Source organism: Triticum aestivum, chromosome 7D (assembly GCF_018294505.1).
Source record: "Triticum aestivum cultivar Chinese Spring chromosome 7D, IWGSC CS RefSeq v2.1, whole genome shotgun sequence".
NCBI classification, from domain to species: Eukaryota; Viridiplantae; Streptophyta; class Magnoliopsida; order Poales; family Poaceae; genus Triticum; species Triticum aestivum.
This window is the reverse complement of record NC_057814.1, coordinates 461433784-461503678: the sequence shown is the minus strand read 5'-3', so window position 1 is coordinate 461503678 and position 69895 is coordinate 461433784. Positions and strand designations below refer to the sequence as shown.

At 48.0% G+C, this 69895-nt stretch overlaps 6 protein-coding genes, 1 long non-coding RNA gene and 1 pseudogene across 8 annotated transcripts; 4 read left to right on the top strand and 4 right to left on the bottom strand.

Annotated features, from left to right (window-relative positions):
- Positions 1 to 16962: 16962 nt before the first annotated feature.
- Positions 16963 to 17978, bottom strand: LOC123170555 (translation initiation factor IF-2). Its single transcript, XM_044588413.1, has 2 exons — positions 17495 to 17978; positions 16963 to 17407 (listed from the first exon to the last, which is right to left on the bottom strand). The coding sequence occupies exons 1-2, from the start codon at positions 17673 to 17675 to the stop codon at positions 17145 to 17147; spliced, it is 444 nt and encodes a 147-aa protein (XP_044444348.1). The 5' UTR covers positions 17676 to 17978; the 3' UTR covers positions 16963 to 17144.
- A 671-nt stretch (positions 17979 to 18649) lies between these two features.
- On the top strand, positions 18650 to 22131 carry LOC123170556 (receptor kinase-like protein Xa21). The gene is made up of 3 exons (XM_044588414.1): positions 18650 to 19502; positions 19711 to 21675; positions 21782 to 22131. Exons 1-3 carry the CDS (start codon positions 18653 to 18655, stop codon positions 22129 to 22131), a joined length of 3165 nt encoding a protein of 1054 aa, XP_044444349.1. The 5' UTR covers positions 18650 to 18652.
- Positions 22132 to 23700: 1569 nt separating this feature from the next.
- Positions 23701 to 31719, bottom strand: LOC123168183 (vegetative cell wall protein gp1). 2 transcript variants are annotated; one of them, XM_044586051.1, is made up of 4 exons: positions 31413 to 31719; positions 25187 to 25984; positions 24401 to 25093; positions 23701 to 24311 (listed from the first exon to the last, which is right to left on the bottom strand). In XM_044586051.1, exons 2-4 carry the CDS (start codon positions 25338 to 25340, stop codon positions 24070 to 24072), a joined length of 1089 nt encoding a protein of 362 aa, XP_044441986.1. In that variant the 5' UTR covers positions 25341 to 25984; positions 31413 to 31719; the 3' UTR covers positions 23701 to 24069. The 2 variants fall into 2 exon arrangements, with proteins under 2 accessions (XP_044441986.1, XP_044441987.1); XM_044586052.1 differs by lacking the exon at positions 31413 to 31719 and adding an exon at positions 30647 to 31366.
- On the top strand, positions 27003 to 30386 carry LOC123168181 (probable LRR receptor-like serine/threonine-protein kinase At3g47570). Its single transcript, XM_044586050.1, has 2 exons — positions 27003 to 29764; positions 29874 to 30386. Exons 1-2 carry the CDS (start codon positions 27019 to 27021, stop codon positions 30224 to 30226), a joined length of 3099 nt encoding a protein of 1032 aa, XP_044441985.1. The 5' UTR covers positions 27003 to 27018; the 3' UTR covers positions 30227 to 30386.
- Positions 31720 to 41297: 9578 nt separating the features above from the next.
- LOC123170136 (pollen-specific leucine-rich repeat extensin-like protein 1) lies at positions 41298 to 42839 on the bottom strand. Its single transcript, XM_044587977.1, has 2 exons — positions 42265 to 42839; positions 41298 to 42161 (listed from the first exon to the last, which is right to left on the bottom strand). The coding sequence occupies exons 1-2, from the start codon at positions 42437 to 42439 to the stop codon at positions 41308 to 41310; spliced, it is 1029 nt and encodes a 342-aa protein (XP_044443912.1). The 5' UTR covers positions 42440 to 42839; the 3' UTR covers positions 41298 to 41307.
- A 178-nt stretch (positions 42840 to 43017) lies between these two features.
- LOC123163689 (uncharacterized) lies at positions 43018 to 65584 on the bottom strand. Its single transcript, XR_006481942.1, has 5 exons — positions 65310 to 65584; positions 64653 to 64796; positions 64207 to 64378; positions 62942 to 63119; positions 43018 to 43993 (listed from the first exon to the last, which is right to left on the bottom strand). It is a non-coding gene; the product is annotated as an uncharacterized lncRNA (long non-coding RNA).
- LOC123163688 (probable LRR receptor-like serine/threonine-protein kinase At3g47570) lies at positions 59495 to 64355 on the top strand (annotated as a pseudogene).
- A 98-nt stretch (positions 65585 to 65682) lies between the features above and the next one.
- LOC123168745 (uncharacterized) lies at positions 65683 to 67417 on the top strand. The gene has a single exon (XM_044586613.1). The coding sequence runs from the start codon at positions 65975 to 65977 to the stop codon at positions 67226 to 67228; it is 1254 nt and encodes a 417-aa protein (XP_044442548.1). The 5' UTR covers positions 65683 to 65974; the 3' UTR covers positions 67229 to 67417.
- The last annotated feature ends 2478 nt before the right edge of the window (positions 67418 to 69895 follow it).

Sequence of the window (69895 nt, the reverse complement as noted above, 5' to 3'; positions counted from 1 at the left end):
GCACCTTGGCCACGAAAACCGGGTATGCCACATCATTCTCGGAGAGACGCCGCTTCTCCAAAGAAAGAACACTGTCATGCAGACTCCGCTTAGCACCGGTTGCAGCATTGAGCAGATTAGTCGGTAGCATCGCCCTACCCGCCACATGCACCCTCCTCGAGATATCCTTAGGTGAAGGTGGCCCGTCCTGAGCACGGATCGTACTCGGTGCCGGCTGGCTCGCACCGCCCTTGTTATTCTTTCGTTTCCGTCCCTTCTTCCTCATCTGCTGTAATGGGATCGAGTTCTGCTTAGAGACCGCCTTCTTGAGTGTGTTGGGGATGATAATATTCCGCACCTCGGCTATCTGAGGCTCGGTGAAGGCGGAAGCTGGAGGCGTCTCCTGAGAACTGAACGCCAGACGACGCCTGTTGCAATTGGGTTTCTCCGCGGTACCAGCTAGATCGCGGTCGTCTTTTTCAGGGTTGGGTTCTTGAGAAGGAGGCCCGAAGAATTCGTCACCGTACCCATGTTCGGCAAAGTACTTATCGACGTTGGTAAATGTACCATCGTCGTTGTCGTCATCGTCCGGATCCTGTGCCATATGCATGTCCGGATCCTGTGCCATAGGGATGTCCGGTAGCGTTGCGGCGGTCTTGCCATGGCTTGGCACCGGCACGACTGGCGGTGTTGTTTGTGGGGTGGTGTCCCCCGCCCCCAAACGAATCTGGCTCTTCGGCCAAAGCAGGGGCCAGCTTACGCAGGCGCTGAGGGTCATCACATCATCTTCGTCGGCCCCAGCGGGTCGAATCGGAGGTAACAACTCGTCGCAGCCTGGCAGCACCCGAACCAGTTCAACCCTATACACGATGGGTGGCATCGGATTACCGTGGAACACGGGGTTGCCCGGTTGAACGATTCTGCCCTTGGCGACATCGATCAACTCGCCTCCCACGAAGTGCAGGAGAGTGCATGGAACGTCGGCGGCGCCCTGCGAAAACATGTAGGGTGTCAGGGATGCCCAGTCAAAGGCAAGGAGATGAAGTCATCGGCCGAGAGGCTTAGTTACCGTGATGGCGTCGAGCTCGGCTAATGTCGAGGCACCGCCAACGGCGGGCGTGCAACTGACGGAGGGGCCGCTTGCTGCCGAGGTGCCGGCCGGCGTACACCCAGGTGCATTAAGCTCCAATGCCCGTGCCGGCGCCGGAGACACCAATACCGCCTCCGCCGGAGACACCAATGGCGCCGCCTGCGCGTTGTGCGAGTTGCTGGCCGTGAAGCTGGGAACCGGGGGCGGCCCCTGTTGGCCACCTGCAATCCACGTCTGCAGCCCCTGAATCAAGGTAGGCACAATGGCGGTGAGCGTCGTTCCCAGTTGTTGTTGCACTTGCTCTTGGACAATCTCCGGAATCTGCGCCACTTGTGCCTTGAGTTCTTGAACCTCGCGCGACTGGCTTTCCGAGCTGGTCTTTTTCTCCTTTCGCCCACCAGCGTTATAGTATGACGACCATTTTGTGGACAAGCCTTTGCCGGCCACACGACCAGCTGACGACGGCTTACTGAGCTTATCCTTGTTTTTCATTACGTTCAACGCCCTATTTAGAGTGATGTCCCAAGGGGAGCTCTGAGACGACCCCGCGCTACTGCTTTCAGTCTCCTGCGGAAGGAATGTGAACCATTTAGAAATTTGGCTTCATTAATTAGAATGCAACCATATGGAGCTAATTACGCGGGGTGTATTCCTTACCAGAACACGCTCAAGCGCCTTGGTCTTCGGATCCGTGGTAAGCTCCTTTGTTACCGGGTCCTCCTTGTACTGGGCCCTGACATAGTTCCTGGTCTGCTTGTCACGGTATTTCTCGAAGCGGGGCGGTAGGCCTTGCTCGGCACGCTCCGCGTCCTCCTTGTCCCATATAGGTTCCGCCACTCTGTAACCGCCGGGACCGAGTTTGTGGACTCCTAAGTTCAAGTCCCGCATCTCTCTCCCCCACTGACTTGATTCCTCGGATGCGCCGCTCTCGCACTTGATCTTGAACTCCTTGTAGTCATCTTCGCTGATCGAAGGATTTTTCGCCTTGATCTTCTCATAACTATCACCTTTGTTAATCATTCTCTTCACCATGCTTCTCCAAGTAGACAGGGCCGTGCTCATCTTCGTGAGGGCGGCACTGTTCACTTTATTCCCTGAGAGGCGTGTGTTTGCAAAGTCAGCGGGGAACTTGTATCGTTCGTGCAGCTTCGTGGTCCTTATGTCTTAGGTTCTCGGTGTTGATCGAGACGGTGCTCCGGAGAATGCACCCGAGCTGAACTGAGTACCCCTTGACTAATTCTTTGGGCGCCGTTGGATCCCCGTTGGAGTTCACTTCAGTAAATTCCTCCTTGACGGTGCCGAGCACGTTCGGGCGCCGGTCCTTCCGTTGCCTCTTCGGTTGGCTGCCATCTGTGCGTGCGCTGCCATCATCAGTGGTGGCATCCTCGGTGGCACCATCAGTGGTGTCATCCCCACGCCACTAGGGGTTGTGTAGTCAGGATCGGTGTCTTCCGCGGCGTCCTCATAGCGGTGAGGTTCTTCCTCCATCTCCTGGGACAGCTCCCAGAATGCCTTGCCGCCCGAACCGCCGGCCTCATCGTTGTGGGCCATGTTTCGCTCTAAATAGGAAAAAAGTTTGGTTAAAAAGTTGGTTATTGTCAAGGAACAAGATCATGGTCTCATCATTTAGGGTTTGTCGACACCGAGGCATCCTAAAAGCTAAGCTTTTATCATGTAGGGTTTGTCGACGCCGAGGCACCCTAAAAGCCTAAGTTTCATCATTTAGGTTTTTATCGACACCGAGGCACCCTAAAAGCCAAGGTTTCATCATTTAAGGTTTATCGATGCCGAGGCACCCTAGGTTGACTGATATATATGGGTATCTTCTAATAATATACCCTATCAAGAAAAGGGAAGGAGAATTCTAAGTTGGGCCTAATCACTTGGCTCTATTGCCACCTATGGTTTAATGCAGCAAGAATAAAGGGGCAGTTCATCCTACTTAATTAAGTACTAAGATACCCCGGCCCATGCATTAGTCGCAAGTACCCCATATGTCCTATTTTTAGCAAAGTCATGCTAAAATTCACGGAAAATTTCAGCATGACCTTTGCTGAAATAGGACATATGGAGTACCCGAATTTGCCGGAACGGAAGTTAATCGACATTCCGGCAAACTCAAGGGCCTCTCGGGGTACCTGCAAAATCATTATCCAATGAAGGAATTGCACCGCACACTGCTGCCAAAATCATTATCGACATGCTGGTACTGTGTTTCTCAAAAAACATCTTGCCAGCTAGTAGACCATCATTTGCCAGGCCAAATTGAGGCCAAACAGAAAACCAATGTGGCCATGGCACAAAGTCCATGACCCAGAACAGGAGACATCTGAAACTATACAAGTATACAAGCCTACACTAGATGCATACTGCTCCCTTATGAGGTACAGAGAGGAACTTTGCTATGCTCACTAGATACACATAATGAACAAGATCACTATTCATTAGCAAGTAAACTCCTTCCATTTCACTGTATAGCTTATATAGTTTGTCAGTCGAGGTTACATACATACAAACAATGCATACTGAAAATCTGAGGGTGTGCAAGCAGGAAAGCAGGCAACAACTAGGTGCCACAAGCAGGAAAGCAAAATCTGTATAATTGAATACTTCTCTAGTATAATCAGCTTCCAGCAGAATAAGTACAGATTGTACAACTTAACAGTCAAGCAGAAGTTTTGCTTGCATAAAAACAAGTGAAACAAGTTATCTAGCAGACCAACACAAACACAGGTGGTACAAGAGGGAGTATATATGTAAGTTCTATGGCACAAGCTAACAAATCAAGTATGAAGGGCACATAAAGAAACCATTCTTTAGTTATAAGTAAGTGGATGATGAACCCCACCTGTTCTGGTCTCTATCACTGAATCACTCTGTAACAGCTGGTGATGAACCCCACAGGATTGTACTCAAGTTCTGCAAGAATCCCCTACAGACGAATTACACAAAGTAAGTAACAGCAAACAAATTTTCAACCAAATTACACGGCAATTACCTGGAGAAATATTCTACTGGTCGCTGCCTCGTGTCGTAAATCAGAAAAAGGTGAAGGTAATATTGGGCTAGGTGTTGGATGATTTCCCCGTTTCAACTTAAACACATACTGTCATTTGCTGTCAACTGAATCTACTATTTTCATCAGGCCTGAGATTGGTTTCAGGAAGTAGCAGGCTACTACACCAACCCGAGTTAACAACAGCAGCTACTACATTTTTCTCCAAGACAGCATAGCAACAAGGTTTAATTAGCTCCATACATTTGAGATTGACATTGATGTCTTATGACCATAGCATAGAAGGAGATAATCTGAAGATTAAACATATCACCAAACTAGGCTATCAGTAATTAGGCTATCATCTTGTCGACCCTGCCGCCGGGGACGAGGGAGGGGACGAGCGCCTTGGCCTCGTCGGCGGTGTCGGGGCAGAGGTTGCCGAGGGTGCAGAGCACGGGAGCGTGGGTGCGCGCGAGCACGCGGGAACGGCGGCCGCACGAAGCAGCAGTAGCGACACGACGGGGCGGCGGCGGCGAGCTCCTACACCTAACCCTAGATCGCCTCCCCGTGGAGGCATGGGGATGAGCAGGGGAGAGAGGGAGGGAGGGGGAGAGACTAACCAGAGGCCGCACGGGGAGGCTCACGCCGCTGTCGAGGAGCGCGTCCGATGAGGCTAGCCGCCGTCGAGGGGCAACTCCGACGAGGCAGCCGCCGCCAGGAGCGAGAGAGAGATTTGGGGGCGGCGGCGGTCTGGTGCGGGTCGGGGGCGTCGGTGGCGGTGGGGGTCGGCGTCGGGGGCGGTGGGGCGACGGGCAGCGAGGCGGTGGGGCGGTGGTGGTCGGGTGCGGCGGGGGCAGCGAGCACGGCCAGGGACGGCGAGCACGGGGCGGCGCGCGTGAGGTGAGGCAGTGGGGGCTGAGAGAGAAATGTGAGATTGGGGATTTTAGTGGGGGAGGGTTAGCAATGGCGCACCCCCTAGCGGTGCGCCATTAGTATTTTTTTATAGCAATGGCGCACCTCCTGGCGGTGCGCCATTAGTAACCTTTTTTTTTGGATAGCAATGGCGCACCCCCTAGCGGTGCGCCATTAGTATTTGGTTCAATTTGCGAATTAATATTAACTAAATAAATTATTAGCCTTCATTTTTGAATTAATATTAACTAAATAAATTATTACATTTAAGTACTTATCATTTAAGTAAACTTCCGGGATATAATTTTTATTTTTTCATATGTATCATTCATTTAATAGTTCACATACAAAAAATTTATATGCAGTGGCGATCCCGGCCGACCCGTTGGCGTACCCGATGCAGACGGAGGAGGCACGGCTCCTGGAGTGGACGGAGGGGGCCGCAATCGAGATGGGGAGGGTGCGGGGGGTCGGCGGCGGTGGTGGAGCGGGGAGGGTGCGGGGGGTCGGCGGCGGCGGTGGAGCGGGGGAGGGTGCAGGGGTCGTCGGCGGCGAGGGGGCTCTGGCGAGGGGGATAGCGCGCGATCGAGATAGAGGGGGATCTGGCGCGGGGGGCGAGGGGGAAAGGGATAGAGGGGGGAAGGTTAGCAATGGCGCACCTTCCACGGGTGCGCCATAAGTATATTGATAGCAATGGCGCACCTTCTCCTGGTGCGCCATTAGTAATTTTTCTTGGACTACTATTTTTAGTTGCATCTAATAATTTTTTAGAAAATGACAATCAAATTTGAAAACATTTATGAATGTGAAATTTTTTATCAAATTTGTTATTTCAAAATATTTATGAATATGAAAAAATATCATCAAATTTGTTATTTAAAAATATCATCAATATTTTTTTTGGATTTTTAGTTGCATTCATTTGTGAATTGGTTTAGTTGCATTCATTTGTGAATTGGTAAAACATTTATGAATATGAAAACATTTGTCGAAATACAATCAAGAAATGAAGGCTACAGTTTAAATACAATCGATCTTAGCTAGCTATCTGTTCACAATCTTCTTGCCCTTATTTTTCGTAAATGGAGTTCTTCTCTTGAACGGACGTCCTTTAGGTAGGGTGGTCCTGCTTCTTCTTGTGGTGTATGCTGGTACTTCATCGTCGTCGTCATGTTCCATCTTCGGGTCGCCGTACTTGTCGAAGTCTTGCTCATTGGCGACTCCATCCATTCCGATGATCTTCCTTTTGCCTCTCCTCGAGACAACACGACTGGGCTTTGACGGGTCGGTAATGAAGAAGCATTGGTCCACTTGGGAAGCCAGTACCCATGGCTCATTTTTCGCGGTGACGTTTGCGCCCGTGGTCTTGGATTTGGCTTCGGGTATAACCATGGTGGTGAAATACCGGTCTTCTTTTAGGACGCTCTTGGCCCATCTGACACGGAACATCGGGACCTTCTCTCCAGCGTAGCTCAGCTCCCAGATCTCCTCGATCCTTCCGTAGTATCTGTCCTTGTCGTTACAGGTGTAGGATTCCATCGTTACCCTAGAGTTCTGATAACCATCGCTCTTCATGTCCTTTCCCTCAGTGTAGAATGTGTAGCCGTTGATATTTTACGCCTCATACATCATCAGGTTGTGCTCGGTGCCCTGTGACAAGGCGAATATGAGTTGTTCTTCCGCGGAAGAATCCTCATGTAAAGGGTACGACAGAAGCTTCTGCTTGAACCAACGCGTGAAACATGAGTTGTGCTCTTTGATTATATCTCCGTCCGTCCTCTTTTGGCCTCGGTCATTGTACGTCTTCTCAATAAAGGTTTTGTGCTCTACCACCCAAGGATCAACCACGTCTATGTGTTGTAGCGCGACTAGGTTTGCTCTTTCAAAGTCAGCGAGTCGACCCTCGAAGTCGACATGCATTTCGCGGCGACCCTCACGGTGACCCCATCCAGCGAGCCTGCCGAGGTGCCTGTTGACGGGCAGACCAACGAGGTTCTCGATGCCTAGATAATTCGTGCAGTAGGAGATGCACTCTTCGGTCAGAAAGCCCCTGGCTATGCTTCCCTCTGGACGTGACATGTTGCGAACGTATCCTTTGATGACACCATTCATCCTTTCGAATGGCATCATGTTGTGTAGGAACGTCGGCCCGAGTTGGATGATATCCTCCACGATATGGACCAGCAGATGCACCATAACGTCGAAGAATGCGGGCGGGAAGTACATCTCAAGCTCGCATAGTATCACCACGATCTCTTCCTGTAGCCTTCTGAGTTTCCTCACGCGAACCGACTTCCGAGAGATGACGTCGGAAAATTTGCATAGGCCAAATAGCGTTTCATGGACGTGCGCATCCATGATCCCACAGATTGCAACTCGAAGTATCTGCGTCATCAGCACGTGACAGTCGTGAGACTTCATCCCGCTGAACTTCTGCTTCGCTGAGTCTAGGTATCCGCTTATCTTCCCCGCGTAACCGTAAGGAAGTTTTACTCCTACGAGGCAGGTGAAAAATTGATCGATCTCCTCCTGACTTAGAGTGAAGCACGCGGGAGGGAAGTCATTTCCGGTCTTCTTGGCCTTTTTGCCTTTGCGACGAATTTCCGTGTCCGGCTTCGCCTCATCATCATCATCATTAGTGTGAAACTCCTCCCTGATGCCCATTGATTTCAAGTCTGCCCTTGCTTTCGACTCATCTTTGGTCCTCTCTGGCATGTTGAGCAGGGTACCAAGCAGACTCTCGCACACGTTCTTCGTGATATTCATGACATCAAGGCTGTGAGGCACACGGTGGATCTTCCAGTACGGCAAGTCCCAGAAAACAGACCTCGTTCTCCATACCTTCAGCAGCGGCTGTGGCACCTTTCGCTTCTTTCCCGGCTCTGGCGCCTTTTGCTTCTTTCCCGGCAGTGGGCAATCTTTCCAATTTTTCAACAGCTCGTCTAATTCCTCGCCGCTCCTCGTACGCGGGCGTCTTCGGGTTTCGGTTTCACCATCGAACAGATCCTTGTGTTTCCTCCATGAGTCATCATCGCGAAGCCACCTTCGATGTCCCATGAACACGGTTTTCGAAGACCCGGGATCTCTACCTAGCTGGCGATACGTTGTGTCATCCATGCACCTGACGCATCCAGAAAATCCGTGGACCACCTGCCCCGCGACATATCCGTAACCGAGATAGTCCTGCACTGTCGTGAGCAGTGCGGCTCTCATAGGGAAATATTCTTTCTCTGCGGCGTCCCACGTATTGGCTGGCGTTTTCCACAGCGTGTCTAGCTCCTCTTTCAGCAGCCCCAGATACAGATTGATGTCGTTCCCTGGTTGTTTCGGCCCTTCAATTAGCATACTCATGTGAATGTACTTCCTCTTCATGCACAACCAGGGGGGAAGGTTGTACATCCACACAAACACAGGCCAGGTGCTATGTGTGCTTCTCTGGCTGCCAAACGGATTGACTCCATCGGTGCTCGCGCCCAGCATGATGTTCCTTGGATCGTTCCCAAATTCTGGGTGTTCGAAGCTCAACGCTTGCCACTGGCTCCCATCCTTAGGGTGACTCAGCATCTTGTCTTTTTTATTTATCTCCGGATCATTTGCGTCATCTTCTCGCTTCTTCTCCTCCCTATCCGCGTGCCAACGCAGGAGCTTTGCTACCTTAGGGTCCGCGAAATACCGCTGCAGACGAGGAGTGATCGGAAAGTACCACACCACTTTTCGAGGAGCTTTCTTCCTCTTCTTGTATCGAGTGACGCCGCACACCGGACATATGGTAGACTCCGCGTGCTCGTCCCGATAAATGATGCAATTGTTCATGCACACATGGTATTTCACGTGCGGTAAATCCAGAGGACACACGAGTTTCTTCGCCTCCTTGAAACTGGTCGGGCACTTGTTCCCCTTGGGAAGACGTTCGTGCCAGAATGACATGTTCTCGTCGAAGCATGCGTCGGTCATTTTGTGTTTTACCTTCATCTCCAGAGCCATGAGCGTTACTTTCAGGCGGGTATCCTCGGGCCTGCATCCTTCATACAATGGAGTAACTGCGTCTATCTCTAGTTGATCCAGCTTGGCTTTCTCTCGGGCGGCAGCTCTTGCATTATCCGTCTGCTTGAGAAGCAGCTCTTGAATATGAGGGTCCTGCACCCACCCCATCGATGGTCCATCGTCGTCTGCTCTGGCATCTTCATCTTCATGATCATGCCCTTCGTCTGCTCCGGCATCTTCCTCATCATCATGTCCGACATCTTCTACATGATGAATGTGTACTGCGTCTACTTCGTGATCATGTCCTGGAGATTCTTCGTCTTCTCGCCCGCCCTCGCCGCGGTTGTCTTGCTGCCCTTCCTCATTTCTTGCCCGGCCCCCATGGACGACTTCATAATCATCTTCATCACCTTGCCACCGATAACCATCCATGAAACCACGCAAGAGCAGGTGGTCCCGCACCTGTACGGAATCTGGGTCCATAAGGCTCCTCAGCTTGCATCTTCGACACGGACATCTTATCTCCGTCTCGTTCTTTTGAAGCATCTCGGCCTTCGCGGAGCTCAAAAACCTATTCACGATGCCTTCGGTCATCGTGCGGACCATGGTCGCCTGCGGGGTAGAGCAAAACGATATTTTAGAACCAAGAAAAAATTTGGCATGACTTTGCCTAAAAATAGGACCAAAAAGAATGCATAGTGCCAAAATTCTCGCCGAAACGGAAATGAATCAACATTCCGGCAAAATATTGGCAACTATCGCATTTCAAATACCGGTACCTGCAAACACAAACATATATGCAACACCACAAACATACATAGATCTAGCTAGGCCATAAAAAGTGCATGTGCACGTTGTTGGAGGGAGAAAAAAGTAGATCTACAACATAAAGAAAGTTTTCCCCTTACTTACCTATCAAAAAAGGTAATTTACCAACTTAATTTGGATGAATCTATGGTGCAAATGAGGTGAGGAGGAGGAGGCAGCCGAGACAAGCTTGGAGGAGGAGGTGGAGAGAATGAAGTGGGGAAAGTGAGTGTGTAGGTGGCTGTCCAAAATATCTAGCTGGTCCCAGGTTACTAATGGCGCACCACCCACAAATGGTTACTAATGGCGCACCAGCTAGCAGTGCGCCATTAGTAGTTTTGCAAAAAAAATGATAGTAGTGGCGCACGGGGTGACTGGTGCGCCATTAGTATTTTTGGAAAAAAATTGTTAGTAGTGGCGCACCATGGTTGTGGTGCGCCATTAGTGTCTATCACACTAATGGCGCACCAACACATGGTGCGCCACTGCTATATAGTAGTGGCGCACCGCATGTCTGGTGCGCCATTAGTGTTCATATTATCTATAGCCCTTTTCCTAGTAGTGGTTGCCACTGTTACAATTACTACAAAACTGCTACTGTTACTTTTGCCACTGTTACCATTACTTCCATACTACTTTGCTACTAAATATTTTGCTCCAGATATTAAGTCTTACAGGTGTGGTTGAATTGACAACTCAACTGCTAATACTTGAGAATATTCTTTGGCTCCCCTTGTGTCGAATCAATAAATTTGGGTTGAATACTCTACCCTCGAAAACTGTTGCGATCCCCTATACTTGTAGGTTATCAACACCTTAGTACTCTTTGAGTGTTAATCACATGGCGATGTGAACTAGATTATTGACTCTAGTAAACCCTTTGGGGGTTGGTCACATGGCGATGTGAACTATTGGTGTTAAATCACATGACGATGTGAACTAGATTATTGACTCTAGTGCAAGTGGGAGACTGAAGGAAATATGCCCTAGAGGCAATAATAAAGTTGTTATTTATATTTCCTTATATCATGATAAATGTTTATTATTCATGCTAGAATTGTATTAACCGGAAACTTAGTACATGTGTGGATACATAGACAAATAGAGTGTCCCTAGTGTGCCTCTACTTGACTAGCTGGTTAATCAAAGATGGTTAAGTTTCCTAGCCATAGACATGTGTTGTCATTTGATGAACGGGATCACATCATTAGAGAATGATGTGATGGACAAGACCCATCTGTTAGCTTAGCCTAATGATCGTTTAGTTTTTCTGCTATTGCTTTCTTCATGACTTATACATGTTCCTCAGACTATGAGATTATGCAACTCCCGAATACCGGAGGAACACCGTGTGTGCTAGCAAACATCACAACGTAAATGGGTGATTATAAAGATGCTCTACAGGTGTCTCCGATGGTGTTTGTTGAGTTGGCATAGATCGAGATTAGGATTTGTCACTCCGTGTATCGGAGAGGTATCTTTGGGCCCTCTCGGTAATGCACATCACTATGAGCCTTGCAAGCAATGTGACTAATGAGTTAGTCATGGGATGATGCATTATGGAATGAGTAAAGCGACTTGCCGGTAACGAGATTGAAATAGGTATGAGGATACCGACGATCGAATCTCGGGCAAGTAACATACCGATGACAAAGGGAACTACGTATGTTGTTGTGCGGTTTGACCGATAAAGATCTTCGTAGAATATGTAGGAACCAATATGAGCATCCAGGTTCCGTTATTGGTTATTGACTGGAGATGGGTCTCGGTCATGTCTACATAGTTCTCGGACCCATAGGGTCCGCACGCTTAACGTTCGATGACGATTTGTATTATGAGTTTCGTGTTTTGATGAACCGAAGTTTTTTCGGAGTCCCGGATGAGATCACGGACATGACGAGGAGTCTCGAAATGGTCGAGAGGTAAAGATTCATGTATTGGAAGGTTGCTTTCGGACATCAAAATGGTTCCGAGTGATTCGGGCATTTATTCAGAGTACCAGGAGGTTACCGGAACCCCCCAGGGGAAGATTGGGCCTACATGGGCCATAGGGAAGAGGGGAGGTAGCCCACAAGGGGCAGCCGCGCCCCCTCCCTATAGGGAGTCTGAATTGGACTAGGGAGGGGGCGCCCCCCCCCCTTTCCTTCTTCCTCTCTCTCCCTTCCCCTTTTCCCTGTCCGATGGAAGGAAGGAGGGGGGCCGAATCCTCTACTTGGACTAGGAGTCCAAGTAGGACTCCCCCCTTGGCGCGCCCCCTCTAGGGCTGGCCTCCTCCTCCTCCCCCCTTTATATACGTGGGAGGGGGGCACCCCAAAGACGCACCAAGTCTTCTCTTAGCCATGTGCGGTGCCCTCCTCCACAGTTACACACCTCGGTCATATCATCGTAGTGCTTAGGCGAAGCCCTGCGCCGGCAACTTCATCAACACCATCGCCATGCCATCGTGCTTACGAAACTCTCCCTCGGCCTCAACTGTCTCAAGAGTTCGAGGGACGTCACTGAGCTGAACGTGTGCAGATCGCGGAGGTGTCGTGCGTTCGGTACTTGGATCGGGTGGATCACGAAGACGTTCGACTACATCAACCGCGTTACTAAACGCTTCCGCTTTCGGTCTACGAGGGTACGTGGACACACTCTCCTCGCTCGTTGCTATGCATCTGCTAGATGGATCTTGCGTGATCGTAGGTAAATTTTTTGAAATACTACGTCCCCCAACACTTGGCATCTATTATCTTCAGATATGTCCAAGGGAGGCTCGACGGGTACAGGTTCAGGTGTGCTACATGAACCATTGGTTACAGCGCTACGCATCCTAGGTGGTGTGGATCATGAACTTGATGTCTATTATCTCCGGAGATGTCCAAGGGAGGCTTGATGGGTACAGGTTCGGGTGTGCTACATGAACGATTGGTTACATTGCTACCCGTCCTAGGTGGTGGATCACGAACCGGGTCTATAGGATCTTCCAAGGGGTCCAAGGGAGACTTGACGGGTACAGGTTCAGGTGTGCTCGATGAACCATGATCAGGAGTTGGGTGTGCGCTAGGATCTTGAGAGGCGTTTAGACAAGCCTTGTCAGTTACATCTCTAACGGCTCGAGGTGGACAGGGACCCCCATGAAGTGGCCGAAAAATAGTATCTTCCTGATATGTATACGTGGACCCTCAGGCAATATCCTGTTGGGTTTTTTCAAATTTACTTTTTTTGGCATACTTCTGTCATTTTATGTATTTTTTTCCTTTTGCTACAACATGGCCTTTTTCTGTAGGTATTTTACCTCTTATGTAGTTTATCATGGCAATTTTTACTGTTGGTATTTGTTGTTTACCTTTTTTGCAGGTTTACCATGAAAGCCCAGCTCAGAAGACATAGGCCTACAGAGCCCAGCACTAGTAGAAAACAGGGCTTTGGTTCGGCCAGAAAAGAGCATTAATCCTGGTTGCATTACGAACCGGGACTAATGTGAGCATTAGTCCCGGTTCGAGCGGCTAGGGCACCGTACAGGCATTAGTCCCGGTTCAAATGGGACCTTTAGTCCCGGTTGGTGCCACGAACCGGGACTAAAGGGTGCGATGCCCATTAGTACCGGTTCGTGGCACCAACCGGTACTAAAGGTTAGACCTTTAGTCCCGGTTCGAGCCACCAACCGGTACTAATGGGGTTTGAGGCATTAGTACCGGTTCGTGGCACGAACCGATACTAAAGGTCCCATTTTCAAACTCTACCCCCCCTGATCGCCTTTTCAGTTTTGTAAAAAGCAAAAGAAAATGATAAAAACTTCAAAAATTAAAATCCTTCCAGATGTAGTTATGTTACTACATGTACTAGTTAGGAAAATTTAAAAACTTAAATTTGGACATGTTTTGCAAAAAATGTAGGGAAAATGTAAAACGGCTATAACTTTTGCATACGATGTCAGAAAAAACGTATAATATATCAAAATGTTCAGCACGAAAATCCGCATCCGATTTTGACAGCCTACGGCATGTTTGCAAATTTTTAGAATCCTCAAATTCTAAAAGGAAAAAAAGTTATTCTCAAATTTCATTTTTTTTTTAATTTTTGTTAAATCTGGTCAAACTATGGTCAAACTACTTATTCAAGAAGTATTAGTGTTACTAAATAATTATTCAAGAATATTAGTGTTACTAAATAATTATTTCAGTTTTTTTGAATTTTGGTCAAATTGTGGTCAAACTGTGGTCAAACAATGGTCAAACTAATTATTCAAGAAATATTAGTGTTACGAAATAATTATTTCAGTTTTTTTGAATTTTGGTCAAATCTGGTCAAACTGTGGTCAAACTATGGTCAAACTACTTATTCAAGAAATATTAGTGTTACTAAATAATTATTGTTTTTTAGAACAATAGTTTCAAACTCAAACAGTGAAATGTGTGACTTCATGCTCAAGCTAAATTCCTGAGGGTTAATAGGATTGACATCTTACTATTGTCAGGAAAACAACAAGTGCAGACTTGGAAACGAGGGAGAATAGAACCCGAAAGTTAAGCGTGCTCAAGCTGGAGTAGTGAGAGGATGGGTCACCGTCCAGGAAGTTAGATGATTTGGAATGATGAGGGGTGATTAGAGATTAGAGGTTAAATTAATTCAGAAATTTGAAAATAAAAAATTTTAAAAAAATTTTAAAAAAAAAATTCAAAAAAAAATCATAAAATTTCCTTTAGTACCGGTTCGTGTTACCAACCGGGACTAAAGGTGGACCTCCAGGCAGCGGCCATGTGGAGGGCCTTTAGTCCCGGTTCTTAAGGGGGAGGCTTTAGTAACGACCCTTTAGTCCCGGTTCCAGAACCGGGACTAAAGGCCCTTATGAACCGGGACTAAAGGCCCTTATGAACTGGGACTAAAGGCCCTTTTTCTACTAGTGCAGCTGGCTGGCCGTTCGGACGGAACACGCGGTAGCTGGAATGACCATCAGCATGATATTTGTTCAATAGCAGCTAGTTGGGGCCCAAACGATTCGTTCGGGATGACACCTCCCCATATCGAACAACAGTTCGTTATCGGGGTCCTTATTTTTTTCAACTACTGCAAACACGCCTGTGTGTTGCAGCGGAAGAAACAGAATTATAATGCAATATGCTACTCTATCTATGACCTTCAAAAGGAGGCTTTAGTGACCTAAAACATTTTATGTTTGTTTACAGAGGGAGTAGAGCTTTGCGAGGACAAAACACCACATTTTGTTTAACAACCTCCAAAGATAAGATAAGTAAGTCATTCATGCTCATAGTAATCATATATTTTTGCGTGTATCCAACATCTGAGGGTCAAAAGTTCTCAAAGATATCCCAAACTCTTCACTTAACATAAATAATGAGAGATGTTAATTTCAACACCATATCTAAATCTCACAGAAAAAAACATGAAAATATGTCGTAACTCACAAACATACTTCTCCCTTAATAAGGATAGCGTCATGTATAATTGTTTTCATGTTATCTCAAAACACAGGAGCTTTAACAACACATACCTAAATAGCACAGGGAATAATGACAATATGTCATATATAAGTTAGATATAAATCATATTTGATTTACTGGCGTGTGCATGAAGCTTGTTAAGAATCAGATTGTCCAAGCCCTAGCTTTTTTAGCAACAATCAATGGAAGATGTTAGGATTAGAACAAAAAGTACCTTTAATTATTGAAGGCATACCTTTACTGGTGGGAGTCTCCATAGTTCCAAAAGGCGGATCACAAAGGGCATCACCTAGCCGCCACCCCCCCCCCCTCTCCCAATGGGCCAAGAGTCCCCTCCTCGTTTTCATGCCACTCCAATGGCGGGAGGGGGTGGGGGCCCGGATCTGCGTTGCGGCGTTGTGGTTAGGTCTCTTAGGATTATAGCTTCGTTCCCTGGCAGCGGTGTTGTAGTAACAAGAATAAGGCTCCCGTTCTCTGATTTGTTTTTTTTCATAGCTCACATCCCATAATGTGTTTCAACTTGGAATCTTATTAACATCCCATATATTTTTTAGATGCTTTTAGAACTTACAAACATGATTTCCACAATGTTCTCTTTGAATGTTAGTTTTTAGGGCAGCGCTACACATCTGCCGGCGGATAATCTGAAAAGATCGCCCCCCACAACAGTCGTGAGATTGGTCCAACCACCGGTCTAACTTGTCCTCATTATTGCAACAAAATTAGTGTTGCAGAACCCTCTTTGCAAAAGAGTTCATGTTGCAGAAGCATTCAAGTGTTGCAGTTTTTCTTCATCTTCACTTTCTTGCAACATAGATGATATTGCGGAAGGACTTTTGCAACATAAATGATGTTGCACAAATTAGAGAAAGAACAGGAGCCTTGGTGGAACGCGGGAGGCAACTAGGGTCGAGGGATTCAGATCTAGATCCTGCAACATACGAGTTGTTGCGGCGGGAAAACTACAAAAAGGGCTCAGTTGCAAGACCATAAAAAAAATACTAGGTGAGCCCCGCAGGACACGCGTCACACGGACGAGGCGGCAGACGCCCGCGTGTGATCCGCCGGCTATAGCCAAGCTTTTCCCTAGTTTTTATGTGATTCTCCCGTCTGAGAAGTGGTCAGATCTGGCCCATTCCTCAAAAGATATTTTTACATGATATATATATCCACAACAATTTCTACTTCTAGTATTAAGTCCCCCTCTTTTTTAGTGAATCTTTGACAGATAGATATTGTGATTACTCCCTCCGTCTAGGTGTGTAAGTCATTTTACGAGAATCAAATAATCCCAAAACACTTAGGCGCGGTGCATTAACTTCTACCTCGTTTCTTGTTTCTTGACATATCAACCAATAAGAGATGTGGGTGTGCATGTTTTTAATGACTTGAGACTACCAAACACGACATGCAGTGATTAGTTCATTGCATGCAATGCTATTAATTATTAGCAAATAAACATTAAGTTCTCTAGTTTTCCCCTCCTCCTTGGTCACGGTGCACAACCTAAGATGACTTATTCGTCTAGACAGAGGGAGTAGTTCTCAACATACAAAGAGCTCCGAGCGATAACTTCCCGACCGCTGCGTCAACAACTTTTCAATGGCTCTGATGGTATTTCAGAATTTCAAAGACGGCATCGAACTTTGCTCACGCCGCGCCGTTGACGAGTCCAGGAGGAAGATCGATTTACCCAAAGACTGGTGCGTAGTTTTCAGTTTATGTAAGGATGACCTTGTAAGAGTTGGTCGATTTAAACATATAGCCTTTGGCCTTTCCGCGAAAGAAATGGGCATCGGGAGATTGAGCTAAAGTATCAACATCAATAAATTTGGGAATACATGGTGTGTGGGACCCAATACAATTAAGGGATAATTCTGGACATGATGAACACAAGAAAAATCTCAACTTCTCCAGCATCGCACAGGCCCTACGGGTCTTCAGGAACTCCGTGCCTCGGGTCTTTGCGAGGTCCAGGCTGAGGATCGTCCGATACAGGCTGAGGCGTGCCGCATGAGCCCTCGGATATTGGGCCCTCCTGATCCTTGGTGGCGCCAGGCGAAATCTTGTCAGTTTCATGTCCAAGCGTGTGACATGAACCCTCAGATTCAGGTTCAGGTTCAACATGTCCAAATGTTCTGCTTGGGCATTCGAGAGGGGCACTGTGAGTCGAGCCAGACCCAGACGACGAAGCTGCAGCATCATGTAGTATTATTACCTATCATCAGAGATCAACAGCACAAACAACAGCAGGGAGGATATGCATGAAGGCATTTCTACCTGCAGCGGCTGGAGGGTCGATGGCCGGACTACCACCGGCTGGAGCTGCTGGAGGCTTCACGGCAGTAGCAACCGGCGAGGCGGTGGTGGCGGCGGAGGAGAAGAAAGCGCTCAGCTGGGGCTTCCCGTGCGACATGAGCAGCACCAGCGAGCTAAGAGACGACCGGGGAGCAAGCGCCATCCTCTCTCTCTCTAGCCAGGCAAGGAATGACGAGTTGGTCGGGGAATTTCTCAAACGAAAAGCTGATCCGTGATGAGCACCGCCTCCCTCGGATGCTATATATAACCTGCAGTGTGATGCCTCACTCGCCGAGGCGTCCGTCTAGATCCAGATCCAGGCGCCTAACCTTCTCCGGCGACGATTCCGTATGAAATTAAGGCATGTGTTCAAACCATACGACGACTCTACTGCACTCACGGTCTGCCATCGGCAGTCAGTGCAGTGTATGCAGAGGAGGCTAGCTTGTTTCTATGCAGTACAAGTCAAAACAGAGGTGCCAAATATCTTGCTCCCAGCGAGCAGGTTCAGCGTAAATACAACTAACATCGCGATAAGTCCTTTTCCATTCCTTTTCTTTTCATTCACTCCTGTATTTGCTAGGCAGTTTCTTAGCAAAAGGTAGCTTCCCCTGTCTTTTGAGAATAATATACGTAAAACATGACCCTAGAAATTTAAGTTGTCGGATTCTATTTTATTTTGGAGGAAAATGCGTCAGATTGACACCCACTCATGATCAACGGTTCTATTGGCGTTTCAACCTTGAAATCGAACGTTTCGAGACTAGGGTGCGCAGACAGAGATATATGACGCAATAACTTTCCTGTACACGGAAGTACGGTCAAAGTTTGAATCGATTTCAGTTTCATATATCCACAACCTTCCTCCCCAAGCAACTCGATCGGTAGCAAACGTGTGTTCATACCATGCGATCGTTTCGCGCTTCCCAAGTTCCAAGCAACTGCAGTCTGCAGCGTAAGAAATTGTGCTCAAGCTCCAAGGGGGCATCCCTTATGCTCTTGTGAATCTGTGATCACCAAAAGCACGCGTTCATGCATCCCTAGTTATTACCACATCCAAAATCGTGTTATACACCATACTTAAACACCATCCTGTAGAGTAGAGGAGAGCCTTCACCTCCACACTTCTGACTAACGGCAATGGCCTCCTGTAGATGCATTGTCTGGTTTCTCTGTCTCCACACCTTCTTTTGCTGCCTGCCATTAGCCATCAGCGATGAAACCAAGAATGACAGACAAGCTCTCCTTTGCTTCAAGTCCAAGCTCTCAGGTCCAAGCAGAGCTCTGGCATCATGGAGCAACGCGTCCTCGGACCACTGCAGCTGGCACGGGATCACCTGCAGTGCGCTGCCTCCTCGCCGTGTCATTGCACTCGACCTCGAATCCGAGGGCATCGCTGGCTCCATATCCGCTTGTGCCGCCAACCTCACCGCTCTTAGAAGGCTCCAACTATCAAACAACAGCTTCCACGGCGGCATACCGTCCGAGCTCGGCCTCCTGAGCCGACTCGCCGACCTCAACCTCAGCATGAACAGTTTGGAAGGTAACATCCCACCTGAACTCTCTGCATGTTCCCGACTCCGAATCCTTGGTTTGTGGAACAACTCCCTCCACGGAGGGATCCCTCCTAGCCTTGGCCAATGCAAGCGTCTTCAGGAGATTAACCTTGGCAACAAAAAGCTCCAAGGGGGCATCCCTTATGCTCTTGGGAATCTTCCTGAGCTGTGCATGCTAGTTCTCGCTCGCAACGGGCTTACCGGCAACATACCGCCGTCTTTGGGCAGCAGCCTTTCTCTCACATACGTCGATATTGGGACGAATGGTCTGAGAGGGGTCATCCCAGAGTCCTTAGCAAACAGTTCATCTCTCCAAGTACTTAGGCTCACGAGAAATAATCTTACTGGGGAACTCCCAGAGACTCTCTTCAACACTGCACCACTTGTTGCCATCTGCCTCCAAACAGAACAGCCTCGTCGGTTCCATACCTCCTGTAACGGCGATAAACTCCCAAATTAAATATCTCTATTTGAGGTCCAACTATCTTTCAGGAAAAATACCATCCTCACTGGGGAACCTTTCCTCCCTGCTTGAACTTCGTCTTACAGATAATGCTTTAGTTGGGAGCATACAAGAGAGCTTAGGTCATATTCAGCCACTACAGATATTGACCTTAAATATAAACAATTTATCTGGATCAGTTCCGCCATCTCTCTTCAACATGTCGTCCCTGATATTTCTTGCCATAGCAAACAACTCCCTCGTAGGACAACTACCCTTCAATATTGGCTACACGCTACCAAATATTCAGGGCTTAATTCTCTCAACAAACAACTTTAGTGGCTCAATCCCAGCTTCTCTTCTCAAAGCTTACCATCTACGCAAGCTTTACTTGTACAATAATAGCTTTACTGGATTCATACCATCCTTCAGTTCATTGCCAAATTTAAAGGAACTAGATTTGTCGTACAACAAGCTAAAAGCAGGCGATTGGGGCTTTATCTCTTCGCTCTCAAACTGCTCCAGATTGACTATGCTGATGTTGGATGGGAACAATCTCCAAGGGAATTTGCCAAGTTCCATTGGAAATCTTTCCAATAGTCTCCAGCAGTTTTTTCTAAGAAACAACAAAATTTCCGGGCCTATACCGCCAGAGATTGGCAATCTTGAGGGCCTCAGTTGGTTGTACATGGATTACAATCTTTTCACTGGCAAAATACCGCCAACAATTGGGAATTTGTATAGCATGGTCTATCTATCCTTTGCTCAAAATTTGCTCTCGGGCGAAATACCAGATACTATTGGCAACCTTGTTCAGCTGAGTTCTCTAAAACTGGATTGGAATAACTTTACTGGAAAGATACCTGGAAGCATAGGACGTTGTACTCAGCTCCAAAATCTCAACCTTGCTCACAATTCACTAGATGGCAGTATACCGAGGAACATCTTCAAAATTTATTCACTCACTGGAGAGTTGGATTTGTCACACAACTACTTCTCTGGGGGCATGCCGGAGGAAGTTGGCAATCTCATTAATCTGAACAAACTTAGCATCTCAAATAACAGGTTGTCTGGCAATATCCCATCCACTCTCGGACAGTGTGTAGTTTTGGAGAATCTTGAAATGCAAAGCAACTTCTTTGTAGGAAGCATTCCGCAGTCCTTTGTGAAGTTAGTTAGCATCAAATCCATGGATATTTCCCGTAACAGTTTGCACGGAAAAATCTCAGAATTCCTAGCAACTTTGAGTTCTCTGGAAAAACTCAATATATCCTTCAACAACTTTTATGGAGAGGTTCCAAGAGGTGGTATATTTGACAACGCGGATGCAGTATCAATCCAAGGAAATGATCATTTGTGTACAAGTGTTCCAACAGGAGGCGTGTCTCTTTGTTCTCCACAGGTGGACGACAAGAAACAGAAACACAACTCATTAGTTCTAGTCCTCAAGATAGTAATGCCAATTGTTGTCACTATAATAATTTTGTCCTGTATTGCGAAAATTTATTGGAGGAAGAGAGTGCAAGGAAATACACATCTGCAAATAGTCAACGAGCATATAAAGAATATATCATACGAAGACATTGTTAGGGCAACCAATAAGTTCTCCTCTGCAAACTTAATTGGCTCGGGATCATTTGGAACGGTTTATAAGGGCACTCTGCAGTTCAAGAAAGATCAAGTTGCTATCAAGGTATTCAATCTTGACATCTATGGAGCACAAAGGAGTTTCATTGCAGAGTGTGAAGCCCTACGAAATGTCCGCCATCGGAATCTTGTAAAGATCATCACATCATGCTCTTCTGTGGATTCTACCGGGGGAGATTTCAAGGCCCTAGTATTCCAATACATGCCGAATGGGGATCTGGAAATGTGGCTAAAAAATAAAACCCTTGGACATGGTGAAAGAAATATTCTGACTTTAAGCCAAAGGATTAATATTAGTTTGGATGTGGCATTTGCTTTGGACTATCTCCACAACCACTGTGCACCTCCGCTGATACATTGTGACTTGAAGCCAAGCAATATTCTGTTGGATAATGATATGGTTGCATATGTCACTGACTTTGGACTAGCAAGATTTCTGTTCACTACATCAAATGAATATCAAGATAGTTCAGCAAGTTTGGCCTGCCTAAAAGGATCCATCGGATACATCCCACCAGGTGAGACTAAGCGTATTCACAACATGTAGGTTCAGTTTGTTCTTTATAGAGTCGTACAAATACTGCAGGTTCTCTAATTTTATTGTGCTTGTAAATGTAAATGCAGAGTATGGCATGAGCGAAGAGATATCAACCAAGGGTGATGTCTACAGTTTCGGAGTGCTTCTGTTACAAATGATAACAGGGTGTGGTCCAATTGATGAAAAACTCAATGATGGTATAAGCCTTCACGAATTTGTTGATGAAGCATTTAAAAAGAATATGCATGAGGTTGTCGATCCCACAATGCTCCAAGATGACAGCAATGCCGCTGACATAATGAAGAACTGTGTTATACCACTGCTTAGAATAGGCCTCTCTTGCTCTATGACATCACCCAAAGAGCGGCCGGATATGGGACAAGTTTCTACCGAGATCCTTAGAATCAAGCATATGGCCTTGCAAATGGGTGTATGAAGCAAATAATAGACATGACGGTAGCTGGTGACAGAAGTTCATGTAAAGAAGAATAGTGATGTAGTGACTTCTCCATTTTGAAATTCAGTTAGACAGTTGGTGACACTTGTAGAAAGTATCATTCTCTTTTTCCATCTCATTTTCTTTTTACAAGTGAGTAGTATTTCTACACGCTCGATCCGAGTGATCTGAATTAGATTATTTGTGCGAGCAGTGCCGAATCAAATCAAGTTAGATCGTCTAGAAGCTGGCTTGGAACCAGATTGGGGATTAAACCTCGAATCTGAAGTCTGAACATGACAACATGAAACTTGCCTGAGAAATTAAACTAGAACAGGGTCAAGGCCCAAGCCCATGCCCAATATGTGTGCCCAGATCAAGAACATAGGCGGCACGAGCTTGTACCTGGCCGTCCCAGAACCCTAATATGCCGAAAAAGGATTTCGCCCCGCTTTATACATAAAGCAACGATCAACAGCACGCGGTACAAATGCACGACCCACAACACACGCGCACACACACCCAAGGCAGGATACAAATGCGCTATCCCTAGCACTACAAGAGCATCCGGGGGCTACAAAGGTGGACACGCCACCCCGAAGAAGTGAAGCCGCATATGACGAAACGTGGGCTCCAAGGCGGCGCCTTCAAGAAGGGGACGACATCGGAGCGCCGCCACCGCCCGATCAGAGGATCAGAGTTTCCCCTGGAGCAACACGACGGGCAATGAGAGCCGCGACGACGCCTTCAAGAATGGAACGAGTTTCACCGCCGCCGGTCCGTCCAAAGATAGAGCAGGTTTTCACCCCGGCCACCACACACCGCCATCGAGCGCCACACCCCGGCAACCACGCCGCCCACACGGCCGTGGCAACCGGGCAGCACCAAGCCACGGGCTCTTCCCATGAGCACCACGGAGCCACCACCAGGGCCGCCGCCCTGGCATCCAAGACCTTGACACCACCTCACCCGAGACTCGCCGCTGCCCCAACCAAAGATACGAGGGGACAGGACCCGCCTTTCGCACCCCTGGACTGCCCCCAGTGCCAAACCCAATAGGCCGGCCAAAACTGACATCTATTGACCCGTCCTGCGGCATTGGGCGCGAGACGAGCTCGGTCCTGTCGCCGGGCGCAAGACGAGCATGGTCCTGCTGCCGAGCGTGAGACAAGGTCAGTCCTGCGAGACGAGCTCGGTCTTGCTGCCGGGTGCGAGACGACTGATGGACCGCAGCTGAGAGAGGGCCAACCATCGACGAAGATAGCGGCCGGACGTCAAGGAGATGGATCGAAGGTCGAACCGGGCCACCTACACACAGAGCCGACGCCAGAAATCCAGCCGCCGCCATAGCCAACCCGCCGAGCTGCTATGATGCCGGCGCGGCAAATGGAAATCGCCACTCCAGAGGGCCGAGCCGCCTTGCCGCCGCCGCCCACAGCCCGAGATTCAAGTACTTCGTTGTATGTGTTGACCATGGACAATTAAAGTGAATGTGAGTGTGTATGAAATGCAATGCATTTTTTAGATGAATGTGTATTTGTATGTGCTGATAGGCAGTGCAGCCGGGGCTCAACCATAACTCTTTTTCCTTGAAAGCATGTATTGGGATTACAACAAGATCGCAGCAGTAACTAGCCAGTAACCACCGAGATTTTTCTCTGCTCACAACACAAGGATTCATCGCAACAAAATTACGAGTCTACAGTATACAGACCAGCACGGGCAGAAGCCAGGGAAAGCTGCCAATTTTTTCTCCTAGTTCGTATCAGCTTAATTAGGTGCTCGCTATCTTCTCAGTGACCCAGCGCTTGCAGGACGTAGCTTTATAACCCCGGTTCGTGATCCTGTCAGAAGGTGTCTGAAAGATGTCGTCACTTGGAACTGCCCAGAGCTGGGTGCTGAGGATGCTCATGCTCCTGGCTGCACTGCGTCGATTCATTAGGGCCTACGTGGTGGATCAGGCACCCGATGCAGAGGATCTTCCAACAAGTCCGCAGATACACCTTCAGATGGGCTACATGAAGCATGATCAGGAGTTGGGTATTTGGGGTTGTCCAGGGTGCACCGGGCAGGCTCTTCGATTACAGGGCTAAGCCTGTGACCTGATGGTGGATCAGGAAGTGGGTTGAAAACAGACTCTTCGTGATCAGGGAGCTTGTGGCCTGAACGATTTGGCGGAGCTGCAACGCAATGGAGTAACTGTTAGCTGGGATCAAAGGAGAGACGCGTGCGTGCGGGAAGCATTAATTTGTTCGGGTTGGCGAGCTACCTGGGGTGACTGGAGGCTGAACGTCGGGGGCAGCCGGGGTGCAACTTCCTGGAGCCAGCGGCGGAACGGCGGAGGAGCAGGAGGAGAAGACCTTGTCACTTGAACTGTCAGGAACTGGGTACTTGGGATGCTCCTGGGCGCACTGCTCTGGCTCGTCGGGCACAGCGCGACGCCCCCTGCCCCCGCGTGGTGGATCGACAACTCGGTGTCCAACACCTTCACGCGCGGGAGGCGGTGGATCAACATCTCGTTGTTTCACATCCTCGGAGGTGCCGCAGGGAGGCTTATCAGGCATAGGCTCAGGTGTGCTACATGAACCATAACCAGGAGTTGTGTATGCAGGATGTTCCACAGCAGGGCCCTTGTCAGTTGAACTATCGGTTACTGGGTACTTAGGGTGCTCCTGGGTGCACTGAGCAGGCTCATCGGTTACGGCGCTACGCCCCCTACCTGATGGATCAGGAACTGGGTGTCGGGGATCTTCAAAGATGCCATCAGAACCACGATCAGGATCCGGGTATGTACAAGGATCTTCAGGGGCGTTCAGCAAAGCATTGTCGGTTACACTTGCATCTTTAGCGGCTCCACATGGGCGCGGACGTGGTCGTGGATGTGGACGTGGACCCCCAGGAATTGGGTGAAGAGCAAACTCTTCCTCCACAGGGAGCTTGGGGCATGAACGGCCTGTCGGAGCTGCAAAACGCAATGGAGTAACCCGTTAGCAATGGAATCAAAAGGAGAGACGTACATGCAGGAAGAATTAATCTGTTCGGCTTAGTATGCTACCTGGGGGGTGGACGGCCGGAGCAGCCGGAAGATTATCAGCTCCTGGGGCGGCCGGTGTGGCGGCGGCGGAGGAGAAGAAAGAGCTCAGCCGTGGCTTCCCGTGGGACACGAGCAGCACCAGGGAGCGCAGGGACGACCGGGGAACAAGCGCCATCCTCTCCAGCTAGCTAGACAGAGGTCACGTTGGTAAATGATGAGGAATGCCTCCTGGCCCCGGGATTCGTATGCTTATATGTGTTCCAGAGAGGACTTCCATGTCTCACGGAGGTGCGCGCGCGCACCCAGCTGCCTTGACCTTCACCTACGAGTTCATACTTTGTGTTCATCATCAAGTGGAAGGCATGCGTTCATACCATGTGGGTGGAATGGATGGTGTAGTCCAGTCAAACACTCTATGCCTCTATCTACTCTGCCACTAGCCGGATAGATGCAATGGATTCAGAGGTTTGGAGGTATCTTGAGCTCTTGGCACATGTTGATATCTCAGTCCCGAGACTGGGTGCCAATCAACATGGCCGCAAGTCAACCTTTGCGCTATTTTCATGTAGACAATTTGTGTAAGCTTGATTTACCCGTCATATTTGAATGGATGGACCGCATGATGAGGCGTTGATTTGTTCATACCATGCCCAGTATACCGTACGCCCGTACCATTGACATTCTGCAGGCAAGTTGCCCTGCCGCTGGTCTGGTGGTCAAGGCAGCGCGTGCAGACTTTGGAGCCGCCGTTCTTCGGGCAAGTTGCTGTGCCGCTGGCTCAGTCAATGCAGCGTGCATAGAGGCATAGAGTCGTCTCGTCTGAAAAAAGGTGTATGTGAAAATACATGAGTTTGACAGACGGAGGTTGAGGTTCACACTAATGAAATCAACAGCCATGATCCCTTTGGCTCGCAAGAGGAAAAACACGCGCAATACAGACCATTGCAAAACGCGTAAAACTCGCAGGAATAGTTGTTCGACAGAACAGGGCACTAGAAAAGTGCATCTGTCATATGTGAATGAGTGTAAAAAAAAAGAAATTGCCAGAGATATTAGAATTTCTAGGCAATTAGGTCATAGGAAATCAACCAAAAGAACTACAATGGTCTGTTATCCTTGTATGAAATGGCAGAGCTCCTGCCCTTGCCCTCGGCAAGTTGCTCGGACAAAGCATTTGTGGGGCAAATCCGTAATACTGAGATCTTCCAAAATCCTATGAAATTCCTACAATTCAAAGAGGGCTTCAACCATTTATTTCCTGTAAAATTGAAGATAAGAAAATTCTATTTATCTCTTGTTATTCTTGTACACATGAGACAAATACCCATGGCATTTTTCACACAAATTTAAATGCATAAATTCCGCATTCCCTACATCTATTTTTTTTTCACGTCTTTAAATATTGAATTGCGTGTTCATTATTCTTCAGGAAAAAGCGTGCATTCACTCTGTACCTCAGGCAACTACACACACACACACCAGGGGAGGGTGGCTGGGTCGATGCAATGTAAGCAGAGGGTCAAGGCATCATCCTGTCCCAGTCTGAGACGTGAAGGGTCAAATCTCTTAGCGTCCAAATGCGTGCTCACAATATAAATATTCCACAAAGTGTTGACTTGAACACGGCAACTAATTCAGTGAGCAAATAGTTTGGATGAACACCAAATCTGATACAAAAGCATGCCGTCGTGCATCATCCCTGTTCCCACCATATCGATCGCTGAGCCACGAATATGTGTGCTATGTTGAGCGGTTAGCTGCCGTCGCACTCCACAGCTGAGTATTTAAACACCGTCCTGCACATGAGAGTTTTCATCTCCATATTCCATAGCTGTAACCTGTAAACAACAACGATGGCATTTTCTGCTGTCTTGTGTCCAGGCTTTGTTTGGTTTCTATACCTCTTTACCTTCCTTTGCAGCCTACCACTAGCCATCTGCAATGAAACTGAAAATGATAGACAAGCTCTCCTCTGCTTCAAGTCCCGGTTCTCGGGTCCAGCAGGAGTTTTAGCTTCATGGAGCAACACGTCCCTGGAAGTTTGCGACTGGCATGGGATCACGTGCAGCACGGTGTCCCCTCATCGTGTGATTGAGCTGCACCTGGAGTCAGAAGGCATCTCAGGCCCCATAGCGCCTTGCCTTGCCAACCTGACCTCTCTTGCAAGGCTTCACCTGTCAAACAATAGCTTCAATGGGGGCATACCGTCGGAGCTTGGCCTCCTGAGCCAGCTCCATGACCTCAACCTCAGCATGAACACTTTGGAAGGTAACATACCACCGTCTTTGGGCAGCAGCCGTTCTCTTACATATGTCGATCTTGGGGTGAATGCTCTGACAGGGGTCATCCCGGAGTCCCTAGCAAATAGTTCGTCCCTCCAAGTACTTTGGCTCATGAGCAATAGGCTTAGTGGAAAACTACCAAAAGCTCTCTTCAACACATCATCTCTTCTTGACATTTCCCTCCAAAAGAACAACCTTGTTGGCTCTATACCTGTTGTTACTGCCACCTCCCCGCCTATTCAATACCTCGATTTAAGGTATAATCATATCTCAGGAAAAATACCTTCCTCGCTAGGGAACCTTTCCTCCCTCATCGAACTTCGTCTTACAGAAAATAATTTAGTAGGGCGTATACCAGACAGCTTAGGTCATATCTCAACACTGGAGATACTGACCTTAAATGTGAATAACTTGTCTGGGACAGTTCCACCATCTCTCTTCAATATGTCATCACTGACATTTCTTGGAGTAGCAAACAACTCGCTTGTTGGAAGGTTACCCTCCAATATTGGCTACACACTCCCGAGAATTCAGGCATTAGTCCTCTCAACAAACATGTTTGATGGCCCAATCCCAGCTTCTCTTCCCAAAGCTTACAACCTTCGTCAGCTTTACCTGTATAATAACAGCCTAACTGGGCTTATACCCTTCTTTGGGTCATTGCCAAATTTGGAGGAACTTGATTTGTCGTACAACAAGCTAGAAGCAGGAAACTGGGAATTTGTCTCTTCACTCACAAATTGTACCAGGTTGACTATGCTGATGTTAGTTGGGAACAATCTTCAAGGCGAAATGCCAAGTTCGATAGGCAATCTTTCTGATAGTCTCGAGTGGCTGTGGCTAAGGGAAAACCAAATTTCTGGGCCTATACCACCGGAGATTGGAAATCTTAAGAGCCTCAGCAGGTTGTACATGGATTACAATCTTATCACTGGAAATATACCACCAACAATTGGCAATTTGCACAGCTTGGTCCATCTATCCTTTGCACAAAACAGACTTTCAGGGCAAATCCCGGATACCATTGGTAATTTGGTTCAGCTAAAATCTCTGAAGTTGGATAGGAACAACATTAGCGGAAGAATACCTGAAAGTATAGGACGTTGTACTCAACTCCAAATACTCAACCTTGCTCACAACTCACTAGATGGGAATATACCAAGTGAAATCTTCAAAATTTCTTCGCTTTCTGAAGAGTTGGACTTGTCACACAATTACCTATCTGGGGGAGTACCAGTGGAAGTTGGCAATCTCATTAATGTGAATAAAATTAGCATATCAGATAACAGGTTGTCTGGCAACATCCCATCCACTCTTGGCCAGTGTGTGGTTCTAGAGTACTTGGATATTTCTCATAACAATTTGTCTGGAAAGATTCCACAGTTCCTCACATCCTTAAGTTCCCTGCAAAATCTCAACTTATCCTTCAACAATTTTGATGGGGCGGTTCCAACAGGTGGTATTTTTTACAATGCTAGTGGAGTGTCGATTGAAGGAAATGATGATTTGTGTACCAGCATTCCAACAGGAGGTATACCTCTTTGTTCCACACTAGTTGAAAAGAAAGGAAAACAAAATTCATCGGCTCTAGTCCTACGGATAGCAGTTCCAACAGTTGCTGTTGTTATATTAATTTTGTCATGTCTTGCAACAATATACTGGAGGAAGAGGATGCAAGAAAATCCACATTTGCAGGAATTTGATGAGCATATGAAGAAGATATCATATGAAGACATTGTAAGGTCAACAAATAGGTTTTCTCCAGCTAACCTAATTGGATCAGGATCATTTGGAGTGGTTTACAAGGGCAGTTTGAAGCTTCAGAAAGATCAAGTTGCCATCAAGATTTTCAACCTTAACAATTATGGAGCAAATAGGAGTTTTATTGCAGAGTGTGAAGCCCTGCGAAATGTCCGTCATCGAAATCTTGTAAAGATCATCACATCATGTTCTTCTGTGGATTCTACTGGGGCAGATTTCAAGGCCCTAGTGTTCCAATACATGCCGAATGGGAACCTAGAAATGTGGCTACATCCTGAAGACCTTGAACATGGTGAGAGACATATCCTGACTTTAAGACAAAGGATAAATATTGGCTTGGATGTAGCATTTGCTTTGGATTATCTTCATAACCAATGTGCATCTCCATTGATACATTGTGACCTAAAGCCAAGCAATATTCTTTTGGATCTTGACATGGTTGCGTATGTCACCGACTTTGGCCTGTCAAGGTTTGTATTCACCGCGTCAAATGCATACAAAGATAGTTCAACAAGTCTGGCCTGCCTAAAAGGATCCATCGGATACATCCCACCAGGTGAGATTAAGCATATCCTTAGTATGTTAGATTGTTGGTTCAGTTTGTTCTTTACAGAGTTATACAATTACTGTAGATTCCCTAATTGTGTTTGTAAATGTAAATGCAGAGTATGGCATGAGCGAAGAGATATCAACCAAGGGTGATGTCTACAGTTTTGGGGTGCTTCTGTTACAAATGATAACAGGGCGAAGTCCAACTGACGGAAAGTTCAGCGATGGTGCAAGCCTTCACGAATTTGTTCGTAGAGCATTTCCAGATAATATATGTGAGATTGTTGATCCAACAATGCTACAACATGACAGCAACGCACCGGAAGTGATGAAGAACTGTGTCATTCCAATGGTTAAAATAGGCCTCTCCTGCTCCATGACATCGCCCAAAGAACGGCCGGACATGGGACATGTTTCTGCCGAGATCCTTAGAATCAAGCATCTGGCCTCACACATGGATGTCAGATGAAGCAAAGGATCTGCAGGATTGTAGCTAACGACATGAATTCATGTCAAAAAGAATGATGGTGCAATATCTTATATATGACTTTTCCATTTGTTAGTTCAAGTTAGTGATACTTGCAGACTGTACCCTTCTCTTTTGCCATAGCATTTCTGTTCACATTGTTTTTCCCTTATTTGTTCAAGTGAGTAGTATTTATACAAGCACAGCCTGAACGATCATTGCTAGACCAATTTGCGCAGTCAGAGTAAATATTTGGGAAGCTGACTTGGAACCAGATAGAGGATTAACCCTCGATTTTGAACATGGCTTGAACACAAAATTCACCTCAACAAGCCAGAGTTAACGGGATTGAGAACCAACCTACGCCAATCTACGGAGAAGGACGCCCCATATCAAGCAGATAGGCATGTCACAAGCGTGTACCTGGTTGCCGCGGAAACCTAGTTTGCCCCGCCCCTTGATATTGACTGCCGCTGCTTGTGATGTGCCACCCGCTGATTGTAGCGCAGACTGTTGCTGTGGCTGAAGAGAAGACCATGTAGAAGCAAGTGCTTAAGGAGGCAAAGTGGTCTGAAGCTGCCTTACAAGATGAACAATCTTGCTAGCAGTCTGTTCTGTTGCCAGACCTTTACCCTACCCGCATTACTGTCTCTGAATAAGCTCTATTAAGGTTTCATTTCCCACACAACAGACTCTAGTAAGCAAACGAAGGGGATTATAAACTGCATCTAAATTGTACTGCCTCCGTCCCAAAATAAGTGACTCGACTTTGGACTCAACTTTGTACTAAAGCCACTTATTTTGGGACGGAGGGAGTAGCTAATAACGGCAATTGAGCACGACCAGTCTTCTGCAATCAGCAGGAAGAGATAATGAAGCATTGGCAACCTCAGAAAAATTAGAACATGTCAACTAAACAATAACAGCTGGGTCTCAAAAGTCAAAACCAGGACCAAAATTCAGTACTGAGCCGGCTGCAGGCAAATGTATAAGCTATATTATTGTTCAGCAGATTCATTGGATCCTGCATCACGCAGCTTGTCTGGAGTCAAATCAGGAAAATGTTATATGAAACTTAAACTCCAATTAGCTTCAATTGATCATGAGATCATCGAACCGGGCGATTAATTAGTTGGTACTAAGAGCGCAGGCGGGGTGGGAGGGAGGGAGGGGAAGGAGTAGGGGTCACCTCAGCCGGCGATGGGATCTTGGTGCGGGCGAGGCACTAGCGACGGAGGCGGCGACGTTCGTCGCACCGCAGAACGGCATGTCGACGACGGCGGCGCCACCAGGATCTTAAGCCTGCCGGACGTGGGCATGGCGCGGAGGCGCTGGAGCACCATCTGCGGCGGAGACGCGGGACTGGAAAGCGGGGGAACCTGACGGGTGAGCCAGGACGACGGGGAAGCGGACAGCTGGGCCGTGCCGCCGGCAGCCTGTCAGGACACTGACGCTCTGAACCTGACGAAACCACAACTGTCTGGAGAAATCCACGCTACGGCGCGGACTGAAGAAACAGAGGAGGAAGAAAACAGTTCGATGGACGGCTACGATTGACGCTTGGCTCCCCTGTTTACCGTCCGGCAAATGTATTCCCTCCTGTCATTTTTACTCCGCACATAAAATTTGTCTCAAGTCACATTTTGTAAAATTTGATCATATTTGTATGAAAACAAATATCAACATCTACAATACTAAAGTTACACAGTATGAAAAATAATTCATGTTGTGAATGTTAATATTTTTTCCATAAAGTTGGTCAAACTTTACGAAGTTTGACTACATACAAATCTTATATGCGGAGTAAAAAGGACAGGAGGGAGTAACAGTTAACTGAAGATTATTCACTGCGCTTCGGTAAATTGCTCGTTATTTTACTGCCACTAATTTCTTTCATTTTAAGTAGCTCGCGCATTCCGTGGATCGGGGGTCATCTTCTTCTCCGAGTTGTTGTAGCCTAGCTCTAGAGCACTAGAATACTTGGTAGAATTAGATTGGTCCAAGAGAATCTGTATATATGACCTAATCGGGGTATCTAAAATCCAATCGCTCCACTGTTTGCCCTGGTTCTCTTGATTATCTCCTTTCCGAGCTCGAGTCTGTCTATGTTCTTCACAACTCGTATCAGTAGCTAGAAAATTCTGGGAGGTCGGGGGATTTAGCACGGTCAGTGATTGGAATCCCCTGGTAAAATCCCACTGATTCATCCTAAATCAAATCCATTCACCGGTATTATGTTGGCAGCAGAAGGACAAGATCACCGGCAAGCGTTGAGGATCGATTCCTTTGTAAAAAATTGGAGTTGTTGTTGATCTTTCCATGTCCACTCAATCCAAGCACGTTGAGCTCGATGATGAGTTGGAATCGCAGCCAGCGAAAATGGCGGCCATGAGCGGGAAGAACGCGTTTATCAAGGGCAAACTCACTGAAGTTAATGGTCAACTAGGGAAGCTGGATTTGCTCGAGAATAAGGTGAACGCGGTTGATATGCTTGCTATCAAGGGCTCTTAAGTGTAGACCGACATGTTCGACTACCTGAAGAAGTTGGAACCTAAAATATCCCGCCCTTTCTGCATTGAATCTCCTGTGTTGCACAGTGCTAGCACTTCAGTTACTAGTCATCGTGGGGACTAGTGTCATAGGTGTATAGGTGTGATAACATAGAGAGCTTCATTTATTATTTTGTAGAGTCATTTTACATTAGAAACCGCTATGTGATGGTAACATATTACTCCCTCTGTTTCTTATTAGTCTGCATATTAAATTTGGTCAAAGTCAAACTTTATCAACTTTGACTAAGTTTATAAGAAAAAATATCAAGATTGACAATATGAAATTAATATTATTAGATGCATCCTGAAATTAATTTTCATATCATAGAGCTTTAGTATTGTAGATGTTGATATTTTTTTCTACAAAGTTTGACTTTGATTAAATTTTATATGCGGACTAAAAAGAAATGGAGGGAGTATGTTACTCCATTTACATCTCTCCTCATTAATTACTTGCCACATCATATTTTTTGCATATGTGGCGTGCATGTTACTACTTATGTTACTCTCACTATGAGCAGCCTAAGGAACAAGAGAAACCTGATACACAAGCACAACCATCTAAAATTTTCCAAGGAAACTAATGCACATGTATAAAACATAGTCTAGTTGAGCTTGCAACCGACACAATTAATGTCAGGATATGTAATTAGCACTTGCACTCCTAGGATACAATAAAAACACAAAGGGCAGCTTAATTCATGAAAAGTGTAGCCAAAGTACGCAAGATGGACTCTCCTTGTTTCAATGGCGATAACCCCTTATGCTGGATTAGGCAAGTTAACAATTGTTTCAGATTAGCACAAGCTCCTGATGAGTGTAAAGTGGATTTGGCACAAACATATGTTGTTGGTACAGATAATTGGATTAGGATTGTTGAGTTACAAAATATGGAAATACCATGGGATCAAATTATGTAGGTTATGATGTGACAGGTTTGTAGAATCCATCATTTATGAAGTGTTGGAAAAGTTTTATTTAGTGAAATAGCTGAGAATGTCAGTTTCTGATTATACTGACAAATTTGAGGAGATAAGAGCATCTCCAGCCGCGCCCCAGAACGGCCTCCCCAGACGGTTTATTTGCGCCGGTGACAAAAAATGGCCCAGTCGCGCCCCCAGGACGCCGAATTTCGCCGGCTCGGCTCGTTTTTGCGCCCGGCGCTCGCAGGCCGAACCCGGCGCACTAGGGGCGCTCGGGGGCTCCGGCGCAAGGGAAAAGCGTTCCTGGGGCCACACTGACAGGCGAAAAGTCAAGCCACCCGCCCAGATTCGCCTCCTACCCCCCGCGCTCGGCCGCCAACCTGCGCCACCCTGCCGATCCCGGCGCCGACCACCGCCCGCCGCAGCTAGGTAGACCATCTCCCGCCGGGAAAAAGAAGGGCTTTCGCCGAGGCAGCCTCTCCGCCGCCGCCCCGGCACCTTTTCTGGCGCTCCGGCCGCGCAGGGCCTGTACACCGGCGGGCTTGCGCCCACCTCGCCCACAAGGTGTTCGGTGAATTGCCCGGCCCGGCGATGGACTCCGAAGATGAGGAGGCGCTCGCGGCGTTGCTGGACGAGGAAGTGCTACCTCTTGAGCACTGCGTTGGTTTTTCCTTGAAGAGGAAAGGGTGATGCAGTAAAGCAGAGTAAGTATTTCCCTCAGTTTTTCAGAACCAAGGTATCAATCCAGTAGGAGGCCACACTCAAGTCCCTCGCACCTACACAAACAAATAAAAACCTCGCAACCAACGCAATAAAGGGGTTGTCAATCTCTTCACGGTCACTTACGAAAGTGAGATCTGATAGATATGATAAGATAATATTTTTGGTAATTTTATAATAAAGATGCAAAGTAAAATAAAAGGCAATAAAAATGGCTAAGTGTTGGAAGATTAATATGATGGAAAATAGACCCGGGGGCCATAGGTTTCACTAGTGGCTTCTCTCAAGAGCATAAGTATTACGGTGGGTGAACAAATTACTGTTGAGCAATTGATAGAATTGAGCATAGTTATGAGAATATCTAGGTATGATCGTGTATATAGGCATCATGTCTGTGACAAGTAGACCAACTCCTGCCTGCATCTACTACTATTACTCCACACATCGACCCCTATCCAGCATGCATCTAGAGTATTAAGTTCAAAATAACAGAGTAATGCTTTAAGTAAGATGACATGATGTAGAGGGATAAACTCATGCAATATGATATACACCCCATCTTGTTATCCTCGACGGCAACAATACAATACGTGTCTTGCTGCCCCTGCTGTCACTGGGAAAGGACACCGCAAGATTGAACCCAAAGCTAAGCACTTCTCCCATTGCAAGAAAGATCAATCTAGTAGGCCAAACCAAACTGATAATTCAAAGAGACTTGCAAAGATAACCAATCATACATAAAAGAATTCAGAGAAGATTCAAATATTGTTCATAGATAAACTTGATCATAAACCCACAATTCATCGGTCTCAACAAACACACCGCAAAAGAAGATTACATCGAATAGATCTCCACGAGAATCGTGGAGAACTTTGTATTGAGATCCAAAGAGAGAGAAGAAGCCATCTAGCTAATAACTATGGACCCGAAGGTCTGAGGTAAACTACTCACACATCATCGGAGAGGCTATGGTGTTGATGTAGAAGCCCTCCGTGATCAATGCCCCCTCCGGCAGGACGCCAGAAAAGGCCCCAAGATGGGATCTCACGGGTACAGAAGGTTGCGGCGGTGGAATTAGGTTTTCGTGGATGCTTCTGTTCGTTTGGGGGTACGTAGGTATATATAGGAGGAAGAAGTACGTCGGTGGAGCAACGTGGGCCTCACGAGGGTGGAGGGCGCGCCCAGGGGGTAGGCGCGCCCCCTGCCTCGTGCTCTCCTGGTTGATTTCTTGACGTAGACTCCAAGTCCTCTGGATCACGTTTGTTCCGAAAATCACGTTCCCGAAGGTTTCATTCCGTTTGGACTCCATTTGATATTCTTTTTCTGTGAAACACTGAAATAGGCAAAGAAACAGCAATTCGGGCTGGGCCTCCGGTTAATAGGTTAGTCCCAAAAATAATATAAAAGTGTATAACAAAGCCCATTAATCATCCAAAACAGAATATAATATAGCATGAAGCAATAAAAATTTATAGATACGTTGGAGACGTATCAGGAAGACGAAGTCGACGTCCAGGAGCAGGAGCATCTCATGGTGCTCGCCGCCCTCGCCATCCTGCTCGCGAGCAGTGAGAAGCCGCGGTGAGGTGGCTCGGCACTTGGGCGGGTGAAAGCAAAGAACTGGCATCGTCTGGAAGGCTACTGCATGCTCTACTCGGACTACTTCGCCGACGCTCCATTGCACGGTGAGAAAACATTTCGGCGCCGTTATCGGATGAGCCGGAAGCTTTTCCTCCGGATTGTGAATTCCATCCGAGAGTTCGACAGCTACTTCAAGTGCAAGAAGGATTGCACTGGCACACTTGGATTCACCTCCATCCAGAAGTGCACGACAGCTATGAGGATGCTTGCATACGGAGCTCCCGGTGATTCACTCGACGACTATGGGCGCATGGCCGAGTCCACCAGCATAGAGTGTTTCTACAAGTTTTGTCGGGCAGTGGTGGCAGTGTTTGGATCGCAATACTGGAGAACACCCAATGCGGAAGACACTGCTCGGATCCTAGCACAGAATGCAGCAAGAGGATTTCCTGGGATGCTTGGAAGCATCGACTGCATGCATTGGAAATGGAAGAATTGCCCATTTTCTTGGCAGGGGTTGTACAAAGGCGCCAAAGGCGGTTGCAGTGTGGTGCTTGAGGCAGTGGCCACACATGACCTCTGGATTTGGCACTCTTTCTTTGGGATGCCAGGAACTCATAATGACATCAACGTCCTGCAGTGCTCCCCAGTCTTTGCCAAGCTTGTTGAAGGTCATTCTCCTCCGGTGAATTTCGAGGTCAATGGATGGCAGTACAACAAGGGGTACTATCTAGCTAATGGCATCTATCCGAGATGGTCGACATTTGTGAAGACCATCTCAAAACCTGTGCCAGGAGGCAAGAACGCCTGGTTTGCGAAGATTCAGGAGGCTTGCAGGAAGGATGTCGAGCGGGCATTTGGTGTGCTCCAATCTCGATTTGCTGTTGTCCGGTACCCCGCTCAGACCTGGTCGAAAGATTAAATGTGGGAGATCATGACTTGCTGTGTCATCTTGTACAACATGATCATTGAGAGCAAGCAGGAAGAGCCAGTGTTTGACACTGAACCATACTACAGGCAGGGCCCTCTAGCCAAAGTTGATCACCAGCTACCGGTAACCTGGACTGCCTACCTCAGTATGCGTCAGGAGATCCGAGACCCACAAGTGCATCATCAGCTGCAGCAGGATCTGGTGGAGCACCTATGGAGGCTCAAGGGCGAGGCCGGGAATGACGTGTGATGAAACTTGAGTTTTTATTTGTTAAACTATATAATTTGTAGTGAACTATTTGTTGAACACGCCAAACACGCCGAACTATGTGATGAAACACACCGAAACACGCCGAATTATGTGACAAACTAATTGATTTCTATTTGTATGCGAAAATTCACGCCGAATCGCCCCGAATATGGGCCGATTCACGCAGATATCGGGCCGTTTTTGGGCCGAAAGCTGGGCTGAATTTGGCGCCTGGGGGCGACGGCTGGGTGCCGAACCGCCCCCAGCGCCGAGTTTATCGCCGGCGCACCCCCGGGCCGCTCTTTTTCGGCACCCTGGGGGGCCGAACGGCTGGAGATGCTCTAAGGACATCAGCCAGAGAGGAGCATTCTTATTTACAAGAACATTACCATGTGGTCAGCCTTGTGAATGGGTTAAAACCAAGCATCAGATGTAAGTTGAGGCATGAAAGGCTAACAACTCTTAGTGAGGCTTATTGGATGGCTAGGGATTATGAAAGTGGATTGCAGGCAAAGCACCAATCATTTGTGGCTTAACAAGATAAATAGTTGTTACAATCTTATAAACCTCAACAGAAGCCACACATTCTTGTTGTTCCCAATTCAAGTTTCTAGCTACTAGTAAACCAGGTATTTGTTGGAGGTGTAATGGACCATAGGTCCCTAGGCATAAATGCCAAGCTCCTACTTTTCATGCTATTACCGGGGACTGGATGAGGAAGAAAAACGTGCACTAAAAGTAACTGAAATTACTAAAGAACAACTAGACGTGAAATTTAGCTCGACAGGAAATTTTCTCAAAAAGTATAGAATTCTCGAAAGGTACTTGACCCTAAAGGAATATGCATATACGGTTTAACGACGAACCATCAATACTAAGCGATGCCACGAGTCGCCTCGCGACACCTTTTGGCACGTCAATGACGAAAAAGGGTTTCCCCTGGCTTTATATTATAAAGTAACGACCACAGCACAAAGTAACAGTAGCAAGGATCCGGAGACCAGTCCGAACACAGACATACATAAGTCTTGCTGGGGAAGCAGCACAACAATCCCCAAAATCGAGCATCAAGCATCAAAAGCTAATTCGGCTCCGGAGGAGGGGGAGCGGTGGTGCAAGTCTGGACGCGGTGGAGCGGAGCTCGGCGATCATCGTGTCAATGGAGACATGGTCTTGTCGCTTGCTAAGTGGCCTCCAGAGCTGTAGAAAGCCACACAGTTTGTATACGGCGTCCGTCACTCGAAGAGGAATGATGTGCTCAGTCACCAACTTATTGCGGACATTCCATAATGCCCTTAGCAGTATCCCAACCAACACCCAGAGCGAGCGACGCCCTGTACTGGGAAATGTGAGAACCTCCACAAACATGTCCGGGAGGTTAGCATGGCACCAACTGCCTCCCACTACCTCGCGGCTCCATAAAAATCTCGCAGAGGGGCATATAAAGAAAATGTGGTTCGAGTCCTCAGGTACCAAACACAAGGAGCAGAGGCCGTCGGAGGGGCCATTGCGTTTACGCACCTCTATGTTGGACCGGAGGCGTCCCCTGACTAGTTGCCACGGGAAGATTCTAATCTTCAAAGGCAATTTAATCTCCCAAAGGAGGTTGAGCTCAGCCGGACCCGGCGTGGGCAAGATCGCCCGATAAAGCGATTTGGCGGAGAACCGCCCCAACGGCTCGAGAGCCCAATACGCCGTGTCTGGGCCCAGGGCCAGCGTGTGCAGGGCCACACAAGCAACGAGCTCTTCCCAAAGGTCCCGCACTACGGAACCGAAGGTGCGCCGGAAGGCGATGCTACCTAGGTTAGCTAGTGCCGAAGTGACGGTCAAACTCGAGTCGGCGCAAATGTTAAACAACGGTTGGAACCAAAAGGGTTGGGCGCCCGACCACCGGTCTAGCCCAAATAGGGTGGTGGTGCCGGCTCCGACCGAAATAGAAGAACCGAGGCGAAGGGCTGGCATAAGTTGGATGATCGTCTGCCAGAATTGGGAGCCACCCGATCTCTGCGCAAACGCCAAGCCCTGACCATAAAAATATTTAGCGCGGATAATATCCAGCCATAGCCCACCCTCCCCTGAGGTGATCCGCCATAACCATTTGGATAAAAGGGCTATGTTCATCCTTTTGGATGAGATAATGCCAAGACCACCTTGGTCCTTGGGTTTGCAAATCTCCGACCATTTCACCATATGGTACTTCTGCTTATCGCCCTTCCCCGCCCAGAAGAACCGGGACTGGTACTTGGCGATATTGTGATGGAGGGATTCATTTAGACTATAGAATCCCATGAGATACATCAGTAAGCTGGTCATTGAGGAGTTAATGAGGATAACCCGAGCCGCCTTGGAGAGCCACCTCCCTTGCCAAGGCTCGACCCGATACTAGACCTTGCACATAGATGGCCGAAGACCCTTTTCCAGTATGCGGGTGTCACTAATGGGCATGCCCAAGTAAGACGTCGGAAATGATCCTAGTCGGCAGTTAAGCCGGTTTGCGATCCGGCGCTTCTCCTCGTCGGAGTATCCCAACAACATCACCTCGCTCTTGGTCAAGTTAACTGTAAGGCCGGACATCTCCTGGAAGCATAGTAAAAGGAACTTGAGGTGTCCGATGTCCTCGTCGGACCCCTCAACCATCAAAATCGTGTCATCAGCATATTATAGGTGGGTAATCCCACCGCCATCAAGGAGGTGCGAGCAAATACCCCTGATATGTCCAGCCCGCTTGGCCGTTAATCCCGGTGACGAATAGGTCTCTCATACACCAACCTCTTCATCTACATCGCTTGCTTGCGATATTGATAGCTTGAGGAGCTTCTCAACGAAGATCTCAAAATTTCCTAGAGACCGCAAGGAAGCCAGTTGGGTGATCTCGACGGCCCATTGACTTTCCAGCCACGGTATGTGTTGGTAATCAAAGCCGACGTGCACCCTTTCCAGCTTTGCAACCTCCATAAGGTACACTCCCATGGTTGAACACGAGGTTTGATAATCCTTGCATGCTTGTCTTACCACAAGCTGGGAATCTCCTTTCACCAGCAAGCGGACAAACCTCAGGCGCAAAAGTTACTCCTACAGTGTGGCTAGGTCTCTGTCGTCTGATATTTAACCAAATCTCAGTCAAGTGGCATAACTTGTAAAAAACTGAAAAAAGAAAAAAATGCACGGATCTTGATGTAAGATCACATGAGTATAGCATCGACTGAGACATAACCGAATGAGATTTAGCAAGAATGTTACTCGTAACCCTACCAACAACCCTTCATATTCTACCTCGTTGTTTGTGACATTGAAGAGGAACTAGATTGTGTACCGTATCTCCTCTACATATAGGGTGATTCCAGCCCCCGCTCCGTATAGGGTGACCGAACCATGAAACATTCATGTTGTATCTCCTCATGTGGCTCAGGCAGTTGAGTCCACCTGAGGATGTAATTAGCGAATGCTTGCGACCAGATCACAGGATGGGAGGTGAAACGCATGGAAAATTGGTTGAGTTCCATCGCCCACTCGACGGCCTTCCACATGACAGGTGCCTGCAGCTGCACCCTCACCTCCATGTCACCATTGCCCAGTTTGTGCAGTTAATGCCCATGAGCATTAGGTATTGTGCAGAGCCGTTCCTCTCCCTCACGATCCGTTGAAACACCACTTGAGTTGTGACCCCGCCACAAGGACAACGATTTGCATGGAGCTAGCTAAAGGCAGCATCCATGACCAACCTGCTCTATTGCCAGTGCTCCCGTCCACGGAGCGCTAGCTGCGGGAACTCGGCATGGACCAAAACAATGCTCTGGTGCCATATGTTCTTGCTGAAGCCAGACCATGAACATGAGTGGACACAAGATGCAATTTCTTTTAGTTTTTTCCTTCTTATATTTATCTTCAGTTACAAGTAAAAGCATATATATATATATATATATATATATATATATATATATAGCGCAAGCTATAAGGTAGACCCCCTGGGAAGTGGATGAAAGCTGAACAAGGACCTTCTGGCTTGGATGATCTGGCAAATCTGCAACGCAACGGAGTAACTGTTAGCTGCAATCAAAGAAGATGCATGCGTATGTGCAGGAAGCATTAGCTTGTGCGGGTTAGCGGGCTACCTGGGGTGAACGGAGACTAAACGGCAGGAGCAGTCGGAGAGCACTGTGCAGACTGGTCGATTACAGCTTTAGGCCTACGTGGTGGATCACCAACTTTGTGTTTAACATCTTCGGAGATCCCCTTGAGAGGCTTGACAGGTACATGTACAGGTGCAGGTTCAGGTGTGCCACAGGAACCATTGGTTACAGCGCCACGATGCGTCCTAGGTGGTAGATCATGAATAGGGTGTCTAGGAATTTCGTGTCCAGGACCTTCAGAGATGTCCCGGGGAGGCTTGACAGGTATAGTTTCAGGTGTGCCACATGAACCATTGGTTACAGCGTCACGACGCGTCCTAGGTGGTGGATCACGAACTTTGTGTATAGGAACTTCGGGGTGCATAGGAAATTCGGGGATGGCCCTAGGAGGCTTGACGGGTACATGTACAGGTGCAGGTTCAGGTGTGCCACAGAAACCATTGGTTACAGCGCCACGATGCGTCCTAGGTGGTGGATCATGAATAGGGTGTCTAGGAATTTCGTGTCCAGGACCTTCGGAGATGTCACGGGGAGGCTTGACAGGTACAGTTTCAGGTGTGCCACATGAACCATTGGTTACAGCGCCACGACGCGTCCTAGGTGGTGGATCACGAACTTTGTGTATAGGAACTTCAGGGTGCATAGGAAATTCAGGGATGGCCCGGGGAGGCTTGACAGGTACAGGTTCAGGTGTGCGACATGACCCATGATCAGGAGTTGGGTATGCGCTAGGATCTTGAGGGGCGTTCAGACAAGCGTTGTCAGTTACTCCATGAAGTGGCCGAAGAACAGGCTCTTCCTGATATGTACGTGGACCATCAGGGAGCTTCGGGCATGAACGATCTGGCCGAGCTGCAACGCAGTAGAGTACTAACTGTTAGCTTGTTCTAGAAGAGAAAAGGACTGATAGCTGGAACCAAAAAGGAGACGCGTGCGTGCAGGAAGAAGCATTAACCTGTGGTGACTGGAAGCTGGACGGCCGGAGCAGCCGGAGGGGTATCAGCTCCTGGGGCGACCGGCGGAACGCCTGTGGCGGCGGCGGAGGAGGAGAAGAAAGAGCTCAGCTGTGGCTTCCCGTGGGACATGAGCAGCAACAGGGAGCGCAGAGACGACCGGGGAGCAAGAGCCATCCTTGATCGGTGCTAGCTACTAGGCAGAGGACAAGTTGATCGATGAGGAATGCCTCCTGGCCCCGGTATTTATATATATACCGATGCGTTTCATAGTGGACTTTCTAACCTCCGTATGCGCACCCAGCTTACAGCCATGACCTTGACCTTCCCCGACGACTCCACACACTCTGTTCATCACAAGAGGGTGGCATGTGTTCATCACAAGTGGGTGGCATGCGTTCATACAAAACACTCTACTCGTACCATTGACATTCTCCAGGCAACTTGCTCGGCTGCTGGTCTGTCATGTGTTCGCACACGAACACGTCACCGTGTACCTTCGACGCCGGGGATGATGCACCGCAGCTCATGTCGAAGGAGACCCGCCGGAAGCGCGGTACGCAAGACAATCCGGCAGGCGCTTTTGTAGACCCGAAACCCCACACGCCCGGAAGGGACCCCGTCAGGGCGCGCGGCGGCTATGGGCTGCCCTAGGTCGGCCTGACCGCCCCTAGGGCCTCGAGGTTCGCCGCCCTGCAATGAAGAAGAACGAACGAAGAACGAGGAAGAAGAAAAACTAGGGTTAAGGAGAAAAGATAAAAGATAAAAAGTGATAGGTGTGTTGTTCGATTGTGTGTTGTTTAATCGGCCATCACCCCTTAAATATATAAGAGACGGCTGGACTTCCTGTGCAAGGAAAAAAGGCTTCAATTCACGTCCAAAACCCTAGTCTAATTCGGATTTGTTTGGTCCGAACTTTCCAAAACTGTTTAGTAAAATCTGGCTGCACCTTGTGGGCCATGTTTGGGGGAGTAAACGATCTCGGATGGAAACAAGCCCAAAAGCAATCTTGACCGATTCGACGAGGCGAACAACTTTCATGTTGAACGTTTTTCGATCTGAGGCCATCTTGAAGGGGTTTTCGGCTGTTTTCCGAAGTCTGCAGCTGCGAAATTCAAAATCCGGACGAACATACCCGGAGTGTCCGGTCATCCACAGAGAAAATCAAAAACCCGGATGGTTGTCCCCGGAGTGTCCGGCCATCTAGTGCAGCAGCGTCTTGTACTGGCTGTAACTTTTGCATACGACCTCGGATTAAGACGATTTTTATATCAAAATCGACCGTTTCGACAAGACGAAGACAACTTGTGTAGAAAGTTTTTCCATTTGAGGTCGTCTTGGGGGCTTAAACCGCCAAACTGTACTCTGAATATAAGATCTTAGTACTTTGAGCATAGTTTCGGCCTTAGCGGTGAAATCGGACGGCGATGGCCCAAACTTCAAAGATGTTCATATCAACAATACGGAATTCTTTCATGTAGATTACTTCTCCATTTGAGGCCATTTTAAATAAGTTCTTGACCGTGCCAAAATTTGGAGTCAACATCATGGTAGCGCGCGTCTACGCTATGGAGCCGACAACCGCTCTTCAAGTTGATGCGCCGGTCAATGCAGTGCGCGCATATATAATAGGGCCATGGAGTCGACTCTGGTCTGAGAAAATAAGTGTGAGACACCTTACCACCAAACGGAGGTTCAGACTGTGAAATGAAGAGCCAAGTCCTCTGCTCTCTGGAATGCATAAGAAAATGTAAGAATTTGGCATGTACTCCCTCTGTTTCTAAATATAAGTCTTTAGAGATTTCAATACGGACTACATACGAATGTATATAAACATAGTTTAAAGTATAGATTCATCCATTTTGCTTCGTATGTAGTTTATATTTGAATCTCTAAAAAGACTTATATTTAAAAACGGAGGGAGTACAACACAGATTACAACACATATAACTTGCAGAAATAGTTGTTCGATAGGACAAAGAAAGAACTCATGCCAATGAATGAGTTAGTGTAAAAAGGTAAAATTTGTATTCTGATTAGGCAGCATCATATTCTGATTAGACAGCGATGTGGGGGCTTATAGCTCCTATGAGACATATTTCAAGTCAATTAGAAGGAGTGCGATGTAGTTGCCATAAATAGCTCCTATGCGCCGTTTTACGTGGCTATAATAGCCCCAATGCGACCAGGTGGTTAAAACACGAGTTCGGTCGTCAATGGGACTGCGGTTAAGGTAAAAACAGGGGGTCAAACTAATCAGTGCGTCTGGTGGTGGGTCCCACTTGTCAGTGCATCGATTCCCCGCGTGACTGAACACGTGCTTCTCCCCTGCTTCTGGTTGCTGCTTCTTCTTCGTTCTCGTCGGCGGCGGCCGCGGCGGAGCATTCATCCACGGCCGTGGCTGCGCATGTGGTGAGTTTATTCGGCACCATTCCCCTCCGTCTTGAGTTAGATCTGACCAAGTGAGCCTCTGTTTGCCCCTGTTTTCCACGAGATCCAGATTGTGCAGGTGGGTGGAACTGGGGAGCGGCGTTGGGCTGAATGAGATGGAGCCAAGAGAGACTACGTCGACCAAGTAATCACCCTGTCCAACCTCTTCAACCCTGCCATGTGTGCCTCGTCTGCTTTCGCTGCCTCACAAAGCCCGCCATTGATAAACAGGGGCAATGTTGCTCGGACCTTCGAATTCAGTGTTGAATTCTTACCATCTAAAGCAAAGCTAGTTGATGGTAGTGTGCGAGACATAGAGAGAGAGAGATACAATTGTGAAATGGGAGGTTGAATTTGAAGAGATTGATCCACAAAAAATACAGAGCATGGAAGAGAGGGCCGTGAGGAATGTTGTGGAGAAAATTGGGGAAAGCATTTTTTGTGGTCCAGAGCAAGAGGTAGCATTGTTACGGTATGATAATTGGAAGGGTGAGTATGTGAGAATTGAGAATGGTGAAGAGATGGTTGATGAAATCGATCGGCAAGACGGCTGGGCAAGCAAACAGACTACCATTCATGCAGAGCTCGTTGATCTGAAATCAGATTCTAAGGTTGGATATGTGCCCTCAAAGTTGGCTTCGCAGATGGTAGATGATGATTGGGCTTCACAAAGACAGATATGCCCATGTTTACGGGTGAAGTGACAATAATAGAGGGGGCTGAGCAAGATGCAGAAGAGGGCTGTGATGGTGCTGCAAGGGTTGTTTGTGTTGATTGGAATTCAGTACAATTAGAAGACACTACTAATTTGGTCATTGCACCAATGGCTGACACTGAGATGGCCAATTTTTTTGGCATTCTAGTAGATCTAGAAGATGATCAAGATGAGGAAGAGAGGGATGAATCGAGTTTGCCTAATGATGCTAGCATAGATGCTTGTGAAGATGTGGATGGACAGCTGATGAAAGATGCTGCAGATGATGTAGATGATGCACATGATGATGAGCTTATAAGTGTGTATGACAAAGAAAATCATGTTATTGAAGTAGGCAAATTGTTCCCAAGCATGAAGGAGTTTAGAATGTGTTTCAAGACTTATGCAGTCAAACATGAGTTTGATGCCAAGACTATGTGGACCGACAGAAAGAAATTTTATGCAAGGTGCAGAGGTTTTGATGGAAGCATCAGGCCTTGCAAGTGGTACATATCTGCTAGAATTCAACCTGATGGAAGTACCATTAGGGTTAATCAAATCCCAAATCCACATACTTGTATTACAAGTTCACAGAGAGTATCAACCATGACATCACAGTTTTGGATTGCAAAAAAGATCACTCCAATTTTAGCCAAGAAACCAAACACTACAACAAAGAAACTTAAAGTGGACTTGGAAAAGCAGTACCCCATTAAGGTGAAGTATACCACAGTGTGGAAAGCAAAACAGAGGGCAATGAAAGAATTATATGGTGATTGGGCAAATACTTTTAGGATGCTTTATAACTTCAAAGCAGAGGTGGAAAAGAGGTCACCTGGCAGTGTTGTGGAGATAGATACTGAGGTAACAGAGGATGGTAGAGTCCTTTTCTCCAAGTTCTTTATGGCTTTAAAGCCTTGCATAGATGGTGTAACACCCCCAGTGTCATGCTACAGTAATCCCCTGTTAATGGTGCCATGTCATCACATTACTGTTGCTAATCTTCACTTGATCCAAATCACTTTTCAAATTCAAATCCAATCTAAAATAAAAAAATCATATTTGTCAGACATGAAATCTAAAATGTTCATCTTGTGCCAAATAATCCCATAACTAATATTAGTAGTGAACCAACTTTTTCACAAAGTGTTTAAGTGCGCTAAATTAGCTAAAACAGTGCTTATAACATTTGTTTAAATGCTTTTTAATTTGTAAAAATGCTAACCTGTTTTATTTAAGTGCTAAACTAATTGTGGCAGTAGCCTAAAACATGATGATATTTTAGGTGTAAGTTTTCTAATTTATAAAACTGTTTTGGTTCTGAAAAGTTTTGGAAAACAGAAAGTTTAAAAGGAAAAGAAAACTGTTAGAGAAAACAAAAGTGAGAGAGATACAGCAACCCCCCTGGACCTAACCCACCTGGGCCGGCCCACCTAACCCACCCGAGCCAGCCCAGATCCTCCCTGCCCGTCCCCTTCCCTATTCCCCCGACCGGGGTCGAAACAGGGGCGTAGCCCCGCCGAACCCACTCGCCGTCGTCGGCGAGGGGTTAGGGCCGCCACGCGCGCGCCTTGGTCCCTCCCCCACTCCACGCCTCTCTTCCTCTCCGCCTCTCCTCTCAGATCCCCTTCCCCCCCCACGCGCTGCTGCATCTCCTCTCCGCCATGGTCGCCACTGCCGTCGCCTCCGCTTGCTCGCCCACATAGCCACCGGCCCCTCCTCGACGAGCCACCGTGTTCAGACGCGCCGTCGACGTCCACTACTACGACCCCGACCACCCGCTCGAGCCGAAGCCCGCTACAGCACCGCCCCGACCAAGTCATCGTCCTCGGCTCCGACGAGCACCGTCGCCCCGCTTCGCCGCTGCTGCTGCTCCTAAGCGTTCACGGGGCCACCATGTGGCGAGCCTCCGTGTCGCTCCCTCCCTCTCTTTCACGCTCTAGCGCGCTCCGTCGCCGTCCCCGTGGAGGTGAGCTCCGCCGCCCGCCATGGTCGCCGCCCGCGCGCCGTACGCGCTTCCGAGCCCTAGCGCAAGTCACTGGAGTGCTCTAGGAGACACGCAGCACCGAGCTGCAGCCCCAACCGCCCCCCTAGGTCGCTCCCGCCGCGATTCGAACGGGGCCTGAGCGCCACAGCCGCTCCCCGTCGCTACTCCGGCCAGCTCCGGCCTCCCCAGCATCGCCTAATACCACCACTTGACGCGGCGTCGACCCGACGTTCGAAAGAGCCCACCCGCGCCTCCGTTTGTGCCCCCTGTCGCCTACTGCATCCTCGCCCAACTCCGGCGACCGCAAACCTCGACGCCGGCGATGCTCGGACCGTCCCCGGCGCCGGCCGTCCTCACCATCGCACCCGTAGGTCCAAACCACCGGTCTGGAGGCCCTCTGTGGCCTTTTTCCGGCCGACTCCGACGCGTCGCCGCCGTTGTAATATCCGCCGCCGGCGCGCCACCACCACCGCTGACGTGGCCGCCCGGGGCCACCACCCTGGTCACTGACCGGTGGCCCTAGTGGCCCCCGCTCGCCCCCCTTGACCAAGTTGACCCGGTTAACCTCGCTGACTGGGCGACCACCAGTCACTGACTGGTGGGCCCGGCCCCTAACACTAATTAAACTAATTAATTTAGTTAAATTTAAACTGATTAGACAATGACAGGTGGGCCTAGTAGTTTTACTAACTAAATTTAGATTAGTTTGAGCTCTGTTTAACCCACTGTCTATGACAGGTGGGTCCCCCGTGTCAGTATTGACCAGTCAACCGGACTGTTGACTGCTGACGTCACTCATATGTCATGCTGACGTCATATTCCTTTTCTGTTAATTTAAGTAATTCCAGAAAATTGCTTTAATCTTTGAAAATTCATAGAAAATAAACGTACCTCGGATGAAAATGTTTTCTACATGAAAGGTGCTCAGAAAAATCCAACGAATCCGATATGCGGTCCGTTCATCTGTCACATGCCTCTAGCATGCTGAACTTGGAATATTCCCCTCTGGTCATCTGTCTGACACAGGTCCGGAACCGAGAATACATTCCCGGTTGAATTCCCCCTTCACCTTTATCGCGTAGCCATACGTTAGGTCACACCCGGCACATCATATTGCCATGTTTTACTTTGTGATGCCTTGTTTGCTCTATATTTATTGTTTCTTCCCCCTCTTCTCTCCGGTAGCCCCCAGACCGATGCCGCCCCTGTGATCGACTACGTCGACGACGAACCCTTGTCTTGCCAGAGCAACCAGGCAAGCCCCCCCCCCTTGATCACCAGATATCGCCTACTCTTCTCTATACTGCTTGCATTAGAGTAGTGTAGCATGTTACTGCTTTCGGTTAATCCTATTCTGTTGCATAGCCTGTCATTGTTGCTACAGTTGTTACCCTTACCTGCTATCCTACTGCTTAGTATAGGATGCTAGGTTCCATCAGTGGCCCTACACTCTTGTCCGTCTGCCATGCTATACTACTGGGCCGTGATCACTTCAGGAGGTGATCACGGGTATATACTATATACTTTATATACATGACACATGTGGTGACTAAAGTCGGGTCGGCTCATTGAGTACCCGCAAGTGATTCTGATGAGGGGGCTGAAAGGACAGGTGGCTCCATCCCGGTAGAGGTGGGCCTGGGTTCCTGACGGCCCCCGACTGTTACTTTGTGGCGGAGCGACAGGGCGGGTTGAGACCACCTAGGAGAGAGGTGGGCCTGGCCCTGGTCGGCGTCCGCGGATACTTAATAATAACACGCTTAACGAGATCTTGGTATTTGATCTGAGTCTGGCCATTTGGTCTATACGCACTGACCAACTACGCGGGAACAGTTATGGGCACTCGGCGTCGTGGTATCAGCCGAAGCTCTTTTTGACGTCAGCGACTGAGTGGCGCGCGCCGCATTGGACCGTAAGCTCACGCTTGTATTAAGGGGGCTAGGTCTGCTTCCGGCCGCGTACGCAACGTGCAGGTGTGCAATGGGCGATGGGCCCAGACCCCTGCGCGCATAGGGTTTAGACCGGCGTGCTGACCTCTCAGTTGAGCCTAGGTGGGGTTGCTACGTGTTGATCTTCCGAGGCCGGGCATGACCTAGAAAAGTGTGTCCGGCCAAATGGGATCGAGCGTGTCGGTTTATGTGGTGCACCCCTGCAGGGAAGTTTATCTATTCGAATAGTCGTGTCCCTCGGTAAAAGGACGATCCGGAGTTGTACCTTGACCTTATGACAACTAGAACCGGATACTTAATAAAACACACCCTCCCAAGTGCCAGATATAACCCGGTGATCGCTCTCTAACAGGGCGACGAGGAGGGGATCGCCGGGTAGGATTATGCTATGCGATGCTACTTGGTGAACTTACCATCTATTCTCTTCTACATGCTGCAAGATGGAGGTGGCCAGAAGCGTAGTCTTCGACAAGATTAGCTATCCCCCTCTTATTCTGGCATTCTGCAGTTCAGTCCACCGATATGGCCCTTTACACATATACCCATGCATATGTAATGTAGCTCCTTGATTGCGAGTACTTTGGATGAGTACTCACGGTTGCTTTTCTCCCTCTTTTCCCCCTTTCCATTCTACTTGGTTGTCGCAACCAGATGTTGGAGCCCAGGAGCTTGACGCCACCGCCGACGACGACTCCTACTACACTGGAGGTGCCTACTACTACGTGCAGGCCGCTGACGACGACCAGGAGTAGTTTAGGAGGATCCCAGGCAGGAGGCCTGTGCCTCTTTCGATCTGTATCCCAGTTTGTGCTAGCCATCTTATGGCAACTTGTTTAACTTATGTCTGTACTCAGATATTGTTGCTTCCGCTGACTCGTCTATGATCGAGCACTTGTATTCGAGCCCTCGAGGCCCCTGGCTTGTATTATGATGCTTGTATGACTTATTTTTATTTATAGAGTTGTGTTGTGATATCTTCCCGTGAGTCCCTGATCTTGATCGTACACGTTTTCGTGTATGATTAGTGTACGATTGAATCGGGGGCGTCACAAGTTGGTATCAGAGCCGACTGCCTGTAGGAATCCCCCTTCCCAACTCCTTGGCCGAAGTTGAGTCTAGTCGTTGCAAAACTTTTACTAACATGGTTGTGCGGCTTACGGGCCCACGTCGCCATTGGGTGGTAGTAGTATCTTTTATTCCTCGACCTTTACTCTGGGACTCTGAACTCTCTCCTATTCGGGTTAAATGATTTTGCTAAAAAGACTAACTGTAGGTTCTCGTAAATACTTTCTCCCGGAGAGCCCCTTCCGGCCAGATGATCGCCTGCTGCACCAGAAGATTCTGAAGACACTCTCTGATGCTTTCCCGAGACCCTTGTGCCCTTCGCCATTGCGATCCCTACCACCGATAAATCTTTATGGATAACTACATACTTTTGTCGTTCATACCTTCATCCCCAGTTGCCCTTGTTATTACAAGGTGCCCTCAAATACTCTCCGATGTTCCAAGCATCCATTATGCTTACTACCCCGCAGTTCCTTGCTGCATGAATACCCCTACGAATAATTCTTCACCCTTATCGAGGAACTGTTCATTACTAGTTGATCATATGATCCACAAGGTACATTGATATACTATCCGGTCTTCCGGTAATTCCCTGCCAGCTGTTGTTGTGCAAATACTTGTCTGCTTGCATTATGGTTGCGTTCCATATGTCTAGCAATATTCATTAGTATCCCTTGTCATCATCATTTTCAGCCTTTGATTTGATATGTGGTGAATGCTCGCAATCCTCAGCCGAAATCCTAGAATTCATCCTTCCGGATCAGATGTCATTTTAAACATGAACTGGTTCTCGACCAACCGAATAGCCGGCGGTTGTACCCGTAAGTTTACTCAACTTATCCATCCTCAATCAGAGCGTTTGCTTCTAATCTCTTGATTTGGAAATCGCAATTCCTTTGCATTTGAAATTTGAATTAGTTAGTTATTCCCATAATCTGATGCCTTTGCATTCTTTCTTCCTCTGATTGAGTACCGATACTCACATCAGCTCTGTTGTGGATCGCCCGATCCATTGTTGGATTTTTATCCGACAGTGTCCTTCATATTCAATCACCTTGAGAAGTTCTTCCCTCATACATAATGCCTTCGGTAAATTGTATCCTCTCCTTTTGTCAACCATGCTCTGCTTTCGAGCTGGTGATATTTACTCTTGGAACTTGTGGTATATGTTTCTAAGATATCCCGATGGGTTGAACCTTATGCCTTCCTTAATCTGTGTGACCCGAAAACTTTTCACGGGTCATACTCCTCTAGTAATTCACCCGGTAGGTTTTCACACTGAAATCATGTTTATTAGAGCAGTGAATGAATGGTCTCGCATTGGAGAAGTGGGAGTCGACCTTGAACTTTGTGTTCATGCCCATGGAAACGATGTAGATCGTATCATTAAAGCTTCTCTTCAAATAAATATTTCCTTGGTATAAGTTTATCTTATATCTGGGATCTGGCATTTTGCAATCGTTGTTCCGGCCATGTTCTCCTTTTAAATACCATTTCTCGGACAAGTTGAAGTACTTGTCTTCTGCAGATCATTCCACCTGTACAACCCTTACTTTGATCTAACGTCGAGTGTTACACTCTGGTATCTCAAGAATACCACGAAACTACATAACTTCTTATGAGTTCTTCGTCAACTATTATTCTCGCCAATTCCAATTTCCCTCGGGTTCTAAGTTATTAGTCACTCGAGAACACCGTTAAGTGAATCGATTCCGCACTCCGATTCAATAACTCTAAGTAATTTTCGTTGCTTATGATTTAATAACCCTTCAAGTCATTCCTAGCCTGATCGGCTATATCATTATCGTGCACCTTTTTAACTGTGCTATCTGGTCCTTCTTTCCGAAGCACAATTTTCGACGATGAGCTAATCTTACGTCAATCTCCCTCGTCATATCATTTCGCCTTGAATTGCAAACTTGATTTCGAGTTTGTGTCGTACCCATGGTTCCAGTAACCTTTTGCTTCACCATTCCCTTGGTGTGATGTCGTCGCCGATCGATTACATCTTCGTGAAATCTCTCGACAATTGTGTCGTGCTCATCAACATTCTGAGTTCTTCCAGCATATCAATCGAATTCGTGATGAGTACTACCATCCTTGACCCTCGATGATTTGAGTTATCATCGACAACTCCCTTGTATTCTTTCCAACACATGCTTGATCATGTCTTGGTTATACCTTGGACTCCTTGCTATTCCTGCAATTGTTCCTTGAGTATTTCTTGTGATCTTCAACTCCAACCCCTACTTGTAACACCATGTTAATGATACCTCGAAGCATGACTGAGGTATTCCGAATATCAACAAGAACATTGGAAGCACATTGTCGAATGTTTCTTGATCTATTATCCAAACACCGTTGTATGTGTAATATCATGATTCTTCCCTCGCCCCCTTTATCTAAATGCTTTTGAACTTGCTGTCTTATCATGGATATCATACTCTGCTTGTCCTTGGGAAGGACATACCCCTGAAATATGCGTTTAAACACATTTCCTTTCCATTGTCTTGTTTAACCTTTCTTGCGATCTATATGATCTAAGCAAAAAGAATTCCCTGCTTATAAAAACGCCTCAAGGTACAATTCGGTCAGTACGACCCTGTTACTAAAGTTGATGACATTCTGGTAACCGCCGATGGACGAGAACTTTGCCTACTGGTCTGCCTCATTTCAACGAGCAGGAAAATAGTTCTCTTCATCCCTCGCCCTTGGTACCAACGTGGTTGGCAACATAGCTGACAGTCTATCATTTGACATGCCTTACTATCGGCCCCCTTTCTACTTTTAACCCACATGGTGGGCTCATAACCCACAGTTCCACAGGATCGGAACCTGACTCTCCTGTATATCTTTGATTCCAAAATATTCTTGCAATTGGCTTCGTATCATGTCACGAGCCACCTTTCGAGAGATGATCTATTCCCGATGCTCTGAACCCCTTTATCGCACTCTGTTCAGGTATCAATTTGTTCATTCGCTTGAAACTTCCTATCGTACCTTCTTACTTTGCTCTCGATGTTTATTAAGTTTCAACTCGAGAGATACTTCTGCCTCATTCCCTGAATTGTTCACTAGATAATTAACCCTATAAGGCTCAGTTCTCCGAAGTTACTCTTTACTTCCCCACTTAAATCTCGGGACGAGATTTCTTGTAGTGGAGGAGATTTGTAACACCCCCAGTGTCATGCTACAGTAATCCCCTGTTAATGGTGCCATGTCATCACATTACTGTTGCTAATCTTCACTTGATCCAAATCACTTTTCAAATTCAAATCCAATCTAAAGTAAAAAAAATCATATTTGTCAGACATGAAATCTAAAATGTTCATCTTGTGCCAAATAATCCCATAACTAATATTGGTAGTGAACCAACTTTTTCACAAAGTGTTTAAGTGCACTAAATTAGCTAAAACAGTGCTTATAACATTTGTTTAAATGCTTTTTAATTTGTAAAAATGCTAACCTGTTTTATTTAAGTGCTAAACTAATTGTGGCAGTAGCCTAAAACATGATGATATTTTAGGTGTAAGTTTTATAATTTATAAAACTGTTTTGGTTCTGAAAAGTTTTGGAAAACAGAAAGTTTAAAAGGAAAAGAAAACTGTTAGAGAAAACAAAAGTGAGAGAGATACAGCAACCCCCCTGGACCTAACCCACCTGGGCCGGCCCACCTAACCCACCCGAGCCAGCCCAGATCCTCCCTGCCCGTCCCCTTCCCTATTCCCCCGACCGGGGTCAGAACAGGGGCGTAGCCCCGCCGAACCCACTCGCCGTCGTCGGCGAGGGGATAAGGCCGCCACGCGCGCGCCTCGGTCCCTCCCCCACTCCACGCCTCTCTCCCTCTCCGCCTCTCCTCTCAGATCCCCTCCCCCCCCCACGCGCTGCTGCTTCTCCTCTCCGCCATGGTCGCCACTATCGTCACCTTCGCTTGCTCGCCCACGTAGCCACCGACCCCTCCTCGACGAGCCACCGTGTTCAGACGCGCCGTCGACGTCCACTACTACGACCCCGACCACCCGCTCGAGCCGAAGCCCGCTATAGCACCGCCCCGACCAAGTCATCGTCCTCGGCTCCGACGAGCACCGTCGCCCCGCTTCGTCGCTTCTGCTGCTCCTAAGCGTTCACGGGGCCGCCATGTGGCCGCTAGGTGAGCCTCCGTGTCGCTCCCTTCCCTCTCTTTCACGCTCTAGCGCGCTCCGTCGCCGTCCCCGCGGAGGTGAGCTCCGCCGCCCGCCATGGCCGCCGCCCGCGTGCCGTACGCGCTTCCGAGCCCTAGCGCAAGTCACTGGAGTGCTCCAAGAGACGCGCAGCACCGAGCTGCAGCCCCAACCGCCCCCTAGGTCGCTCCCGCCGCGATTCGAACGGGGCCTGAGCACCACCGCCGCTCCCCGTCGCTACTCCGGCCAGCTCCGGCCTCCCCAGCATCGCCTAATACCACCACTTGACGCGGCGTCGACCCGGCATTCGAAAGAGCCCACTCGCGCCTCCGTTCGTGCCCCCTGTCGCCTACTGCATCCTCGCCCAACTCCGGCGACCGCAAACCTCGACGCCGGCGATGCTCGAACCATCCCCGGCGCCGGCCATCCTCACCATCGCGTGCGCGACGCCAGCACGCACCCGTAGGTCCAAACCGCCGGTCTGGAGGCCCTCTGTGGCCTTTTTCCGGCCGACTCCGGCGCATCGCCGCCGTTGTAATATCCGCCGCCGGCGCGCCACCGCCACCGCTAACTTGGCCGCCCGGGGCCACCACCCTGGTCACTGACCGGTGGCCCAAGTGGCCCCCGCTCGCCCCCCTTGACCAAGTTGACCCGGTCAACCTCGCTGACTGGGCGACCACCAGCCCCGCCCCTAACACTAATTAAATTAATTAATTTAGTTAAATTTAAACTGATTAGACACTGACAGGTGGGCCAGTAGTTTTACTAACTAAATTTAGATTAGTTTGAGCTCTGTTTAACCCACTGTCTATGACAGGTGGGGTCCCCCGTGTCAATTTTGACCAGTCAACCGGACTGTTGACTGCTGACGTCACTCATACGTCATGCTGGCGTCATATTCCTTTTCTATTAATTTAAGTAATTCTAGAAAATTGCTTTAATCTTTGAAAATTCATAGAAAATAAACCGTACCTCGGATGAAAATGTTTTCTACATGAAAGGTGCTCAGAAAAATCCAACGAATCCGAATATGCGGTCCGTTCATCTGTCACATGCCTTTAGCATGCTGAACTTGGAATATTTCCCCTCCGGTCATCTGTCTGACACAGGTCCGGAACCGGGAATACATTCCCGGTTGAATTCCCCCTTCACCTTTATCGCGTAGCCATATGTTAGGTCACACCCGGCACATCATATTGCCATGTTTTACTTTGTGATGCCTTGTTTGCTCTATATTTATTGTTTCTTCCCCCTCTTCTCTCCGGTAGACCCCGAGACCGATGCCGCCCCTGTGATCGACTACGTCGACGACGAACCCTTGTCTTGCCAGAGCAACCAGGCAAGCCCCCCCCCTTGATCACCAGATATCGCCTACTCTTCTCTATACTGCTTGCATTAGAGTAGTGTAGCATGTTACTGCTTTCGGTTAATCCTATTCTGTTGCATAGCCTGTCATTGTTGCTACAGTTGTTACCCTTACCTGCTATCCTACTGCTTAGTATAGGATGCTAGGTTCCATCAGTGGCCCTACACTCTTGTCCGTCTGCCATGCTATACTACTGGGCCGTGATCACTTCGGGAGGTGATCACGGGTATATACTATATACTTTATATACATGACACATGTGGTGACTAAAGTCGGGTCGGCTCGTTGAGTACCCGCAAGTGATTCTGATGAGGGGGCTGAAAGGACAGGTGGCTCCATCCCGGTAGAGGTGGGCCTGGGTTCCTGACGGCCCCCGACTGTTACTTTGTGGCGGAGCGACAGGGCGGGTTGAGACCACCTAGGAGAGAGGTGGGCCTGGCCCTGGTCGGCGTCCGCGGATACTTAATAATAACACGCTTAACGAGATCTTGGTATTTGATCTGAGTCTGGCCATTTGGTCTATACGCACTAACCAACTACGCAGGAAGAGTTATGGGCACTCGGCGTCGTGGTATCAGCCGAAGCTCTTTTTGACGTCAGCGACTGAGTGGCGCGCGCCGCATTGGACCGTAAGCTCACGCTTGTATTAAGGGGGCTAGGTCTGCTTCCGGCCGCGTACGCAACGTGCAGGTGTGCAATGGGCGATGGGCCCAGACCCCTGCGCGCATAGGGTTTAGATCGGCGTGTTGACCTCTCTGTTGAGCCTAGGTAGGGCTGCGACGTGTTGATCTTCCGAGGCCAGGCATGACCCAGAAAAGTGTGTTCGGCCAAATGGGATCGAGCGTGTTGGGTTATGTGGTGCACCCCTGCAGGGAAGTTTATCTATTCGAATAGCCGTGTCCCTCGGTAAAAGGACGACCCGGAGTTGTACCTTGACCTTATGACAACTAGAACCGGATACTTAATAAAACACACCCTCCCAAGTGCCAGATATAACCCGGTGATCGCTCTCTAACAGGGCGACGAGGAGGGGATCGCCGGGTAGGATTATGCTATGCGATGCTACTTGGTGAACTTACCATCTATTCTCTTCTACATGCTGCAAGATGGAGGTGGCCAGAAGCGTAGTCTTCGACAAGATTAGCTATCCCCCTCTTATTCTGGCATTCTGCAGTTCAGTCCACCGATATGGCCCTTTACACATATACCCATGCATATGTAGTGTAGCTCCTTGCTTGCGAGTACTTTGGATGAGTACTCACGGTTGCTTTTCTCCCTCTTTTCCCCCTTTCCATTCTACCTAGTTGTCGCAACCAGATGTTGGAGCCCAGGAGCTTGACGCCACCGTCGATGACGACTCCTACTACACTTGAGGTGCCTACTACTACGTGCAGGCCGCTGACGACGACCAGGAGTAGTTTAGGAGGATCCCAGACAGGAGGCCTGTGCCTCTTTCGATCTGTATCCCAGTTTGTGCTAGCCATCTTATGGCAACTTGTTTAACTTATGTCTGTACTCAGATATTGTTGCTTCCGCTGACTCGTCTATGATCAAGCACTTGTATTCGAGCCCTCGACGCCCCTGGCTTGTATTATGATGCTTCTATGACTTGTTTTTATTTATAGAGTTGTGTTGTGATATCTTCCCGTGAGTCCCTGATCTTGATCGTACACGTTTGCGTGTATGATTAGTGTACGATTGAATCGGGGGCGTCACAGATGGCTTCAAAGCAGGGTGCCGTCACAGATGGCAAATGGAATGGTCCATTGGCAGCATGCAATGCTTTAGATGGACACAACTGGATGTTCCTTGTTGCTATTGGTTTGTTTCAGTCAGAGACAGAGGTTTCATGGACATGGTTCATGATGCGGTTGAAAAGATGCATAGGGCCAGTGTCACCTCTGGCAGTACACACAGATGCATGTAAAGGGCTAAAAAATGCAGTGAAGAATGTTTTTCCTCATTGTGATCAGAGGGAGTGCTTCGGCCATATGTGGATGAATTTGATATAAAAAATTCAGAGGGGAAGAATTTGGGAGAATGTGGCCAACAGCAAGATCTTACACAAAACAAACACATTCTATCATCTTGATAAGATAAAAGCAGCATGCAGTGAGTTTGGTCCATGGTTGAACACCTATCATTCTCTATTGTGGTACAGATCAGGATTTTAACACTGTCATCAAGTGTGATCATATCAACAATAACTTGGCAGAAAGTTTTAACAACAAGATAAAGCAGTTAAAGAACTTGCCTGTGCATGACATGGTTGACCAAATCAGGATCATGATCATGGGCATGTGGGAATTGAGAAGAAGGATTGGTGATTGTCTGCAAGGGGATAAGCTTCCTGCAGTGGTACAACAGGTGGTGAACAGGAGTAGAAATCTTATACATTTGTCTGTGGAAAAATCTTCATTATGGGGTGCTGAAGTTAGAGATACCAAGACTGGAAGGAGGCATGTTGTTAACACTGAGTTGCATGACTGTACTTGCCTCGAGTGGCAACACACCGGGAAACCATGTGACCATGCCATTATTTTCTTGGCCTCCCAACCCAAGATAAACATGCACCCATATTTACATGAATATTACTCAGGGCAAGATTCAAGACTGCATATGCAACTCCAATTCCAGCACTTACAGATCAGTCTCAGTGGCCTGAAGTGGAAATTGAATTTTCCATGTGTCCTCCCCTAACAAAAAGAAAGGCTGGCAGGCCTAAAGAGAGTAGATTCAAGACATGGTTTGAGAAAGGTGGGAGTAGTAAAAAGGGGAAGGGGAAGAAGGATGCAAAGCCAAAAAGGTCCCAAAAAGGTAACAAAAATAGATGCAAGTTGTGCCAGGAACTTGGGCACTGAAAAGGATCTCCAAAATGTCATTACACTCCTGAAAGGCCAAAGTATGTTTACGTTTGTGTTTTTTTATTTGGGTGTTGTTTTTAATTACATGCAAAATTACAAGCTGGGTTTTCCAGGAGGAAGCGTGGAGGTCAACCCCTTGTTGTTCAAGATTGCTGGGCAATCAAAAAGGCAAGAATCAATGGCTGTAGAAAACAGAGAAATTTTGGTGATGAACCAGAGTTGGATGATGCTGCGATGCAAAATGAGCAAGAGTTGGATGATGTTGTGATGCAAAATGATCAAGATTTGGATGATGTTGTGCAAAACGAGGCAGTTTTTGATCTTATGATGCATCATGAGCAACATTTGGATGATGATGTGGTGCAGAATGTGGTGCAAACTGAAGCTGTTGCGGCAGATGTTCTGCAAACTGAAGTTGTTGCGGCAAATGTTCCGCAAACTGAGCCTATATTGCAAGTTGTATTACCAATTGAAGCTATTGGAGTTGATGTAGATGTTGTGGTGCCAACTGAAGCTATCCCAGCTAGTCCAGTTAAGAAAACCAAGAGTTTGAGTGAACTAGGTGTGGTAGGATCAAAAAGTGGTAAGAAGAAGAAATCGAGTGGTAAGAAGAAGTGAAAACTTCTTTTATCAAACTTGTCTAATGGTGATGTGTGTTGTAGAATAACAAACTTGCCTCAATTTGTGTAAAATGGTATTTGTGTAATGCTATTCAAATTCTGGCCGAATTTCAAATTTGACCCAAAATTCAAGTTTGACCCAAAATTCAAATTTGAAATTGTTTAGAGCAGAGCTAATGTCACATTCGACGGCTGAGTACTTAAACATCCTCCTTCCTGCACATGGGAGCTTTCATCCCCATACTCCATAGCTGTAACCTGTAAACAACAACAATGGCGTCTTCTGGTGTCTTGTTTCCAGGCTTTGTTTGGTTCCTATGCCTCTTTTGCTTCCTTTGCAGCCTACCACTAGCCATCTGCAACGAAACTGAAAATGATAGGCAAGCTCTCCTCTGCTTCAAGTCCCGGCTCTCGGGTCCAGCAGGAGTTTTAGCTTCATGGAGGAACACGTCCCCGGACATTTGCGAGTGGCATGGGATCACCTGCAACACGGTGTTCCCTCGTCGTGTGATTGCGCTGGACCTTGAGTCACAAGGCATCTCAGGCTCCATATCACCTTGCGTTGCTAACCTGACCTCTCTTGCAAGGCTGCAGCTGTCAAACAATGGCTTCAATGGTGGCATACCATCAGAGCTTGGCCTCCTGAGCCGGCTCCGTGAGCTCAACCTCAGCAAGAACACTTTGGAAGGTAACATACCGCCATCTCTGGGTAGCAGCCGTTCTCTTACATATGTCAATCTTGGGATGAATGCTCTAACAGGGGTCATCCCGGAGTCCCTAGCAAATAGTTCATCCCTCCAAGTACTTTGGCTCATGAGCAATAGGCTTAGTGGAAAACTACCAAAGGCTCTCTTCAGCACATCGTCTCTTCTTGATATTTCCCTCCAACAGAACAACCTTGTTGGTTCTATACCTGTTGTTTCTGCCACTGCTTCCCCTATTCAATACCTCGATTTAAGGCACAATCATATTTCAGGAAAAATACCTTCCTCGCTAGGGAACCTTTCCTCCCTCATCGATCTTCGTCTTACAGAGAATAATTTAGTAGGGAGTATACCAGACAGCTTAGGTCATATCTCAACACTGCAGATACTGACCTTAAATGTGAACAACTTGTCTGGGACAGTTCCACCATCTCTATTCAATATGTCATCTCTGACATTCTTGGCTTAGGAAACAACTCGCTTGCTGGAAGGCTACCCTACAATATTGGCTACACACTCCCAAATATTCAGTATTTAATCCTCTCATCAAACAAGTTTGATGGCCCTATCCCAGCTTCTCTTTCCAAAGCTTACAGCCTTCGTCAGCTTTACCTGTATAATAACAGCCTAACTGGGTTTATACCCTTCTCTGGGTCATTGCCAAATTTGGAGGAACTTGATTTGTCATACAACAAGCTAGAAGCAGGAGACTGGGAATTTGTCTCTTCACTCACAAGTTGTACCAGGTTGACTATGCTGATGTTGGCTGGGAACAATCTTCAAGGCAAAATACCAAGTTCGATAGGCAATCTTTCTGATAGTCTCGAGTGGCTGTGGCTAAGGGAAAACCAAATTTCTGGGCCTATACCACCTGAGATTGGCAATCTTAAGAGCCTCAGCAGGTTGTACATGGATTACAATCTTATCACTGGAAATATACCACCAACAATTAGTAATTTGCAGAGCTTGGTCCATCTATCCTTTGCACATAACAAACTGTCAGGGCAAATACTGGATACTATTGGTAATCTGGTTAAGCTAAATTCTCTGAAATTGGATGGGAACAACATTAGCGGAAGGATACCTGCAAGTATAGGACGTTGTACTCAACTCCAAATACTCAACCTTGCTCACAACTCACTAGAAGGGAATATACCAAGTGAAATCTTCAAAATTTCTTCGCTTTCTGAAGAGTTGGACTTGTCACACAATTACCTATCTGGGGGAGTACCAGCGGAAGTTGGCAATCTCATTAATGTGAACAAAATTAGCATATCAAATAACAGGTTATCCGGCAACATCCCATCCACTCTTGGCCAGTGTGTGGTTCTGGAGTACTTGGATATTTCTCATAACAATTTGTCCGGAAAGATTCCACAGTTCCTCACATCCTTAAGTTCCCTGCAAAATCTTAACTTATCCTTCAACAATTTTGATGGAGCAGTTCCAGGAGGCGGTATTTTTAACAATACTGGTGCAGTGTCAGTTGAAGGAAATCATGATTTGTGTACCAGCATTCCAACAGGAGGTATACCTCTTTGTTCAACACAAGTTGACAGAAAAGGGAAACAAAATTCATCGGCTCTAGTCCTACGGATAGTAATGCCAGCTGTTTCTGCTGTCCTATTAATTTTGTCGTGTATTGCAACAATTTACTGGAGGAAGAGGATGCAGGAAAATCCACATTTGCAAGAATTCAGTGAGCACATGAAGAAGATATCATATGAAGACATTGTAAGGGCAACAGATAGGTATTCTCCAGCAAACCTAATTGGATCAGGATCATTTGGAGTGGTTTACAAGGGCAGTTTGAGGCTTCAGGAAGATCAGGTTGCCATCAAGATATTCAGCCTAAATAATTATGGAGCAAATAGGAGCTTTATTGCAGAGTGTGAAGCCCTGCGAAATGCCCGTCACCGGAATCTTGTAAAGATCATCACATCATGTTCTTCTGTGGATTCTAATGGGGCAGATTTCAAGGCCCTAGTGTTCCAATACATGCCGAATGGGAACCTAGAAATGTGGCTGCATCCGGAAGACCTTGAACATGGTGAGAAACATATCCTGACTTTAAGCCGAAGGATCAATATTGGCTTGGATGTAGCCTTTGCTTTGGATTATCTTCATAACCAGTGTGCATCTCCACTAATACACTGTGACCTAAAGCCAAGCAATATTCTTTTGGATCTTGACATGGTTGCCTATGTCACTGACTTTGGCCTGGCAAGGTTTGTACTCACAACATCAAATGTACAAGAAGGTGATTCGACAAGTCTGGCCTGCCTAAAAGGATCCATCGGATACATCCCTCCAGGTGAGACTAAGCATATCCTCAGTAATGTTGGACTATTGGGTTCGTTTTTTCTTTAGAGTTGTACATATACTGCAGATTTCTCTAATTGTGTTTGTAAATGTAAATGCAGAGTATGGCATGAGCGCAGAGATATCAACCAAGGGTGACGTCTACAGTTTTGGAGTGCTTCTGTTACAGATGATAACAGGGCGAAGTCCAACTGACAAAAATTTCAGTGATGGTGCAAGCCTTCATGAATTTGTTCGTAGAGCATTTCCAGATAATATTTGTGACGTTGTTGATCAAACAATGCTAGAAGACGACAGCAATGCACAAGAAGTAATAAAGAACTGTGTCATTCCACTTGTTAGAATAGGCCTCTCTTGCTCCATGACATCGCCCAAAGAGCGGCCGGACATGGGCCAAGTTTCTACTGAGATCCTTAGAATCAAGCATGTGGCCTCACGCATGTATGTCAGATGAAGCAAAGCATAGGCAGGATGGTTGCTAGCGATGGAAATTCGTGTAAAGAAGAATAATGATGTACCTGTACTATCTCATGGCTTTTCCTTCTTTTGAGTTCAGTTAGACAGATAGTGACCCTTGCAAACAGTGTAATCTTCTCTTTTGCTCTATTTCAGTTTTAATAATTTTCTTCTCCAATCTCAGAATTGCATAACTCACGGCTGGGCTAGTTATTTTTTTCAACTGTAACTTCAGATTTCCTGAAATTTGAACAGTAGACTCACATGAATATAGTATCTTATTTTAGGAAATTTGAACAGTACAAATCATATATTAACATCTTTAAATAATTTTTCATTAATAATTTTATAATAATTAATCTCGAATATTAACAATAATAAACTGAATATTAACATATTTTAATATTGAATATTGTGCATTGTTGGTATCTGAGCTAGTGTTTAAAGTATCTAAATTTAGAAGTTAGCACAGGTAAAGTAATAAATGCTAAAGAAAATATTGATATAAGGTGCAGAATAAATCCCTCTAAAGAACATACTTGGCATACTACTCATAGCCAACTAAATACAATTGTTGATTTGATATATAGCTTTTTGATATCTTGGGGGAAAAGAAAAGACTACTTAGACCAAAAATTTGAATGTTTTTTAGGAAATACCAAAGACTTGTAGAAAAGTACTCTGGGTTGAATAATAAAATTGATCTAGTTCTACATAAACTAGACGAAGCAAAGGCAAAGCAGAATACAGTACTCCCTCTGTCCCATAATGTAAGACGTTTTTTTACTCTAGTGTAGTGTCAAAAAACGTCTTACATTATGGGACGGAGGGAGTAATTTGTAAGAATAACGACTACATTAGAGAAGTTCTATACATCGGCAAAAATATAGGCTACTATCCAAGTAAAAGTAAAGACCCAGGTGAGATTATTAGATACATTGGATATCGAAAAGATAGTGCAAGAAGTAAAAACTTTTATCCTTTCATAAAGGGTCGATCGGATACATCCCACCAGGTGAGATTAAGCATGTCCTCAGCAATGTTAGATTATTGGGTGTGTTTGTTCTTTACGGAGTTGCAACTTGCAAATATTGCAGATTCTCTAACTGTGTTTGTAAATGTAAATGCTGGCATGAGAGAAGAGATATCAACCAAGGGTGATGTCTACAGTTTTGGAGTGCTTCTGTTACAAATGATAACAGGGCGAAGTCCAACGACGGAAAATTCAGTGAAGGTGCAAGCCTTCATGAATTTGTTCGTAGAGCATTTCCAGATAATATTTGTGAGGTTGTTGATCCAACAATGCTACAAGATGACAGCAACGCACCGAAAGTGATGAAGAACTGTGTCGCTCTAATGGTTAGAATAGGCCTCTCCTGCTCCATGACATCGCCCAAAGACCGGCCGGGCATGGGACAAGTTTCTGCGGAGATCCTTAGAATCAAGCATCTGGCCTCATGCATGGATTTCAGATGAAGCAAAGATTGGCAGGATGGTACCTAGTGACAGAAATTCATGTAAAAAGGAACAATGCTGTACTATCTTACATGGCTTTTCGAAGAATAAAAAATAGTTCAGTTAGTGACACTTGCAGACAGTACCCTTCTCTTTTCATTTCGTTTCATGTTCAGACTTTACCTTATTTGTACAAGCGAGTAGTATTTATAAAAGCACAGCCCGAACGAACAGAGCTAGACCGATTTGCGCAGTCAGAGTAAATATTTGGGAAGCTGACTTGGAACAAGCCAGAGTTAATGGTGTTGAGAACCAAACCTGCGCCCAATCCGCGGAGAAGAACGCCCCATATCAGGTAGATAGGCAGATAGGCATGGCACAAGCGTGTACCTGGTTGTCGCAGAACCCTAGTTTGGCCCGCCCCTTGATCCCGACTGACGCTGCTTGTAGCGCAAGCTGTTGCTGTGGTTGAAGAGAAGACCAGGTAGAATAAGTTCTTAAGGAGGCAATGTGGTCTGAAGCTGTCTTACAAGATTAACTATCTTGCTAGCAGTCTGTTCTGTTGCCAGATCTTTACCCACACTATTGTCTCTGAATAGGTTTCATTTCCCAGCATCACAACAGACTCTGGTAAGTAAACGAAGGAGCTCATAAGCTGCATCAAAATCATAGCTAATAATGCCCACCAAGAATTGGCAACCTAGTGAAAAATTAGAAGATGTCAACTAAGCAATAACTGCTCGACTCTGAAAACCTCTACAAGACGCAGACCAGGACCAAATTTCAGTAGTGAGCCGGCTGCTGGCTCATTGGAGTCAAGAATCAGGAACATGCTTATACGAAACCTACACTCCAGTTCGCTTCGAATGATCATGAGATCAGCGAACCAGGCAACTAATTAGTTGGTACTCCGGATGATCATGAGTACTAGCATGCTGTGAAAGCAGCAGGCTGGGAGGGAGGGAGGGGTCTCACCTCTATCGGCGAAGGGATCTTGGTGCGGGCGGCGGCGGCGGCGCAGAGCTCCACTGCGTGGTGGGCCTGGAGATGCGGGCCGATGTGACCCCGCAGGCGACGTTTGGCCCGCCCTTCAGTGGCCGAGGCCCAGCAGAACGAACGCCACGTCGACGCGAGCAGGGGCGGTAGCGGCATCCGGGGCGGAGGACGGACGCGCCCGCCGTGCTGGAATCGGAAACCCTCCTGGATGACGCCGCATTGATTGCGCCAGATCGAAACCGGATTCACCAAATCCAAACCCCACCCCGCCGTGATCGGAACGGTTTCCTCTGCCGCGCTACGTTTTAGTCACCTTCCTTTTTCGGCTAATCACGGTCCAAACCACGTTTTAATCCGCGGCCAGCAGCCAGCAGCGTCATTTGTTTGGCGCTAAGCTGGACTAATGCCCGATTACAGGGCTTAATAGGCCTACTGCCGCCTAGCTACTAGGTAGGCAATGATGGTAGGCAGCCGCCGTGTTCGGGAGAGTCCGCGTCCGCCCCCGCCCGCGGCGTTGCGTGCGTACCTATATATACCAGCCGCCTCGCCGGAGAGCGGCAGGGAGCTAGCCAAGCCAAGCCAAGGGCGTCTGATCTGATCTCATCGGAGGAGCAGAGGAGGAAAGCGGAGCACCGCAGCCGGCGATGGCGCGCGGCAAGGTCGCCATGAGGCTAGTCGGGAACGCGGGGGAGCGCGCCAGGAAGCACGCCAAGAGGGCCGCGGGGCTCAAGAAGAAGGCGTCGGAGCTCGCCACGCTCTGCGGGGTCCCGGTCGGGCTCGTCTGCGCCGGCACCGGCGCCGGGGCTACGCCGCTCGTGTGGGAGTCGGAGGAGGGCGTGCTCGAGAGGTATCGACGCGCCGTCCCGCCGGAGGCCCGCGCGGGGCACACGCACCGGGCCTACCTCGAGACGGAGCTGGGCAAGCGGAGGGCCAAGCTCGCCAGGGCGCGCCACGGCTGCCCCGCCGCGCTCCCGGACTGGGACGAGGCGCTCAACGACATGACGCTGGACGACGCGCGGGAGCTGCTCCAGGCCATCGACGCCGCGCTGCGGGCCACGGGAGACAGGATGGAGGCGCTGGGCTTGCCTGCCGACGGCGGCCACGGCGCGCTCGATCAGCAGGCCGCGCCGGACTCTCCCGACGACGCCGTCATGCCGCAGCAGCTCGGGCACGGTGGCGGCGTGCCCTGGGCCGGAGGCTACCACCCCGTGGACATGGCCGACGCCGCCGACTTCCAGCAGCTGCAGATGGTGCCGTACGACGGCGGGGACAACGACGGGGTGATCGCGCCGGGCCTCGCCAATGCTGACTACAACTACTCGGGCTGCGGCGACCAGATGCTCGCTCCGGACTTCGCCGATGCTGGCTACAAGTACAACTACACGGGCGGCGGCGACGGGATGCTCACGCTGGGCTCCGCCAATGCTGGCTGCAACTACTCGGGCGGCGGCAACGGGATGCTCGCGCCAGGCTTCGCCAATGCTGTCTGCAACTACTCAGGCGGCGGCGACGGGATGCTCGCGCTGGGCCTCGCCAATGCTGGCTACCACTACTCGGGCGGCGGCGACCAGACGCTCGCGCCGGGCTTCGGCAACGCTGACTACAAGTGGCCTGATCTTACCATGTGGCACACCGACAAGGTGTGCGACGCAGCCATGCCACCTGGGTACTACCCTGACGAGGTCGCCACCGGCGGCGACTACGTGAACGCACTATCATCTGGTTACAGCTACACCATGGGCATGGGCATGGGTATGAGCGTGGGCGACAACTTCACCAGTCTGGAGAGCAACTACACGGCGGCGCATTGGCAGGCCGAGGCGTTCCAGCGCTCCGACGCCAGCACCAGCACCGGCGAGCTGCTGTCAGCTGCATCATCGCCTCGTTATCTCTACTAGACTAGTACTTTTGTCACGGAAGGTGTTTAGGTCCACGAGGAAGAAAGCGTTCTGTTACTAGGGAAAGAAAATTGCAGTGGTAGTTTCGTAGCTAGCTAGAATATCTTGGTTCTAACGCAATCGAAGTTAGAGTTTTGCAGTTTATTGCATAAATCTTAGTACTTGTATTAGGTCCATGATTTTGAACGAAATTCGAAACCTTATATACTACTTCCTCCGTCCCAATAATGTAAGACGTTTTTTTTGATACCTTACATTATGGGACGGAGGGAGTATTATATGTTATTTAAGAAGTTTCGCGAAAAGGATATGATCTCCCTGTTAACAAAGTTCATGCTAAAACATACCCCACTCAAGTTTCAAGATTAAAAATAGTCCATATTGAGTAATTTTTCTAGAAGCCCTTGGACTGCATCTAATGATGCACACAACTTTTTATTAAATATTTGTAATATGGCAATAGGAAAATGGGCCTCAAGCATCACATATATCATAGTAATAGGCTGTCAAGGCGTCCACCATATTTGTTGAACACCCTCTCTCTTATTGGTTGCATCCAAAGGTCGTGGACGCCCACCCACCTTGCGAAGTAGCGACAATGTATGTATCCAACAATCATTGCGGGTCTTTCAGTCGATTCAAAGTAAAGCACAGACTCTCATATGAATTTGAGACTTCAAGTGGGATGCACCTCAACTAGTCGGGTTCCAAACATATCCGTATTACTGGTGGATGAAGGTAGATTACAGGCTACATGGACAGATTTTCACAATAGATTTGCAAGGGGCACTGAAAGAATAATGTCGCATCGACTCCTTGTTACCACAGAAGCAGCAATTAGTGCATCCTTGCCAATTCATTTCTCCAAGCTTTAGTCAGGATGGTCATACAATCTAAATACCACATGAAGATTTGAATTTTCAACGGGGCTTTAATTTTTAAGTGGTGGAAATTTTTCCATTGTTGATACGGTCCATATAAATGGATTTGATTATGAATGCACAGGAACTAGTTAGTCTTTAAACAAGATTTAACCAGTCTATTTATTTGCACCAACCCGGATATTACATGGCTAAAGATGTGAATCCCAACCATGCGTCTTCCTAGGAAATACTAGTAGTTAGCCCATTGCCTGCTACAAATGTCTCCACAGAAAAGCTGTTTTTTACCCTATGAGGTCTTTACAAAAGGACGAGTCAATTCGTTTTACCTAAACCTCGTAGAGAATTTTAGAATGTCTTGCATACATGATTAACATGGTTTCAACAACAATTATTTTGTACTCCCTCCGTCCCTTGTCCCATAAGCTTATTATGTTGCTTGCAAAACGATCGTATTGTTATAAGCGGCATATATTACAGCCCAGGCAGTTAGGGGCCTGGCCCAGTTATCTTATCGTGTTATGGGTTTAGCCCAATTATATCATTAGGAGGATTATATAAACTTATATACCCGTTTTGAGATTAAGCAAGAAGCAATAATAATTGCTCGGCTTCCTTAGGAACCCGGGAGACCTAACCCTATCCTCCTCCTCCCCTGCACCATCTCCTTCCCGCCTCAGCCGCCGCCGCCTCCATCGCGCAAGGACGGCGCCCAGCCGCCGGCCGCCGTGCCCTCGTCCTCGTCCTCCTCCATCCTTCCCCTACAATCTCCGCCCTAGAACCGGCAGAATCCTAACTCCTAACACCTTGGTATCAGGTAGCTTTGTTCCGATCATGTCTTCATCGCCGCCAATCCCGTCGCTTCCGCTGCCGACCGTCACCACCGCGCCGCTGGCATTCTCCACCGCGCCGCTGCCTTCCCCGTCCGCGCCGCTAGTCGCGTCCTCCGGCGCCGCCACCACCCAGATGACGGCACCCTCCATCGCACCACCGGCCGCCGCCTACACCCCGGAGGAGATCACCGGGGTCCTCAATGATCTCGTCACAGCCGTCCAGGGGATCTGCCTCTACTTGGCCGGGCCCTGCGGGCTGCCGCCGGCCGCGTCACCAACCATCGCCACCGGGCCAATGCTGCCGTCGTGGCAGCCGCCGCACCCGGCGGCCTCCACCGCGCTCGCCGGACCGCTGCAGCCACAGCTGCAGCTGCCGCCGCCACCGCCCTGGCAGCCGCCGCACCCAGGGGCCACCACGGCACTGGTCGGGCCGCTGCAGCCCCCGCCCCGCTCTGGCCAAAATGGCCGGCCGCGGCCATCGCGGCGCCCGCCGCCTCCGTCATTTCCATGCAGCAGCTGCTACCGCTGCCGGCGCCTCCGCCGCCCAGCACCAGGCTGACTACAACCGCGCCGGCGGGCGTGCCGATTCAGCAAGTGCGGTTCCCGCCCTCGCCGTCACAGCTTCCGGCCTGGTTGGCCGGGACGTCGCCGCCGCCCGTCTACACCATGGCCGCGGACCAGCCGGCGCCCTCCCTACCGTACGGCGGGCCCTCCGACTCCGCGGGTTTCCCCGCTGGCTTTGACGGGCCACTGCTTCCCCGCGGACCACCTGTGCACACCGGACCGACGCCATCCTCTTCGTTGCTCCGTACCGCCGAGCCGTACGCTCACGGCGGTCATGCTCAGACACCGCCGCGCTTTGCCAAGCTCGACTTCGCCACCTACGACGACGCCGAGGACCCCCTCAACTGGCTCAACCAGTGTGAGCAATTCTTCCGGGGGCAACACATGCT

Bases quoted from the DNA above. Each gene is read 5' to 3' on its own strand.
- LOC123168181 (XM_044586050.1), top strand. From the start codon at position 27,019: ATGGCATTTTCTGCTGTCTTGTGTCCAGGCTTTGTTTGGTTTCTATAC. The intron at 29,765-29,873 runs GTGAGATTAAGC...ATGTAAATGCAG, and splicing joins CATCGGATACATCCCACCAG to AGTATGGCATGAGCGAAGAG.
- LOC123168745 (XM_044586613.1), top strand. From the start codon at position 65,975: ATGGCGCGCGGCAAGGTCGCCATGAGGCTAGTCGGGAACGCGGGGGAG.
- LOC123170556 (XM_044588414.1), top strand. From the start codon at position 18,653: ATGGCCTCCTGTAGATGCATTGTCTGGTTTCTCTGTCTCCACACCTTC. The intron at 19,503-19,710 runs GTAACGGCGATA...TATCTGGATCAG, and splicing joins TCGTCGGTTCCATACCTCCT to TTCCGCCATCTCTCTTCAAC. The intron at 21,676-21,781 runs GTGAGACTAAGC...ATGTAAATGCAG, and splicing joins CATCGGATACATCCCACCAG to AGTATGGCATGAGCGAAGAG.
- LOC123170136 (XM_044587977.1), bottom strand. From the start codon at position 42,439: ATGGCTCTTGCTCCCCGGTCGTCTCTGCGCTCCCTGTTGCTGCTCATG. The intron at 42,162-42,264 runs GTTAATGCTTCT...ACTGCGTTGCAG, and splicing joins CCAGCTTCCAGTCACCACAG to CTCGGCCAGATCGTTCATGC.
- LOC123168183 (XM_044586051.1), bottom strand. From the start codon at position 25,340: ATGGCGCTTGTTCCCCGGTCGTCCCTGCGCTCCCTGGTGCTGCTCGTG. The intron at 25,094-25,186 runs GTAGCATACTAA...TGCGTTTTGCAG, and splicing joins TCCGGCCGTCCACCCCCCAG to CTCCGACAGGCCGTTCATGC. The intron at 24,312-24,400 runs GTAGCTCGCCAA...ATTGCGTTGCAG, and splicing joins TCAGCCTCCAGTCACCCCAG to CTCCGCCAAATCGTTCAGGC.
- LOC123170555 (XM_044588413.1), bottom strand. From the start codon at position 17,675: ATGGCGCTTGCTCCCCGGTCGTCTCTTAGCTCGCTGGTGCTGCTCATG. The intron at 17,408-17,494 runs GTAGAAATGCCT...ATGATGCTGCAG, and splicing joins CGACCCTCCAGCCGCTGCAG to CTTCGTCGTCTGGGTCTGGC.